The following is a 72,089-nucleotide window of genomic DNA, read 5'->3' as shown; positions in this document are numbered from 1 at the left end:
CTTCTTGGGAACGTAGGAAAGGCCCAGAGGCCCAAGATGCAAAAGAAACCCCAAGTCCATCTTTCTTAGTTCTTCAGTCAGGCCTGTTGGTCTGCAGGATTTAGTTGTTTACAGAAATTCAAAGTGCTTGAGTAATAATAATGATAGCTAATATGTATTGAATTATGGTGGCGTATTGTGCTAAAATCTAGATGCATTATTATATTTAATTCTCAAAACAATTCTTTGAGGTTGTGAATTTTTGGTCTGTTTACTTGGGGGGGGGGGGGGGGCCTGAAGCTCAGCAGAGTAATCATCCAAAACCACTATAATGAGAAATAGAGCTAAGACTTCAAACCCAGATCCTCCTGATGACAAAGCAATGCTCTTTACCTGTGGGTGTTGCAAGTCATATGCCTCTTATTTGGTGGAATCAACGACTATCCAGATGTTGGGGTAGGAAAGCCTATGAAGAATTACATTATTTTCTTTTATGCTACTGTGATGTAACAGATAATAGCTTGGTAAATGAGGTAACACCATCATTTTTTGCCCCTATAAATCCCCATAGAGTCACCATATGTATGAAGACTATCCACTTGGGAAATTCATACTTGTCTTTCATGCAAACAATTCTACCATATTCCTTGCTGGTATGAAAACTACATTTCTTCACCCTTCCTAATGCCAGTTGGTTGTCTTAGAGCAGCGGTTCTCAACCTGGGGGTGGCGACCCCTTTGGGAAGTTGAACAACCCTTTTGGTGGGTCGCCTAAGACCATCGGAAAACACATATATAATTACATATTGTTTTTGTGATTAATCACTATGCTTGAATTATGTTCAATTTGTAACAATGAAAATACATCCTGCATATCAGATATTTACATTAGGATTCATAACAGTAGCAAAATTACAGTTATGAAGTAGCAACGAAAATAATTTTAATGGTTGAGGGTCACCACAACATGAGGAACTGTATTAAAGGGTCACGGCATTAGGAAGGTTGAGAACCACTGTCTTAGAGTATGTGAAAAGTGTAAGTTTCCAAGCTGTCTACAGAACTGTAATGATTATCAAAACCTCACTGAACACAAATAAGCCACACCAGAGATGGCTATGTTTCCTAATAGGGAAGCTCACTAGCAAGGGAAGAATTGTGGGAAGATAATTTACATAATTTCACAAGCCCAATATTTTTCAGACATTTTAGATTTTGGTATCTTGGCCACCAATTTAAATTGTACTTAAAAACAAACAAAAAAACCAAGTGTCATAGTTGCCATATATGATAAGCTTGATAGCCTTTTGGCCATTTTCTTTTCGGGGAGTGCCTACAAGTCATAGGCTGCAGGTGAGCCAATATCAATATGGCATTCCTATAGGAATCTCTTCCAAGATCTTAAAATGTTGGCTATACATCAGGTGCTCTTCTGAGAGGACCTGCTCACTCACCTGTCATTGCAGATGCTATGATGAGCCACCCAGACCCCCCATCAGAAATAATACCTCCCTACCTGCTAAGAATGTGTCCCGAAGGGCCCTCAGCTATCAGCCCTCTTAGTGATGGCCTCAGCTTGTCCAAAGTCACACCTCTTCCCAGTCATCCCAAGCCTTGTCCCAACTAAGCAGTCAAGATCCAAGAGTAGGGATGGGGTGAGTAGGGAAAGTCATTGGGACTGCATCGCAGCTCAACTCTCCTCTCTACCCAACCCTTCATCCTCGCCTACCTGCCAAAGGTGTTGATCTCAAGAGAACCCCCTAAGTAAAGTCCTACGTGCTAATCATCTCTGCCTTCTACTCTGCTTCACAGAAAACGCAACCTGTTATACCTGCACAAACATAATTTCTAAGCAATCCGTTCTCTCCAGGATTCTCACACATTAATAGAGTGTGGGGACCTGTGGGTAGGGAGTATAGAAATAAACCCACAGGGAAACGTAAAGGCCAATGGCCCATCAATTAGCACAGAACAACTTTCACCTTCTTGGGTTACCCAAAGGCACTGCCATTCAAATAATCTGATGCTTCAAGTATACCTGGGATTTCCATTTACAGCTAAACCATTCATGCCATCTCTCACCCGTGAGGAAATTCTATAAGGAGGAGTCATTGCTTGTGGGAAGAGAGAGGGTAAACCTGTTAGCATTCCGCCTGAGGCAGGACTTTGAAGCAAAGCGATTGGAGTCTAGAAGGCAGTTGCCCTTCCCCCACTGCCCCATTCTCTGAGTTGGATTCCAGTTCTCAGTCTCCAAAGATAGTCAGCTAGCAGAGGACTGGCTGGGCAGCTTGAGAGTGTGAATGGACCTTGTCAAGCACTCCAGCCTCTTCTTACTCTCTGTATGCACTTGATTCTTCCTTGAACAAAGGTCTGAGAAGTAGGAATAACAGTGCATGAGGTAGTGGGCATATAAAAAGCCAGAGTTAACAGCATCTGTGTAGGTAGCATCTGTATTGCTGAATAAGATTCATTACTTTCCTTTCCATAGCTCCGTTTTTCTCATTCCAGTTGTGAGAAAACATAGTACCTGCTGTCATTGCTGATTTGGAAAACCATCTCAAGTTACTTCTTACAAATTCAACAGTGTTTTCCCAAAATGGTAAGATCAGTTAAATTCTAAGGAATGGCTCGTACGATGCATTTATTTTCAATGACCGACAACATTATGTAATCTAGTCATGGTAAGCGATGTGAATTCCAGCATTCTAGCTGGCCTGGAGTTAGCATTCTATAAAAGTGGCTCTGAGGGCAGAGACCCTGTGACTTAGCCAAGGAAAGGGAAGATTATAAACCTTCAAAAGCCTTTGGAAAGGGAGAGGGTGGGACCAATTCATATGCAGCTAATGAGAACCATGGAATTTAATTAATCACGAGGTTAATACATCTGCTTCTAGCCCACCATGCTGGTGAGGGTCACAATTCAAAAAGAATACAAGCCATTTCACACACACACAAAAAGAAATATATTCAGTGGCTTGGTTTCTCTGGGTTTCCTAATGGTTCCTTGATTGCATTTTCTAAAAATGAGTCCATCTAAATAAAGCCACCGCATTCCACCTTCTATGTTTCCCTTTGCAACCACTTTCTGGACTTATTGAAACCTGGTTATTTCCAATTCTCAATTAAGAAGGAAACGACTAAAGCTTGGTTTGGGGGCTCACCATTCAGCAGGTAGAGCAATTGTTTCCAACGCACAGGCAGCAGGATCCCAGGTGGTCGGGCCCCGCCCCCAGAGTTTTGATCCAGTCAGTTTAAAATGGGGCCTGCAAATGTTGTATTTCTCACAGGCTTCGAGTAATTACCGATGGTCCTTACTCTGACGACCAAGCTGAAAAACACTGCGCCAAGAAGAAAGAGTCTATCTAAGATCCTTCCAGAATGAGTAGGTCCTTCCAGAACAGGGGTCCTCAAACTTTTTAAACAGGGGGCCAGTTCACTGTCCCTCAGACCATTGGAGGGCCGGACTATAGTTTAAGAAAAAACTATGAACAAATTCCTATGCACACTGCACGTATCTTATTTTGAAGTAAAAAAACAAAACGGGAGCAAATACAATATTTGTATTTGCATGTGGCCCGCGGGCCATAGTTTGAGGACCCCTGTTCCAGAACATAGGTAAAGGGACGGCAGCATGGGGTGCAAGGGGTTAGGAGGTGATTCATTTTCTTCAATACAAGTCCATGAAGGGGGAATAAACCTGAATGACAAAGGGCCCTGCACCTGGCCACAGGTGGAGAACCCCTTTACATGGGGTGATACAGAAACGCCCAGGTAGTGGCAAGTAGTCAGCAAACTCTCAATAAGGAGGAAGGGGACATGAAGAAATGACCAGAAGGTTGATACTTGTGGATTCTTCCTAAAAGAATTATTGTACCTTTTGTTTAGATTTGGCAATAAACAGTAAATTAAGAAACCTTCTTCCCTCAAGACAATGTGTGGGTGTGGACGCAACTGCACAGGGAGAGAAAACAAACAGAAGAAAACTTGGTAAGTAAAGTAAGAAAAATGGAAGGAAAACGGGCCCTTCTTTCCTCTGTCTGGGCCCGGCTACAAATTGAAATGGAGAAAGCAAGCTCCCAGAATGAAGGGGGATAAAGAAATTTAGCTGCTTTGCAAAGTTCTTTAAGTTTTAATAACAGCAAAGAGATGCCTTTTTAAAATATGGATTTCATCTCGCCTCTGTGCCTTTAAGGAAGCATCACTTATTCATACTCTCTCCTTTCTTCTAATTTACTGACTCTTCCCAGCTCTGGTCTCTCCCTTTCAACTGGAACAATGGGGTTTTGAAAATGGATATGTAGTAACAGCAGCATCCTGAGTTCTCTCCATGACTCCTCATTATAAGGTTATTTTCTTGTGTTTTGAAATAGAAATGCTGCCTTTGATGCTACCGTTTAAATTTTCTTCTTTTCTTTCTCTAAAGAAAGTGTCCCCTACTTATTACCTAGCCTTGTCACCTCGGCACAGTGTGGTAAATAGCACTCTAAATAAATATTTTCTAATATGCCTTCAAGTACAACTCTCCTTTTGAGGGCAAATAGGATGGATAATTGTGCAGAGGAGGAGAGAGCCGCGTGGAGTGCAGTGTTTGCAGGGGGGAGTGTATGACTCTGGTTCCGTTGCTCTGACGGAGGGCTCATCAGCAATTTCCAAGGGGGCCTGGGGAATTCTGGAAAAACATTTTCGTGACTGGGCTGCCCGCATTTGTGTCTCAGCAGGGGCAAAGATTTGAGGCACTCACCCCGGCTAGAAAGATAGCATTTTTCTCTTCTGTGCATCTCATCCGGCCTGGGCACCTGTTAGCTTTTTCTCCTCCTCCTGCCTGATTCCCACTGGCTTCCTAGCCTTTCTTTCACTCTCTCCCTCCTTCCCCAGTCTCAGCCCCTTTTCATACCTGCGCTCCCCTGTCTTTCTATGTGTTTCCTGCCTGGCTCTCTTGTGGTTCTGCTGCCATATGGATCTGCTCAACTTGCTACCCCGGAGCTGCCTTGGCCTCCTGACAGCATGAGGCTCTGCCATCATGACAGGCAGCGAAAGGCAGGCCAGAGGCGGGAGTCTGTTAACCTGAGCGAGGTGTGGGCCACAGATAAGCTGTTGCCAGTTTGGGGCCTAAGTTACTTAATGAAGAGCCAACAGTTCTTAGCTCCGGTTGTCACTCTCCTCCTCGGAGAGCACAGGCATCCCTTTGGTGTCCTCGCTTTTGAGAAGCACTTGTCTGGGGCTCCTGTCAGCTCTGGGGCGTGCAGTCTCGTCTCTCCAGCTGGCAGGCAACAGGCAAAAGAGGACAAACAAAAGAGCAGCCTGGGAGCTGGGAACAGCAGAGCATCCATGTGCACATCACTGATCCAGAAGCCAGAAACCAAAAGACTGGCCTTACTACCCTGTCCCTGGGCATCTACTGTGTGTCTCCTAAGTGCCAGGCACTGTCCCCAACACTGGCAAATATCAGAGCAACGAGACCCCACCAAAGTTCCAATGAAGACTGAGCCATTTTGGGGGAGCCAGGCATATGAACACCTCCGGAATGAGGCCCAGAAATCAGGATTTTAAAAAGATTCCCAGGTGATTCCAATGTGCAGCCAAGGTTGAGAACCACTGACCTAGAGGCTTTTCCATCCCCTGTCACGTGGGGAAGCCTGACCCCTGCCTCCCCTCCAGCTTGGCTCACTCCAAGCTCACCAGCCGCATCACTGTTCTATTCCCTTAAGCTCTCTCTGCCTCTTACCATAGGTGTCAGTACGTGCAATTCTCTTCCCACTTCATCTACTAATTTCCTTCCTATCTATCAAATCTTAATTAAAGCATGACTCCCATGAGTCAGAGTGACAGACACATCCCGGCTTGCCTGGATGGTCTCTGTTTTAGCTCTGGGAGTCCGAGTCCTGGGAATACCTAAATTCCATGCAAATCAGGATGGTTGCTCATTTCAGTCAAACCTCTTGATGATAAACACTCTTTAAAATGACAGCTTTATTGGGATATAACTCATGGACCATAAAATTCATTCGTTTAAAATGTGCAATTTCGAATTTAGTAAATACACAGTATTGTCCAACCATCACCACTATCTCATTTTACAACATTTTCATCAAACCCCCCAAAAACACCATACTCATTAGCAGTCACTCCCCATTGCTTCCTCCCGTCCGCCTTTGCAACCACTAATCTACTGTTTGTCTCCATGGATTTGACTATTCTAAACATTTCCAGTAAATGGAATCGTGCAACACATGGCTTTTTGTGACTGGCTTTTTCCACTTAACATAATGTTTTCAACCTTTATCCATATTTTAGTATGTACTTCATTCCTTCTTATGGCCAAATAATATTCCATTGTATGGATAAGCCCACTTTTGCTTACCCATTCATAAGACTGTGAATATCCATCCATAAATGTTGAGGTGCTTTCACTTTTTGGATGCCATGACTAATGCTGGTATGAAGATTCATGTATAAGTCATTGTGGGCATATGTTCTCATTTCTCTTGGGACTATATATAGGAGTGGAATTTCTGTGCCTTATGATAATTAAAGTAGATTAAATCTACTTTTAATCTTTAGAGAAACTACCGAAATGTTTTCCAAAGTGGCTGTTTATTTGACAATTCTTTGAGCAATGTATGAGGGTTCTAATTTTTCTACATCCTCTCTAGCACCAACTTACCAATTTTTTGTTCTTTATTTTGTTTCATTTTATTGTTAGCAACTCTAGTAGGTATCAAGAGCCTTTTCATTGTGGTTTTGAGTTACACTTCCCTAATGACTGTTGATGTTGAGTATCTTTTTGATGTGTTCAGTGAACATTTTATATATATACTAGAGGCCCAGTGCACGGATTCGTGCATGGGGGCATGGGGGTCCCTCAGCCTGGTCTGTGCCCTCTCGCAATTTGGGACCCCTTGGGGGATGTTCGACTGCCAGTTTAGGCCCAATCCCTGCAGGCTGGCCCGAGGGATGTAGCAGTACATACCAAGCGGCAGGAGGCCAGGGAGGAGTGCGAGCCGGGGCTGGGTGCCGTGCTCATCTGGCCTGCTGCACCTGCTGCCGCCAGGTAGCGCTGCCGCAGAATCAGGAGAGGCTCCCGCTGCTGCGCTCGCCAGCCGTGAGCCCGGCTTCTGGCTGAGCAGTGCTCCCCCTGTGGGAGCACACTGACCACCAGGGGGCAGCTCCTGCATTGAGCGTCTGCCCCCTGGTGGTCAGTGAGCATAATAGCAACTGGTCATTCCAGTCGTTCCGGTCATTCTGGTCATTCAGTCCTAATGGTTGCTTAGGCTTTTATAGATACAGATTTTTGAAAAATGTCTAAGTTATTTGCCCATTTTTAAATTGAGTCATTTATTTATTGTTAAGCTCTAAAGTTTATATATATTCTGGATACAATTCTTCATCAGACATATAATTTGGAAATATTTTCTCCTATTCTCTTTGTTGTCTCTTCGCTTTCTTAATAGTGTCCTTTGAAGCACACAATTTTTAATTTTAATGAAATCTAATTTATTTTTTCTTTGGTTACTGGTATTTTGGGTATAATATCTAAAAATGCCTGAACTATTCGCTACAAAGATTTATGTTATAGTCTATTCCAACAATTTCATACCTTTAGCTCTTATATTTAAGCTCTATGATACATTCTGAGTTGGTTTTTGTCCTTGGTATGACAAGGGTTCGAGATCATTCTTTTGCATGTGATATCTAATTGTCCCAGCATCATTTATTGAAAAGACTCCTCTCCACTGAGTCGTCTTGACAACCTTGTCAAAAATAGGTTGACCATAACGTAAGGGTCTATTTTTGGGCCCTCAATTATATTTCATTAATTTGTATGTCTATCGTTATGCCAGTTCCACGGTGTTTTTAATTACTCGAGCTTTATAGTAACTTTTTATATCAGGAAGTGTGAGTCCTTAACTTTGCTCTTTTTAAGATGGTTTTGGCTTTTCTGGGTCATTGCACTTTTATATGAAGTTTAGGATCAACTTGTCACCTTCTGCAAAAATGCAGGAATTGCGTTGAATCAGTAAATCAATTGAAGAAACGTTGTCATTATAACAATATTAAGTCATCCAACTCATGACTTGAGGATGGCTTCCACTTATTACCTGATCTTTCATTTATTTAAATTTATTTCAACAGTTTTATGGTTGTCAGAGTGTATATGTTTTGTACTACTTTTATTATATTTATTACTAAATATTTTATTATTTTGATGTTACTGTAAGTGAATTATTTTTCTTACATTTATTTTGAAATTGTTCATTGCTATTGTACTAAGGAAATTGAACCAGTCTGATAAAGGCAATCTGACATTGTAATCAGTTGTGGAAGTACAGATTGAAGAATGACATTGTAACTGGGAAAAGAGTTACTATTTGAAGTGACTTAGATTGTATATTGGTTAGTGCCTTGACATGGATTAATAAGGAAATGCTGACATTTGGGGAAACTTGGGCTTTTTTTTTTTTTTTTTTTTCCGACCCATAATTAGCCCCTTTGAAAAGGATGGAGGGCCTGGCCACAGGACGACATGATGTCAGAACTTTAATTACAAGGAAAGTCATTTCATCAGATGCATAAAAATCCCACTCATTTTGCAACTCCTCAAACACTTTTGTGTCAAACAGGAATTTTAGTCTAGTAATTTTTCATAGTTTAATTGCATACGATTACTGTAGCATATTCAGCTTTTCAACAAGTAAGGCACATATTTGTCATGGCGCAGTTCTGAATGAATGGGAAGTAAAAGGGCTGCAGAAATAAAAGAGACGGTTCACATGTTCTTAAAATACTCAGACCACTTCTTCCCTGAGTGAGCAGGAGGATGGCAAACACGGCATTTCAGAGAGCAGCAGAATGAGCTCATCCAGTCAGGTTTTGCCTGAGAAAATATAAAAGCTTGCTAACTCAGTAGCGGTTTTTTTTTTTTTTTTTTTTTTGTTCTTTCATTTACAAGCTCTACTAAACAATCCAAAGTTATTAAATAGAATTCTGCAGCCCATTGACGTGAATAAGTGGCCTATAAGGTTACAAGTAAAACACTGTGCTTCAAGTAACATATTTTTTAAATAAATTAGACCTCATTCAAGAACACCCCTAGGATAATGTCAATCTAGCCAGGTTTCTGTACTCAGATTTCAAGGAAATATTTTGTTTCTGTATTTTCAAACTGGTGTGTGTACTGTTTAGACACATTTTCATCATTTGTACTTAATTCTAACTTATGAGGCCATGATATTCAACTTGGTTCAATCCTTTGTCCTTAATTACATCTAAAGCAGCGGTTCTCAACCTGTGGGTCCCAACCCCTTTGGCGGTCGAACGACCCTTTCACAGGGGTCGCCTAAGACCATCCTGCATATCAGATATTTACATTATGATTCATAACAGTAGCAACATTACAGTTATGAAGTAGCAACGACAATAATTTTATGGTTGGGTCACAACATGAGGAACTGTATTTAAAGGGCCAGAAGGTTGAGAACCACTGATCTAAAGCCAGACCGAGGTTATATTTGATGAATCTAAATAGGCAAGATTAAAAGGAAAAGGTGGAAGTCTTTAAGGGCTTTAAGTTACCATATTAAAGGGCATCAGTAATTCTTATGTAAATAGGTTTTTAAATTATTCAAACTACTTCACAAAATGTTCAGAAGGGACAAGAAATGCATTTCCTTTAAACTAGAGTCCCTATCAACATCCAATTTCTAATGAGACAAAACAGATAATTTGGTAAAGAGTCATCTTTAGTTGGCCCCTAAACTAATTTTTATTTACAGAGCATTTTCAGGAAGGAGGATGTGTGATATGGTTGCTAAGGGAAACTATCTTGATTGGAAGACAGGTCACTACAGGTTTTCACAAAGAAAAGAGAAAAGATGGCTTTATTTCCTAAGATTTTCTTCTCTTACAATGGAAGAAAAAAGAGCAGAAACAATAATTGGCTTGTCTGTTTTCTTATTCAGTCTGTAAATTCACAAAAAGTCAGATAGTAATGAGCTTCCAAAAATCGCCAGGCCTCATGGCAACTTTTCTTAGCATTGTTTAATCTTTACTTGAATGTGATTTTTTTAACCTTTGTGTTTATGTTTTTCTGCCCAGCTAGAATTCATATTGTGTAGTTAAGGGCTACATTTTATAATTGTTACCCAAGTGCCTTGTGCATAAACACTCAAAAGCTTGATAAATATTAATGTTTAGTGTATCTTAATCCATTGTAATTTTTTAAAATATATTTTTATTGATTTCAGAGAGGAAGGGAGAGAGGAGAGAGAGATAGAAACATCAATGATGAGAGAGAATCATTGATTGGCTGCCTCTTGCATGTGCCCCACTGGGGATCAAACCCACAACTCAGGCACATGCCCCTGACCAGAACCTAACCCAGGACCTTTCAGTCCGCAGGCTGTTGCTCTATCCACTGAACCAAACAGGCCAGGGCCATTGTAATTTTTAATATGGAAAGAATAATAACTTTGGCCCAACTGGCATGCCTCAGTGGTTGAGCATCGACCTATGAACCAGGAGGTCAAGGTCAAGGTTAGATTCCTGATCGGGGCACTTGCCTGGGTTGTGGGCTTGATCCCCAGTGGGGGGGTGTGCAGGAGGCAGCCGATCAATGATTCTCTCTCATCATTGATGTTTCTATCTCTTTCTCCCTCTCCCTTCTTCTCTGAAATCAATAAAATATATTTTAAAAAATGACAACTTTGAATGGCAATGAGATGTTCATATGTCTCCCCATTTAGATATTTAGAAACATTAATATAAGCTGAGCCTAGATACTCCCAAGTGGATGGCACTGTAACACAGCTTTCAGAGGGAAGGATCTGTGCTTTGCTTGTTCACCTCTGCTGGTAGCCACAGCCCTGGGAACAGTACCTGGAAGATATAAGTGCTTATTAAATAACTGCTAAGGGGATAGACTCCTCTGGTCCTAATTATAACTGATGGAAATGCAAACAGACTTAGAATGAAAATAAGCCTCTCTACTTAGTCTTAACAATAAAAATAAAATGTAAAATCAAAAGAAGATTAATACCAAAGCTCCTTTAAAAATATTTTTTAAAAATTGGAAAGGTCTCTGTAAGATGGAGATTTCAAAAACTGGAACAAAATATGTAGGTGGAAATAATCTACACTAATAAAAGACAAACATGCAAATTGACCGTACCTTCGCTATGCCTTAAGCCATGCCCACCAGCCAATCAGAGTGACTATATGCAAATTAACCCAACCAAGATGGCAGCCGGCAGCCACGGAGCTAGAGCGAGCAGGAGGCTTGGTTGCCCCAATGATGGAGGAAGCGAAGCTTCCCACTTGCCGCGGTGGGTTCTGAGCTCCACTCAAAGCAACAAAGTTTCAATTATAGAAGATAAATAAATCCAAGATACCTGCTTTCAGCCGGCCATGGACAAGGAGCTGAAGTGAGCAGGAGGCTTCCCTCCCGCCCGCCCTGGCCAGCTCTGAGCTCCTCTCAAGGCAACAAAGTTTCAATTATAGAAGATAAATAAATCCCAGAATAAAAAAGAAAAAAAAGGAGAGGCTGGGAGTCTGTCGCTGGGGGGCTTGGCCAGCCTGAAAACGGCCCTCAGCCCCTCAACCAGACTGGCCAGGCACCCCAGTGGGTATCCCCCCACCCTAAAGGGGGTGTGGCCAGCCTGAAAACAGCCATCAGCCCCTCACCCAGGCTGGCCAAACCTCCATGGGGTGAGGGCCCCCACTGGGGGGGGCTTGACCAGCCTGCAAACAGCCATCATCCCCTCACCCAGGCTGGCCAGGCACCCCAGTGGGGACCCCCACCCTGAAGGGGGTGTGACCAGCCTGCAAACAGCCATCAGCCCCTCACCCAGGCTGGCCAGGCACCCCAGTGGAGACCCCCACCTTGAAGGGGATGTGACCAGCCTGCAAACACCCATTAGCCCCTCACCCAGGCTGGCCAGGCACCCCAGCGGGACCCACACCCTGATCCAGGACACCCTTCAGGGCAAACCAGCTGGCTCCCACCCGTGCACCAAGCCTCTATCCTATATAATAAAAGGGTAATATGCAAACTGACCCTAACAGCAGAACGACTGGGAATGACTGGTCACTATGACACACACTGACCACCAGGAGGCAGATGCTCAATGCAGGAGCTGCCCCCTGGTGGTCAGTGCGCTCCCACAGGGGGAGCTCCTCTCAGCCACAAGCTAGGCTGATGGCTGCCAGTACAGCAGTGGTGGCGGGAGCCTCTCCTGCCTCTAAGGATGTCCAACTGCAGCTTAGGCCTGCTCCCTGCTGGCAAGTGGACATTCCCCGAGGGCTCCCGGGCTGCCAGAGGGATGTCTGACTGCCAGCTTGGGCCCAATCCCCCAGGGAGCAGGCCTAAGCCAGCAGGTGGACATCCTCTGAGGGGTCCCAGACTGCAAGAGGGCATAGGCCGGGATGAGGGACCCCCCCCCCCCCCAGTGTACAAATTTTTGTGCACCGGGCCTCTAGTTACTTTATAATTATATACCATCTAAGTTTCTGCACTTGATCTTAGCCAAAAGGCCGAGAAGTGATACCATCTAAGTTTCTGATATGATGCTATTAGGCTGTTATCTCTTTAGAAACAGTTACCTCTTTGAAAAGATTCAAACTGATGGGTTTTCCTGAAAACTTTTCCTCATGCTATGGGGACAGTTTCTTTTCTCTTTCAACCAACTTCTTTTCATATCAAGCTGCCCTTTAGCTTAACAGCGGTTCTCAGCCTGTGGGTCGCGACCTCTTTGGTGGTTGAATGACCCTTTCACAGGGATTGCCTAAGACCATCCTGCATATCAGATATTTACATTACGATTCATAACAGTAGCAACATTACACTTAGGAAGTAGCAACGAAAATAATTTTATGGTTGGGTCACAACATGAGGAACTGTATTTAAAGGGCCAGAAGGTTGAGAACCACTGGCTTAGAAGATAACGTCTTGGCTAGAAGAGCACCTTGCTGAATCTAATGTTTCAGTGGTCAGACCCTGTGATTGGGTGGTCCATGGGATAAGCCCATTGAACAAACTTTACCCAAAACATGAAAGACCTCGTTCCTCCTCCAAGCCCCAGCAGAGAGGATATAGCATCAATTAATGAGGACATCAATTAAAGATAGGCAGTTGATGGCATGACAATATTAATACCATTTTTGGAAACTCGCTGGGTTCCACCTATTGTGGAAAATATGTTACATACGTTATTACCAGCCTGTATGATAAAATCATTAGATATTAGTGTCACTTTTTTAGAGATGGGGAAACTGCAGCAGTATGAACAATCAGAGATATGAAGTGCCTTAGCCAATGGAGCTTTGAGGTGACCAAGTTGAGATTTAAAGTCAAGTCTGTTTGGATATGAAACCAAATCTCAAGCTTTGCCCACCACACTCCCCAACCTCATGTAACTCCAGAAGGCTCCCCCCACCCCCCCTAGCATCCATCCAGACCTCTGGTCATCTGGGAACCAGCACTCACTTTCATCCTACTCTTGACTTTGGCCAGTATCAGCCGCTGCCCATTTAGCTTCAGATTGCTTACATTCCACTGGTCTCATCCTTCGGCTCCTAACCACTACTGGGAGAATGACTGATGGGAAAGATTAGCTGTCACTTAGTACTTGTCCTAGTGCAGTGATGGCGAACCCTTTGAGCTCGGCGTGTCAACATTTTGAAAAACCCTAACTTAACTCTGGTGCCGTGTCACATATAGAAATGTTTTGATATTTGCAACCATAGTAAAACAAAGACTTATATTTTTGATATTTATTTTATATATTTAAATGCCATTTAACAAAGAAAAATCAACCAAAAAAATGAGTTCGCGTGTCACCTCTGACACGTGTGTCAGAGGTTCGCCATCATTGCCCTAGTGGGTGTTTTTTCAGAGGGAGACTGGAGAGTATAATGGAAAATGGTTGGGATTTAGGCTTCCTAACCAAAAAGAACTGCATTGAAAGCTTAACACTGTTACTTCACCGCATCGTTAGTTAAGCGGCTTTGCATCTTTGAGCCTGATGTATGTGACATTATATCTCTACTCGAACATACACTGTCTTTGTGAGTTGAAACCACACTGAGACATTGCGGAAGGCGTAGAGCTCCCCCTGGCATCTGTGCAGCCAAGAAAGGGAACTGAGAGTCTGGGGCTCTAAAAGGAGGTGGTGGTGGGATACTATTCCTAGTGACACCCATTCACTTCCTGGGGGAGGTCCATATCTATAACTCAAAATAGCCCTTTGCCAATGACTCATTGGTGAGTCCAATAATGTGATTTAAATTTTTCTACCCAGAAATATCTGATGAAGAGAGTGGTTGTAAGTAAAGCATGGGGATGGTCACTGGCATTTTGACACTCATTGTTACAGAGCGGTGTGGAAACTAGATAGTGAACGTGACAGGGCAAATAAGATTTAAGGAACGAATGCACTTCCGTCTCTTGTTAACATATGTCCTCTACTTATGTGGCATCTCCCTAATCAGGAAACCGGTGTCATTTTCCTGATCTAATGACCAACTGGCAAAGGTCAGTCAGGGTGTATGTACCATCCCAGGCATTTAGAATAATTTGAGTTAAGACTGTTTATGGGAGAGGGATAGGTTTAAGGAGTAGGCATTGGTATTCTGGATGACCACAGCCTATCATAAAGAGTGAATTTGAAGCAGTCTAATAAAGATGGTTAAGATGTTTTTCACAGTGAAGAGGGAGCAATTTATTGCTACTTAAAAAAAAAAAAAAAGAAGAGAGATGGAATTACCTGGAATCCATGGTAAACCTACTGAAATTGGGTACAACACATGGCGCACGAAGACAAGAAGAGAAGCTCAGATGTTGGGCTAGAGAGAACTATATATTTCCCTTCCTCTGTAAATCATTTTTTTTCCACTAGAGAAGAAAGGGTAAAAACGTGCTGAATGCTTAACATGTTTGAAATTACCTCATAACTTTGTATATACAAACACATTTAATTTCCACAACAATCTAATAAAAAGAGGCCAGTTAACTACAGCCCTTGAATCTAGACAGCTGCCTATTTTACTATGGCCTGTGAGCGAGGGATAGTGTTTATATTTTTAAATGGTTATATTTTGAATGGCTATATAAGTGCCTACATGATGTCCTCCATTTACTTTTCGGCCTGCAAAGCCTAAAATATGTATTAACTGATCCTTTTTAAGGGAAAGTTTGCCAACCACTGTGTTATGTGTGCTTTCCCCCCCATTACTTTTCAGAGAAACTGGAAGGGAGATAGGGAGGAAGGGAGAGAGAGAAAGACATGTCTACCAGTTGCCTCCTGCATGTATCCTGACTGGGGGCAGGGAGCAAACCGCAACCCAGGCATGTGCCCTTGACCGGGAATCAAACCCATGACCCTTCCATGCATGGGCCCCATGCTCTAACCACTGGGCATACCACCCAGGTCTTGTGCTATGTTTTCATGCCTCTCTTGCAGAGGAGAAAATCGAGGCAGTCAATTCTTTTGTTGTTGTTGTTTCCAAATAATAGGACAAGGATTCTAAATCAAGCAGTTTCCTTCTAGAATGCGTGCTCTTAATTATGCTACTGCTCCGCACCCTAGAAATGAAGAACATTTATCTTTGATGACGGCTAAGAGGGAAAAGTCCAATTAAAAATCACGCGCACCATCAAAATACTCGTAATCACTGCACACTTTAAGTCCAGATACCGACTTAGGACTGTAGGTGAAGAAGCTGAGCTTTGCCATGGGGAACAACCAGCGATGATGAAAATCCACAAATAGGCCCTGGAGAAACGTTGACAGACAGAGCGGCGGGAGTGGAGCCTAGGCAGGACTCCCATAGGGATCTGCTAAGCGGGGACAGAAAGAGGAAATGTGGTCAACAGCCTATGTTCAGGGTTTCACCAAGCCTCAGGGACCCAGAGGGCAATCTCCTTTTCCCTCCAGGAGGTGAAGGTTCAAACTACAGTGAAGATGATCAGATGAGGCTGCCTGAAGACAGGCCAAAGCCTCATGCTGAGTCTCTTACCAGCCCTCAGAACTGGGCCAATGAATGCCACCCTCCAGCAGCCATAGAATATCTGTGTTTGGCTTTCAAACTAACATCCAGGGCCCTGAGCCTCCTTTGTACCTCTCTCCTTCGTGTGTAAATACGTTTTGTGTCTTAGCTCTTGTTTAAGGGGCTATTCCAATTCTTCAAGAAATAGTGGATTTAGGAAACAAAAGAAACCAGTACCTCTTTTCAGTGGAGGGAGAGAACCACTGAGGATTTGCAGTTTGGGAGACTGGAGCTGTGGTGATGGGTAAGCATCCAAAGCTGGTCTAGGCAGCCAGCACAGAGAGGTGGACAGAATCAGAGCCCAGATTGGGGGCTGCCCACCCACTGGGCATGCCTGCTTCCCAGTACCTCCACCAAAATCATGGTACCAGGAGCTCCAGCCTTTAGTTCCAACCTGCCCAGTCCTGAAGCAACCCCCCGGGCACCTCAGAAATGAAAGCAGAAGCTGAAGGTGAGTAGGTAGAAGTGGGAAAAGGAAGGCAAGGGTATACAAACCTAGGTTTTCTTAACCGGTGAGCCTCTGTTCCATCAATGGTAACATGGGCACGATGTTCTCTACCTCACAAGGATTGTGTTACTGTTAGGGGAAGAATTAGAATATTGGGGACCAACTATAATTATCCTATATAATAAAAGCCTAATATGCAAATTGTCACCTCCACCAGGAGTGTGACGAAGAGTTCGACCAGGGGGTGGGGCCGGCCGGCCAACCACTTGACTGGGGGAAGGGAGGCCCCAGCTGGCAGCTGCTAGGGACCCTACTGTGCATGAATTTCATGCACTGGGCCTCTAGTAAGAAATATTATTCATGCTCTGTTAACTGTGATTGTTTTGTTCTGATTAAAGAAAGCACATTCCAACCTGGCTGGGAGTTGCATGTGGGACCTGGGAGCTCACCTGGAAATGTGGCCCATCCTCTCCATGTGGGAGCTGCCTATTATCATGTAAAGATTAACAACCTTGTAGCTGAAACCAGAGGCATCAACCCACATTACCTGTAAACTGCCCATTTTCATTTTGCATACCCATTCTTATCCCTTTTGTCTACTTCCCCATGTAATCTTAGTCCTTCTCCCCAAAATAAGCAGCTGGCTCATGGTGGGGGGCTGCTTATTGTGGATGACCTGCTGCTCTCCCATGCTGCTGGCAGTATTGGAATAAACACTCATACATGATTCAACCCTGTCTCTGCTTAATTAGCTCAAGTAGCGACAGGCAGCATGGACCCAGTGATCGTCCAGTTACATTACCATTCAAAAAAGGGGAATATTCTTGGTCCTTTTTTGTACCTGAAAGTCTTACACCAAAATTATTTCATTCTACTATTAAATATCTCCAAAGAAGATCACACAACCCTCCCTAACAGGACATTAATTTCACCCTAACTTCTTCAATTCTGTGTGTGTTTGAGCGTTCAATAGCCCAGAAAACAGGACTGAGCCCGGGCTGAGGCCCCCTACTGTCTGGGCAGGTTCTGAAGCTCACAGTGCTATCTCCCCTGTAATGAAAGCCTGTTTCTGGACCCAGCTGTCCTGTGCCTGCTTCACAAGCAAGGCATGGCGACACTTGGATTTGCTCCATCACTTTGGCAGGGAAGTTCTTGTTGAACTACACTTTAGAACAGTGATGGCGAACCTTTTGAGCTCGGCCTGTCAGCATTTTGAAAAACCCTAACTTAACTCTGGTGCTGTGTCATATATAGACGTTTTTTGATATTTGCAACCATAGTAAAACAAAGACTTATATTTTTGATATTTATTTTATATATTTAAATGCCATTTAACAAAGAAAAATCAACCAAAAAAATGAGTTCGCGTGTCACCTCTGACACGCATGTCATAGGTTCGCCATCACTGCTTTAGAAAGAAAGAAAGACCAGTCAAGAAAGATCACGACTTCCCCCTTTTAACCTATTTCCTATGTTGTGTGTGTGTGTGTGTGTGTGTGTGTGTGTGTGTGTGTGTTCCTTTGGACAATTAAAAAGTAAAAAAAAAAAAAAAAAAAGGAAAGAAAGAAAAGGAGATCAATACAATGCTGTAAGCTCCAAACTATTGATCCTTCTCCAACACTTCATTTAGCATCAAAAGAAATTTATGACAAAGGGTAAAAAAAACGCAAAGAAAGTAACACAAGAGGGAAAATTCCTTAATAAGAGGAAAATTAAGTTCTCTATGTTTTCCTACAGAGAAAACCCAGGATTCCAGCTGGAGAAACTTGAAACTACATGCTTTTTGTCTTATCTGGCCTTACTCCCTTTTAGCTTTTAAGTGCCTAGAAACACCTGGAAGATTTTTGGACCCCAGGGGATTGCACCTCTTTTATTGTAATTAAAAGGATTAGCTCTGGCTCAACACAAAACAAACAGTCACGTCTTAAGCTAAATTATTTTCTGGTTTCAAAGGCCAGTTTTCCTTTTCTTTTTTATATTTATTGCTGAGACTATTAAGATATCCCCCACCCCCCCCTCCTTTACCCACCTCCACCCAGTCCCTGCCACTCCCCCCCCCCCCCACCCCGCCCCCATGACCACACTGTTATCTGTGTCCCTGGGCTGTTCTTGGGCTAATTTCTTCAACTTCTTTTGTCAGTGCCCCTCCCGCCTCCCCTCTGATCTCTGTATAGTCTGTTCTAAGTATCCATGCCTCAAAGGCCAGTTTTCTGCATATTTGCCTTTCTTTCTCTCTCTTAGATAACTGAGACAATTTGCACGAGAAAAAGAATATGATGCTAGCATAAGAAAAGTCCATTCAAGAGTCACAACTTTGGGAAAGGGTGCCTGGGCGGGAACTGAGCAACCAAGGAACTTATATGCATATATGCACAACCACAACCCCTGGACATGACTATAGGGTGGTGAAGGCCTGGGGGCGGGGTGTGGGGCGTGGGGGGTGGGGTTGGGGATGGCTAGAAGAGGTCAATGGGGGGTGGGGGGGGAAAGGGAGACATATGTAATACTTTCAACAATAAATATTTTTTTTAAAAAAAAGAGTAACAACTTGCTGGTGGTTCTGAAAGGAATGGAAGCAAACTTTCTTTCCTGGCACACAGGGTTCACGTATTTTCTACCATTCTGCCTGGACGCCATCACCAAGGAATGGGTGGAAGCTAATGTCAGCCATTTCCTTTGGAGCACTGGCCTCAGCTCTCAGGCCCCTGTGGTGAGGAGCCAGCCCCCTGTTGGACTCTGTTTTGGGTATATGCACGCTGTTGACTTACTTTCAATGAATCTGAAGTTTCTACTACTTGGCCCTCAGAACAATGGCGGTTCCTTTCAGCACTGCTCCCTGTGCATTGATTTGGTTGATCTCTACAAGCTCAGCAACCCTATTTCCAAAAATGTCCTGCCCCAGGGATTGGTGGGGAGAGAGGCAGGAGCTTGGGCTACTGGCTGAGGCGCAGGGATTCGCTGGAAGAGAGGGAAGACCTGGTTTGCGGATGTCATGGAGGAGATGACTGAAATGTCCATGTCCACCCTTAAAAAACAACAACACACTAATATGATAAACTTGACAATTAAACAGCTGCACATATTGAATGTATACAATTCACTGATGCTCAGGTGTGTACCCATGAAACCATCACCATCATGAAGGCTGTAAATTTATCCATCATCTCTCATCTCCCTAAGTTTCCTTCCACCCTTTTATTGTGTGTGTGTGTGTGTGTGTGTGTGTGTGTGTTTATGTTAAGAACACTTAACATCTTAACATAATATCTACCCTCTTTGTATTTTTTTAAGGGCTGACCAATCAAAAGTTCAGAGATAACTTTTATGTTTTTGTGTGTTTTTTTTTTGTCCAAAAATCACAATAAGCTTGGAAGAGAGAGGGCACTAGAACTTGAATTTCTGAGCAGATCATTTTCCATGACAGCACACCACCTCTGCCTTTCCCGCAAACCCTCCAAGGCACATGGGTTTGTGTGGCTGATCTGAGTGTGATATGCACACTTTCTGGGGACAACATGCCACCGATTTGGAAAGACGGCTTTGTGGTGTGTCACCACAGAGCCTGTCGGCAGATGGCAGAGGGGCCTCAGGTTCCATGACAGCCTTTACTTAGGAAGAGCTCCCCAGGTTCCATCTGCTCCATTGTTTTCCAAGAACTGTATCTGGGCCTCCCATAGGGCTGCCAGATGCCTGGGAGCATTTTCCCCCCGAAGACATTGCTTATGCTCATTTCCTTCCCTGGCTCTCTCTAGAACAAATGTTGCAGTATCTCCCTCTATTAAACATACAATAAGAAGGGAAGGGATCCATTTTACCATTACCCAGGCCACTACCCACCTTCAATCTGTACCCAACTTTGCATTCTGTACTGTTACAATATGGCCTCTAGAAAAAAAACAAAAACAAACAGGTCCGCTTGGACACTGCACCCCCTCTCCTTGAGATGTCTCAAGGACTTTGTCCCTGCAGTTAGCTCCTCTCGTACCTTCATCAACGTTACCCTCGTTAGTGGGCGAGTGGTCATTCCTGATAGCATGGTGCCCACTATTTTATTCACTGATAGAGTCTGCCTGAAGGCTTACACCCACCCCTCCAGGTACCACTTAATAATTTTACTTCCCTGATAGCACAACTCTCAAAAGAATGGTTCATACTCACTGTGTTCACTTCTTCATCCCAAATACCTTTGGAGACCTGCTCTACTTGATTCCCGGCCACTTTGTCAATGCTACTCTAACTCTAGTCAAGGCCACCGGCTCCATCTACATTATAAAACCTAATGGTCAATGGCCAGAATTCAACTTCCTTGGCCTCTCAGCATCACTGATCATATCAGAACTTCATTCTTAACACGTGCTTCATGTGGCTACTGGGCATCTCTACCCCAGGTTTCTGTCTTACATCACTGGTCACTTTCCCCGTGCTCTTTCCTGGTCCTTCCCTCTCTTACCAACCTTACAGGTGTTGGCATTTCTCAGGTTTCTTCCTTGAAAAATATTCTCCTGCTAAACTCTCTCCCTGAGTAATCGTATTCAGTCCCAAATATGTGTTTCTTTAATATATATATATATATATATATATGTATATATATATATATATAATTTGGTTGTTTTGTTTTTTTTTCAGAGGAAGGGAGAGGGAAGGAGAGATAGAAACATCAATGATGAGAAAGAATCATTGATTGTCTGCCTTCTGCATGACTCCCACTGGGGATTGAGCCTGCAAACCAGGCATGTGCCCTGACTGAAAATGGAACCATGACCTCCTGGTTCATAGGTCAATGCTCAACCACTGAGCAATGCAGGCCAGGCCCAAATAGGTGTTTTTATCTCCAGCTTATCCCTAAAACCCCAGGTGTATATTTACCTCCTTACCTAAAACTTGATTTTCAAGAACAAATTTCTTAACTACCCTTTTATTGATTCCACCTCTAGCTTTCTCTATTCCGGTAAATAATTCAACCATTCTCAAGCCAGGTGGAATTTTGTCATGCCTCATGCCCTAAGCCCTGAGCAAATCCCAGTGGTTCAAAGTCCAAGAAATTTTCTGAATATAGCTAGAGTGATTTTTTTCATCCTTCACCACCTTCCCCTATTGTGCGCCAGCACCTTCTCTCACCTGGATCACTATGTGGGTTTTCTACCTACTTCTACCTTTGTCTTGCTGCAGTTTATTCTCCACATGGCAACTAGCATGGCCTTGAGGAACAAATTCTCCAATAGCTTTCCTTCATGCTCAGACCATAATCCAAACTCCTGCAATCATGCCCTACAAGACCCTGTCTGATCTTCTTTGCATTTGCTGGTTTCTGTGCATGAAATCTCCACTCCTTCCCCTAAATCTTCCCATGACTTTCCCCCTCGCTTCATTGGGAGCCCCCCTCAGATTTTATTTATTCAGAGAATGTTCATAGTCTCCCTATTTAAACGGGTCCTACAGACACCTTTATCCTACTAAAGTTTTCTTTACGACACTCGCTGAATGAAATTATAATGCATTTTCTCAATTTTTAATTTTAAAAAGGAAGACATTATTTTCTCTCTTTTTTAGCACTGAAGCCCCAGAGCCCAAAATGGTACTTAACACACAGTAACTGCTCAATAAGAGATTGTTGGAAAAATGAGTAAGTACGTGAATATAAACATCCTATGAGCTATGTGATTATTTAACGTGAAGCACGTGTGTTGAGAATGAGCTTGTCAATCAGGCTGGTGTTAAGGATAAAAGAATGACTATTGTGCTAACCCATAAAACAGCGGTTCTCAACCTGTGGGTCGAGACCCCTTTGGGGGTCGAACGACCCTTTCACAGGGGTCGCCTAAGACCATCAGAAAACACATATATAATTACATATTGTTTTTGTGATGAATCACTATGCTTTAATTATGTTCAATTTGTAACAATGAAATTGGGGGTCACCACAACACGAGGAACTGTATTAAAGGGTTGCGGCATTAGGAAGGTTGAGAACCACTGCCATAGAACATGCCCATTCCACGTTCTCCTCCTAAATGAGCCAGAGAAGTAGGTGATTTAAAAAAACAACAAACATATAATAAACAGCTTTTCTGCGCATTACCCTGTGTTAGTTTTAAAAAATAGCAATATACTTGATACTATTTGTAATTTGCTTTCATAGCATGCAGTCCACATTTTTCAGCCTGACAAACCAAGACTACTACCAAACAAACATAACTTTTTTTTTACCTGTAATTATTTCCTCCTATCATTGATCACATTTAAAATGCCCCACCTTTTATATGAGTACATGTTTGCTGGCTCTATACCCTAAAGTACGGTATATCCTTCTACCTCTTAAGAACCTGGTAATATGCCTGGCCAGTGTGGCTCAGTGGTTGAGTGTCAACCTATGAACCAGAAATCACGGTTTGATTCCCGGTCAGGACACATGCCTGGGTTGCAGGCTCAGTCCCCAGTGTGGGGCATGCAGGAGGCAGCCAATAGATGATTCTCTCTCATCATTGATGTTTCTATCTCTCCCTCTCTGAAATCAATAAAAATATATTTAAAAAAACATGAACCTGGCAACATATCTCTTTCTCATCCTTTGTTCTAATATCACATCTTCTGCAAGACCTTCCTCTCTTTCATTTTCAGAGCTTCCATAGCAGCTTCACTGTACTTCTTGTCAGTCTTAGAGAAAATATTAGCATATAGGACTATCGTATTTTCCATGCAAGATGATGTATTTTTAAAATCAGGGACTATATAATTGTATACCTAGCAGCTAGTGGTCTGTCTAGCCCAGCCGTGGGCAAACTACGGCCCGCGGGCCGGATCCGGCCCGTTTGAAATGAAGAAAACTAAAAAAAAAAAAAAGACCGTACCCTTTTATGTAATGATGTTTACTTTGAATTTATATTAGTTCACACAAACACTCCATCCATGCTTTTGTTCCGGCCCTCCGGTCCAGTTTAAGAACCCACTGTGGCCCTCGAGTCAAAAAGTTTGCCCACCCCTGGTCTAGCCAATAACAGGTGGTCAATGAGTCATTATTGAATGAGTAAGTGAATCAACAAATAGATGAAGAAATACTGAATAAAATAAAACAGGGTTATGGTCTGCAAGGAAGAGCTAGGGTCAAGGAATAAATAAGTGGGTTAGCATTTGGCCCCCAGAAGCTCATAGATGTGGTACTAACAAGAGCCAAGTACCTAACTATGAAACGTCATCCTCAGGAGAATGTGTGTGTGAGTGAGTGTGTGTGTGTGTGTGTGTGTGTGTGTGTGTGAGAGAGAGAGAGAGAGAGAGAGAGAGAGAGAGTAGTGATGACAAAAGCAAAAACATCCTCCATCGAATAAATATTCCTCCTTATTTTGGTCCAAGGAACTAATTCTATATCTGGTTTCCTCATAAAAACTCTGCTCCCTGACACATTGATGAGGGTGCTCCCTCTCTGCATGAGAAAGCATCTATTAGTGGAGGGCTGGCCGATGTCACCATCGGTCAGGGCCTGCCTCCGATGCTATGGTTGCTCCATGCTGGTCACATTGTCCTCTGCCCTGCCGATCCAGGTAGGAGAGGATCTCTGGGGTCTTTGGATTAGTTTTCCTCCCTGTCCACAGAGATTTCCACTATCCATTGCTGCTGTCAGGGCAGTGTTGCTCTGGGAATGCCATCCAAGAGTATGAAATCCCAACAAGGGTCACAGGGTGATGGATCTTAAAGGAGCAAAGATGCTGTCAGGTGTCAGGTCTACTCCCCAGCCTTCAGAAACACTGACGGGACAATGGCCATCATGGAAACAGGCACAAACAAAAGTGTTGCAAATTACACTTATCAGGATACCTTATGGGTTTGCTTTGTATATTCAGGATAGCTTTCTGGATGGGAGATATTTTGGATGCTACTAGCCATCATAGCTAGAGATAAGTTAAATATTTAATTTTGAATGTGTACATCCAGTAATACAATGTGGGAATCTAAAGCATGGGTGGAGCTTTTGCTCAGCGACTTTTAGCATTTCCTCACACATGTGTGACTGTAATGTTTCTGTCTTTATTGCCAATGCCATCCATGATTCTTTGCAAACAGGTGATAAGGGGAAGCCATTGAGCTATTATTTTTACTTAGAAATTCATGGTGAAAACTCTGAACTGAAAATGAAGCACCAATTTTAAAAAAATGAAATGACCCTTAACAGCAAAATCAACTAACCAGTCCCTCCGGAAATTCTTGTCCCTGAAATAGAAAACTCAGGGCTGGTCTTGGCCCCCCAGTGTTAGATAAAGGGGGTCCCCCTGTCCCATCCCCAAGGACCTTCACACTTGGATCATCACAACCTTTAGAATCAGGGGGGCGGGGGGGAAACACAGTCTGACTACCGACAGCAAAATCCCTTCATTTCTTAGGGATTAATGGTAAGGCTTTAACAAAGTGTTGCAGATTCTAAATTAATCTTAAAACATACGTGTGCTTTCCCACGTGGCAAACCCAGACACTTTCTGGCTGAGCTGCATGTCATCTACACGTGGGCAGATCTTTGTGTGTTGACAGGAGCAGGCCTTGCAAGACAACTACAGAATGTTCTTCCAGGTACAAGAAATAGAAAATGTTCTTAAGTCACCTGGGTTTCTAGCAAGGACCGTGAGTGGAGGAAAACCATATGTCCTAATGAGCTTATTTTGAAAACCCTTTGTTTCTCCTTCCAGAATCTGTAGGGATATTTCTCCTGTGTGGGGGGTTTGTATAATGGATTCTGCCTAGGCAGCAGGAATGCCTGTCACTGTTGAGCATGTTTGAAATTGCAAGGCCGACCCAGAAGTGCCTACCGGAGTCCTCCTCGCCTATCTGCCTGCATTTCTGGTAGGTGCCACCGCGTGACCTCTGAGCCTGTGTCACTGTGTGTGGCTGAGCACAGATGACACAGAGGGCTTGCACAACCCAGGCTGATTTGGAGCAATGAATAGCTTCTCTCAGACACATTTCACATTTCTGACACATGCATGCATCTATGTGTACATTTAATTGAGCGGGTCTTTCTGCTCCCCGCCCCCCAAAATCTGTGATGAAATTGGTGGTGCATTTCAAAATCAATTGTATCTTGGAATCAGGGAAATAGAGTTTTACCCTTCATTTAAAAACCAAAATTGTAATGAGCACGTATAACAAAATACATACAGTATGAAGAACACTGTATTTTTAAAAATCTCTAAGTTACTAAGCTTAAATATTAAAATTCATTGTCATTGAAGTTTTGAAGTTCCCCTCCGTTCCCTTAGGGTTCACCTGCTCCCTGGCTCTCCCACAGCTTCAAAGGGCTCCACCAGCCTGGTGCTCCTCTCATTTCCAGAACACATATTGCTGGGGAAGTTTATTTCTGGCTCCTTCTTGCATTTCAAGCTTGAAGTCTTTCATTAACTTGTTTACTTTACCTTAAAAGGATCCTATCTGCTCCAGCATCTCCAGCATGTGTGACTCAGAACCATTCTAGCTTCCCTCTGGGCTCCGAGGAGAGAAAACACCGCTGTGCCCTGGTCCTCTGGAGCCTCAAGCACAGAGCCCTGTCTCCTGCTGCCTCTGCAGTACCCGTCCCCTGTGCTGCCTTCAGGAAAACTGGTCAAGCATTTCTGCCCTCAGTCTGCCCTAGTCTCTTGCTTCTCTCTTGCTTCCTTGGACTGAATTGACCCCTTATTCCAAGATGGAGCCTCCCTCCTTAGTCTAAACTCCTGTGAACAGGGACGACTCTATTTTGTATCACATGAACATTGAATAACTTGGGAGTATTAATCCCTCTCTTAGGCATTTGCTTTTTAAAAATATATTTTTTATTCATTTTCAGAGAGAGGAAGGAAGAGGGGAGAGAGAGAAAGAAACATCAATGATGAGAGAGAATCATTCATCTGCTGTCTCTGTGTTCAGAGGTCGACGTTGAATCCCTGAGCAACACTGGCCAGGCGGTGTTTGCTTTTTAGCTTTTTAGCCTTAATTATGGAAATAGAAAATAGAATTTAAAAACAATTTTCTTCTTAATGGAACTCTGTGCATCCGCAGGCCATGAAGACCTGGAGGAAATTAATTGTAACCCTAAAATCACAAGTTAATATTTTGCATATGCAAAGGAAGTCTAGGGATAACTTTCCAAAAGTCTTTTTGCACAAGTGGGTGAGAATGCGTGGGAAAAGAAAACATGGCGCATGCTCACTCCTCTCCACGTGTCCTAGGTCTTTCTGCAGAAAACCAACCAAGCTGAACTGTCTGTGACCACGTATGGACTAACTGTTCTTGGGAGCTATTCAGGACAGGATAATGCGAATTGAGTTAGTAGCTGCTTCCTCTTGTGGACCTAAATGCTGAGCCTACTGGCCACCATTTCAACCAAATATACCTTCAATACATGACTGCCTGCCCTGGAATGACCAGGGCCACTTTCAAGAGGCATATTCCCTCCACGGAGCCCTGGAATCTGTATTTTAATAAGATGCTTGGATGATTATTATGCACATTAAATTTTGAGAACATTACTTTAACCCTTTACTAAATTTCTCTCATATTTTTTCTCTATTTCTTTCTACTCTTCAACTACTGTAACCTCTTCTTCCCCTTACTCTACCAAAAAATTCACAAATATTAGTTGATGCAAAGCCCTAATATTGTCTGCCCCTTGTGCTATTCCTTCTTCTGACCTATCTGTTGATGGAGAGCACTTCCAGCACAAATGGAGTCAGCGTTGGAATCTCAGTGCCACAGAACCTAAGACATTCTAGGCATGATAAAGAGAGGCGGCTGACTGTGTTCTTCAAGGTCATCCCAGTCACACAGAAGTGCACGCACACACACAAAAATCCACCCACGAGTTCCTTCCTGTAGCCCATGGCTGTCAGGGAGGTAGACACAAAAGATCTGTGGCGGTCTCAGCTCCAAGGATTTCATTTTATATGAATGAGGAATCTATGTACATGCACACGAATATAATGAGAGAATTATTCCATATGTGGATAGCATCTGAAAGATTAGTGAATATTGATGCTGATTTATGTTAAGAAAGTTTTTAAAAGCTATCTATACTAATAACAGCCTAGGTGGTCATCATGCCCTCATGCCATGATGCCCTCACACCATCACAATCCCACAATCCATCACCAGGAGGCTGTGAGTGCAGTGAGTGCGCACAGGTGGGCAGAGACTTGATGCTGCGTACACGGAGGAGGCAGTGCCCAGTGGCCACTCCACGCAGCCAGGTCTGGGGGTCCCACGACCCTGCACAGCATGGAGGCGGGACCCCTGGCTCTGGCCTACCTCTTTGGGGCAATCCATCGAGGAGCCTCAGATGGGTGAGCGGGGCCTACCTGTGTGGGGTGATTGATCACGGGGCTCCCGCACTGTGAGAAGGCACAGGCCAGGCTGGGGGATGCCCCCATCCCCGAGTACACGAATTTCCTGCACCAGGCCTCTAGTAAAATATATATTTGTTTAAGAGCAATGCTAATTACTGTGATATCTACTATTTACAATATTTTGCCTAATCACTATGTAAAATGATATTTACTATGCATGTTATAATTATGTATTATCTTCATTTTCATTAGTGTTCACATTTTTTTAGGGCAAGGATAAAAATGTTCCACATTTCTGTACCCTACAGCCTACTATGACAACAGCTTACAGAATGTACATTTTCAGTAAAACACTTAATGAATTAATTAATGTTTATGTTTCACTCTTGTTTCATTTATGTCTATGCATATTTATGCAAATAGCCCCAGTAAATCATTGGATCCCTCCACACCACACACACGCAGACCTTTCCTACTAATCCTGAAAGTGTCAGAATCGGGAGATGAAGCCTTTCCCACACACCTACCATGAAGAGGAGATAGACAAGGAGAGAGAGAAGGAGCACAGAGAGGACGAGAATGGAAGGACATGAGGAAGAAGGGAAGAATAAATTGTATTACATCGTACTAGTAATTGATAGAAAATATTCTACAATACATGTAATAGTTGTCAAACATACAATTCCCCAAGTCCAAACCAAAGTTTTGAGTGACTGCAGCTGTATGGGTTTCATCACACACAGTGCTCTGGCCCCTCCTCAGACTGGAGTGCGAGACACCATAGTGTGCTTGCTTCTCTATTTAGACCACAAGTGTGCATTCAAGCACTGCTTATGCTAGTTTATCCGCTTCAAGACTCACGCTGGATACGCCTTCAAAGCTGTGTTCCCTCTTTCTCTAGAACTGACCTTTATATACTCTAAGTATCAAATATTAGAAGAAAAATAGTTGAAGATGAAAATGAAGAAAAAAAGAACAACACACACACCACACACACACACACACACACACACACACACAAACATGGAAAAACAAACAAAAAAAGCCTTAAACATATCCTGATCCATCCCAGAATGCAAGATCTAGTAATCAGGTGTTCCAACTGCTTCTTTGGTATCTTTCAGAAGTTCAAAGACTGTAGTTGTTGGTTAACTAGGCTTCTAATCCATGTGGAAACTGAACTATGAATTTTCTTTTGTTAAAAATTATCATTGTCATATTTGCTTTTATCCTGCACCACCATCTACCCCTAATTTGTTGACATGCATTCAACCCTCTCTCAAATTCATCCATTTCCTAATTCCCAATTTCTTTATTTTTGTACCTCCCGTAAAGCATAATCCTGAGTTTTATGTTTGCTTGATAAGATGACCAATTCTATTTATGAATGTTCAGGCTTTAGAGATATTACCATATAACATGGATTTCTGCTTATAACTTTAAAAACATGAATAAATAAAATATTGCTCATGACTCTCTTTCCTAATCAGAGAGAATTTTACTTTAGTTACCTTAGTAACCAGAATGTCAATCATTTTCTCCCCGTGTCAATCCATTTCGATTTCACATAGAGCAACATTTTAAAAATAGAAATATTTCACATTCTATTTAATGCTAGAATTTGTTAAAAAAAAAAAAATACATGTCCTACTTATTTGACTGTTTCCTTAAAGAAACAATCCAGTTTCCTTTCTTTTTTAGATTTTATTTTTCAATTATAGGTTATATTTACTATTATTTTATATTAGTTTCAGATGTATTGCATAGTGGTTAGACTATCATATACTTTACAAAATGACCCTCCACCATATTTCAAATACCCACTTGGCACCCTACATAATTATTACAATATTATTGACTATATTCCCTATGCTGTACTTTACATCTCTGAAACTATTTTGTAACTATCAATTTGTACTTCTTAATCCCTTCACCTTTTTCACCCAGCTCCCCAAACCCACAACCCTCTGGCAACCATCAGTCTGTCTTCTGTATCGATTAATCTATTTCTGTTTTGTTTGATGATTTTGCTCTTTAGCGTCCACATATAAGTCAAGTCATATGGTATTTGGCATTCTCTATCTGACATTTCACTCAGCATCATAGTCTCTAGGTCCATCCATGCTGTTGCAAATGGTAAGATTTCATTCTTTTTTGTGGCAAAGTAATACGTCTTGTATATGTGTACCACAGCTTTCTTATCCACTAGTCTACTGAGGGGCACTTGAGTTGCTTTCATATCTTGGCTATTATAAATAACGCTGCAATAAACTAAGGGTGCATATGTTCTTTCAAATTCATGATTTGAGTTTCTTGGGATACATACCCAGAAGTGAATCTGCTGGGTCAAAAGCAGTTTTATTTTTAATTTTATCAGGAACCTCCATACTGTTTTCCACAGTGTTTGCACCAATCTGCATTCCCACCAGCAGTGCACTAGGGTTCCCTTTTCTCCACATCCTCGCCAGCACTTGTTATTTGCTGATTTATTTATGATAGCCATTCCGACAGGTATAAGGTGATATCTGATTATGGTTTTAATTTGCATTTCTCTGATGATTAGTGAGTGACATTGAGCATCTTTTCATATGTCTGTTGACCCTCTGTATGTCCTCCTTGGAGAAATGCCTATTTAGGTCCTCTGCCAATTTTTTTTTTTTTAAATATATTTTATTGATTTTTTACAGAGAGGAAGGGAGAGAGATAGAGAGCCAGAAACATCGATGGGAGAGAAACATCGATCAGCTGTCTCCTTGCACATCTCCCACTGGGGATGTGCCCGCAACCCAGGCACATGCCCCCGACCGGAATCGAACCCGGGACCCCTCAGTCCGCAGGTCGACGCTCTATCCACTGAGCCAAACCGGCTTCGGCCTCTGCCAATTTTTTAATTGGACTGTGTTTTGTTTTTGATGTTGAGTTGTAAAAATTCTTTCCACATCTTGTATATTAACCCCTAATCAGATGTATCATTAGCAAATATCTTCTTCCTTTCTGTTATCTTTTGGTTTTGTTGATGGTTTCCTTTGCTGTGCAAAAAATGTTTAGTTTGATTTAGTCCCATTTGCTTATTATTTTTTGTTTCCCTTGCCTGGGGTGTTTTATAAGAAAAAATATTGCTAAGGGATGTCAGAGATTTTACTCCCTATGTTTTCTTCTAGAAGTTTTATGGTTTAGGGTCTTACACTTAAGATTTTAATCTATTTTGAGTTTATTACTGTATATGGTGTAAGAAGGTGGTCTAGTTTCATTTTATGCATGAATCTGTACAATTTTCCCAACACTATTTACTGAATAGACTGTCTTTACCCCCACTGTATTTGCTTGCCTCCATTGTCATAGATTAATTGACCATATAGGTGTGGGTTTAATTCTGGGCTCTGTATTCTGTTCTATTGATTTATGTGTCCGTGTTAATGCCAGTACCATGTTATTTTGATTACTATTGCCTTGTAGTATAGTTTGATATCAGGTAGCATAATATTTCCAACTTTGTTCTACTTTCTTAATATTACTATTGTTATTTGGGGTCTTTTATGGTTCCATATAAATTTTGGATTTTTTTCCAGTTCTGTAAAAAATATCATTGGTATTTCTAAATATTTTATATTTTAATGTATTATAAGATAATGTCTTAATTTTCAACTAGTTTTATAAATTTTCATTGGCAATTGAGATTCCTTTTTTGTGACTTGCTTGCAATTTTTGTGTGATTTATATATTATGTATTCTTACTCTGAATACTTCATTGCTTATATACATTTCAAATGTGTTCTAGTCAGTGGCTTTATTTGTTGTTGTTTATGGCATGTTCTATACAAAAGTTTTAAAGTTCTCTCTCTATATATACATCATGCTGTATGTTTTATTAAGATGTGTTCTTTTTTAAATATATTTTATTGATTATTTACAGAGAGGAAGAGAGAGGAATAGTTAGAAACATTGATGAGAGAGAAACATTGATCAGCCGCCTCCTGCACACCTCCCACTGGGGATGTTCCCGCAACCAAGGTACATGCCCCTGACCAGAATCGAACTTGGGACCCTTCAGTCCGCAGGCTGACGCCCTATCCACTGAGACAAACCGGCTAGGCAAGATGTGTTCTTTTTGCATATTGTTTAAGAAATCTTTCACTACTTCAAAGGTGAAAGTTATTATGGTAACTTTTCTTCTAAATGTTTTAAGGTTTCCTTCTGATCTATATGGTCTTAAACTACCTGAAATTAATTAATTAATTAATTAATTAATTAGTTTTTGTAGACCTGAAGTAGGGATTTAATTGTTTGTTTTTTCAGATAAATAATTGGCTCAGCATTACTTACATGCTCTCTCCCCACTAATTAATAATGTTACCTCTTCAATTATCAGATTTTCTTGCATAAATAAGCATATTTAGGCTCTCTTTACTGTGACAACTCTGCTATTTGTTCACCCCTGCATCAACAACACAGTTCTAATTAATACAAATATAGTAAATATTCTTTGTGTTACAAAATTGCCTCAAAATTTATAGATTCTCTCAACATTTTTTCTTTTCCTTATAAAACTTCTGTCTATAGAATTTTCTCATTTTTCCATCCCATTAGTTAATAGTTTTATTCTTGAATATATAAGTTTTTTACACATTAAAGAAATTAGCTCTTGTCTTTCATAGATGGTATAGGTTTTTGCCTCATAGCTGTTGATCTCTCATTTATGTTTTGATTATTTTTCTTCTAAACATAAGACCTTTGGGTACTGGTTTAAACATTACAAAAATCAATTTTATTGTTTATTTCCTTCATGACTGCTGGGATAAATTAAATCTTACGAAATAACACTTAATGACATTTCTCAATGATCAGAAATAAAACTCCTGAAATAATAGCTTTTCCCACATTTATGACAAATAAATGAATGATATTATATCTTGTGACAGTCCATCCCTGCTTTTTGCTTATTCAAATTTACATGGCCTGTAAATTAAATTCTGAGTTATTGACTAAATTCAACACATACTATGTAATTTGTATTCACGAATAGACCTTAAATTTATATTCAATCTTGTAATAGATTCAGTATTCATACTTAGAGTTTTATATTAAATAAATTGTTCTCACGCAGAGGGAATAAATATTTAAGAAATTTCTTTAGAAAATGTGCACATGTTGGCCTATTGCCTTTGCACGCAGAAGAGAGTTTGGCTGGGTATACAATTCCCTTGATAACAACCACTTAATCTTAAAAATCTTTAGAGATTGATGTGCATCTTCTTGTATCTCAGTATTAAGAGGTGTCTGACGTTAGCTTGTTTTATTGTTTTTAGTGTTGTTAATGATAGTCCATGTAAACTTCCAAATGTTTAATTATTAAGATTTTTTTAAAAAGCTAGGAAGAATATAGGTGAGAGAGCAATCCTTTCTAGTTGTAGCTTGGGCCCTTTTGTTCGGTTTGGGAATCCTTTCTCTCTCTTCTTTGATTATTGCCTCTCTTCCAATTTTTCTGTTGTCCCGCCACCCCCCCCCCCCCATCATTATCTAATCTCTAAATTGCATCTCCTCTCTTGTCACTATAGTGTAATCTCCTGCTATTGTCTTCCTCTCTTTGTCCTTTCACTCTGCATTTCAGGAGGGAATCACCAGGGGGTTTTTTTTGCATATTTGATCTGACTTCCTATGTGTGTGTGTTTGTTTTTTTATTTCCTTTGCTGTCTTTTCTTTCCTCAGACAGCTAATTTAAATCTCTGATTTCATCTTAACATATCCTTTTACTATACTTCTTGTTCATGTTCCATGAAGGTCAAATTTTGTTCTTCTTCAGACTTCAGGTAGGGATCTTACATTCGTTTCATTGACGTTTGTCTGTTTAGAAACAATTTTTATGAGACACGTTTTTCTTTTGGGTTTTCCGTAGCAGGTATCCAATCCCTTTATGCTGTCATATGTTTTCCCAAGTTCCAGCCTGCTTTTGTTTTGTTATGTTTGTTCATTCTAGATAGGTGAAGAAGCTACCCAGGCTTGAGTTTTTCAGAATATTGGGGGAGAGGGTCAGTTAGTGTTCTTAGCTCCTTTCTATGACCTCTTAGATGCTAGTGTCGAACTACTACCAGATGTAGATGAGAAAGACATGTACATGTCCTCCATAAATTATGCTCCTTAGCACACTTTATCTGCTGTGTCCACCACTGATTCTGTTACTGTGACCATGTCTTCTAAGTAAGAGAATCAGATGCTTATTGTGCTCTCTGTGTCAAGCAAGATATAAAAGACACTCTCTCCAGAAATAGCACTGCTTTAGGGTGATTTCTCTCTCTGCCCTTGCTTTTCACACTTGACCTTAGATGCACTATGCAAATAACACTTCCTACCCTTACTCACAGCCCCATTCTTCGGTATGTTGTACATGGAGAGGAGTTCTGGCCTCTGAAAACATGCAGAAAGAGATACACTGATGAGAACATAGACATTGCTGTTTGCCTGTCTTGCTCATAGCTTGTGTCTATGGCATTTGGCCACTTGTTTGCTCAGTGGTGCAATTCCTGCCTCCTGGACTTAAGGGCATAAAGATGGATAAGTTGCCTTATTCCTCCATCTTCTCTGCATTATTTGAGCTGTGCTAGACGAGGATGTTTCAAAATACTTGTAGTGCAAAGGCACATGCTTAGGGCAAGTCTCATCAATAAGGCAGCTAATAAAAAAAGTATCTCAGCACTGACAATCTGTTCTTAAATTTGTTTACAATTTTGTTATTGTTAAGGAGAATTTTGTCAATTTCCATGAGTTGTTTGTTGTTTTTTTCCATAAAAATATGTTCAAGAGTTGTATTAGGCATAACATGTCAACCTGGAAACTAACCAGATTATTAATAGGCATTTTTAAAATAGGTCATTGCTATTTTACACTGAATATTGAGTTTATAAAATCTGAACTCCCAACAAAGAGAAATTACCAACATTTCCTGTTAGTAATGTGTCAGTTAACAAAAGCCACTGCAATGTGAGAGATTTCTGTAGAGCACTGTGTTAAATTTCCAGTCCATTGAAAATAAGATTTTTTGAAGTATTGAAAGTAGTGCTATAATCCCCATTAATTCTGGCAACATTTTTTTGAAGTAACAAGGGAGTGGAATAAGTGTTCCATGGACTACAAATTGGAAAGCACCATGTAAAGGGCATAATGGACTATGTGCGTTGCGTGTCAATGATGGGGTATGTATTAACATATTTCTTATAAACATGAAGTTAAGCAGTGTTATGGAAATAGAGTCAGAAATGTTGGCTATTCAGCTTCTTGTTAAGCCTTGACTCTAGTAATGCAGAGATAAACTACATACTAATAGTTTCTATCTTTAAGAAGTTTTTCTCCTATGTACGGCCATCATTGTTGTGATGAATGCTCTAACAATGCTCAGCTCGGGATTCAAAAGAGATAACCTGGACAGGATGATCCAATTCAATAACCTTTGATCTGAATACTCAGGAATTCTCAGGCAGGCTGGTTGCACAGGGGATTCTTGGGGCAAAGGGAATTGCGTGTTCAGAAACAAGGAGGTGAAACAGCCTTTGGCACAGGGAAGCCAAAGGGGTTGGGAAGCCTAGGGAATTATCCCTGAAGGGGCAAATGAGGGGTGGCTGGTGAGGAGCCCTATTTACCATGCAAAGGAGATGGCTATCGTTGAAGTAGCAAGACTCTGTGAACAACCCAGATGTCCATCAACAAGAGAATATATAATAAGCGGTGGATATGTATCCAATGAAATATTACAGAGTAAGGAGAGTGAATGAACTGTAGTTCTGTGAATCCACAGATAAATTGCAGCCAGGTAAAGTTGAATTTAAAAAAAAATCACTGAGGTGTCATAAAACATCTCCCTCCATTTTGTTAATTAAAGACATAGGTCAATAGGCATAGCTGATGACTACAGAAGAAATGCACTTTACTTTAAACAAAGACACCGAAACACTGGCCTTGATAACGATTTTGCTTATTTTGGTTCAGTCATCAAGAGAGACTGCAGCCAAGAAATCAAGGGAAGAAGGCTCAGAATCCAAGGGCAGCAGCAGAAGAATTAGGACAGAAAACCAAGAGCAAAGGTGGGTCATTAGAGACCAAGGCTAAGATCATCCAGACCCTCACAGGCCCAATTACTGTGTATGAGTGTGAACGTTGGAGAGTGAAAAAGGCTGATAGGAAAAATATTGATTCATTTGAAATATGGTGTCGGAGAAGAGCTCCAAAGGTACCCTGGGCTGCCTAGACTTTCTTTGAGTCTTAGGGCAAATGAAGCCAGAAACATTTCTGGGGGCAAAGAAATGACAAAATTGAAGCTGTCTTACTTCCGGCACATGGTGACAACAGGGAGAACACAATAGTGAGCCAGGAGTCAGAGCCGACTTAACAGCACATATCACACACACACACACACACACACACATACAATATATTTCATATATTGTATATTATATGATAAATATATAATATACAGTATGTAATACTATTTGTATAACTATATAAATATGATATACAGTATATAATACTATTTATATAATTCTATGAATACATTTACATATCTTATCAAACGTAATATGTATGCATTTACATATATTGCATATGCAATGTGAATATATGTTATACATGTATGTTATATATTTACATACATGTATATATAATACATACATACATATTTAAAATATATCAATAATAAGTACAAATTTCAGGAAAACAGTTACCTCTAGGTTTTCCTCTGAGAGGGAAGGGGCTGGGAAGAAGAAGCAGGGTGATTCCAAAGGAATCAGTATTATTCTATACTAGTGATGGCGAACCTATGACACGCGTGTCAGAGGCGACACGCGAACTCATTTTTTGGGTTGATTTTTCTTTGTTAAATGGCATTTAAATATATAAAATAAATATCAAAAATATAAGTCTTTGTTTTACTATGGTTGCAAATATCAAAAAATTTCTATATGTGACACGGCACCAGAGTTAAGTTAGGGTTTTTCAAAATGCTGACACACCGAGCTCAAAAGGTTCACCATCACTGTTCTATACCTTAGCTAAATGGCGCATTCCTTCATGCTATTTATCTCTATTTTTTATTCTGTCTCTATTTATTAAAATACTTTTATTCTACCTATTGAAAATGTAAGGAAAACAATAAACTTATTTTCATCCTCAAGTTAATTACCCTACCCTAATGAGCCTTGCTATTTCAAGGAAAAGGGATTTTCTCATTTTAATGATAATAAAAAATCTCAATTGTTAAAACTCTTTGATGTCCAGAAAGTTTATCTGAAGGCTCAAGTGATTTTTAAAAGCCCTTTCTCTTCAAACTAGAACTGAAGGAGGGGAGGGAAGATCCGCAAATCTCTAAGACAGCAAAAGGCCCGATCGCAGGGAACTCCAAAGCCCTTGATTGGGCTGTGGGTTCACTGCTTTGGCCACGGAGGGGACCTCACCTTTCCACTTAACAGACAAAGTGAATGTAAATTTGTTCTCTATCACAATACCCCCGTTATTAAAATTAGTAAAAGAAAATTGCGCTAAGAGCTGAATTTTAGGCTTAACTCTGCGACGCTCTCTTTTTTTGTATGGGACTGATCAGCTCAAACTGAGAGCTCATGACTGGGAAAATGACCGTCCGCGGTTGCCTTGTTCTTGAATGTTAAAGGTGCCAGGGCCCACTCTGACACTAATTTCACAGTGGCCGCTCCCCCTGATTGTCTAGCAGGAACCAGCATTCTTCCTTGGCTTCCCTGGGAGCGAGGCAGCTGCGGGACGGAGTCTAGTTAGTATTAACTGCTGCCGTTTTCAGCAAGCCCTGGGAAAATGAAACAGAACATCCGCAGCATGAAGAAAGAAGATTATTTGAAGAAAATATGGAAATGCAAAACTCTGTCCTGACTTGTCAGCTTTGCAGATGTCTTTCCTGATATTAGAAGATCTTCCGGTTCGGCGTGTGTGTATTAGTCTAGAAATAAGTTTATATAAATGGTCCTTTTTATTTCCACCAAAGAGCTGACCCTAACCTAATTTTTTGGTTAAATGATGTTGAGAAAAGATTCTCAGTGCAAGTGATTATGACGTGTTGCACCTGAAACTGACACCTGGGCTGAAATCAAGGTCCTGATGTGTGTTTAGAGGCCTGCTTAACTATCCTGACAGCAACGTGACTTACATTACTGGCACAAAACTATCCCCATTTAGCATTTTCAGTATCTTTTCCTGTTTGAAAATGATCAGTCCAATCTCTTCTAACTAAATAATTTTCCCCTACAGAAAATGATCTCGTGGATTTAAAATGTATGCTATATGGGAAGAAGTCCCTGATGGGAGCTTAGATTGAAAGTATGAGGAGAAATTGCTCAGATTCCCTTGATCATCATAAGGGGAAGGGGAAGACTATACAGATAGTGTGTTTATTGGTGATGAATTAATATATATTTGGAACAGGAGAAAGAGAGTAAGAGCAAGAGAGAGAGAAAAAAATGTTTGTATTGGGATGCCAGAGAGGAACATACTTAGATAAAAATGGTTCCCTTTTCATAGATGTATTTACTATTTGCATGTGAATTCTGTGTCTATGATCTTTGTCTATTTATCTTTTGGCTTGTTCATCATTTTCTACTTCATGGATAAAGCATTTTAAATTTTGGCAAATTTCCTTTGCCTAGCCGAAACCGGTTTGGCTCAGTGGATAGAGCGTCGGCCTGCGGACTGAAGGGTCCCAGGTTCGATTCCGGTCAAGGGCATGTGCCTGGGTTGCGGGCACATCCCCAGTGGGAGATGTGCAGGAGGCAGCTGGTCGATGTTTCTCTCTCATCGATGTTTCTGACTCTCTAGCTCTCTCCCTTCCTCTCTGTAAAAAATCAATAAAATATAAAAAAAAAACAAAAAAAAAAAACTTCCTTTGCCTGTCACTTGGGCTACTTACATTTTTTTCAGCATGTCTTTTGTTTATGGTAGTTATCTCAATTCTGAAGATTTAAATTTTTATTGTAATAAATCATATGGGCCTTTTCCAATATGGATAAGTTTTAATTATATAACTTGCTGCTCTTTCCATGTATACAGATGCCATGCCTCAACTATCCTACTTGTTGTGCTGTGCAGAAATGTGAAGCCTTCTCTTTGCCTTTTAGGACATCCTTCAAACACTGAATTACTTACCCCAGTGGTCAGCAAACTGCGGCCCCTTGAGTATGGCTCTTCCACAAAATACCACGTGCGGGCGCGCACATACAGTGCGACTGAAACTTCGTGGCCACACTCAAGGGGCCAAAGAGCTGCTTGTGGCTCGAGAGCCGCAGTTTGCCGCCCACTGACTTACCCAATACCAAAGTGTTGAATAATCGATTTGACTCTGAGGAGGTGACTTTTGCAAGAACCAATGAGAGATTAGCAGATGGATGGGCCTTCAGCCCACAAATGCCTGAGAGTCCATTTAGGAGAAAGCCATGCTCATGGAAATTAGCTAATAGCATTTTGATTGTATTCTTACTTCTTTTTCTCTTTTTTTTACTCTGGTTGTTTTGTTTCCACCAATGCTCATCAATTCTCAAGAAAGGTTCCTCTCATCCTTCAGAAGAATTTATTTTGCAAGAATTTAAAATAAAGCAGTACTGACGACTAGTTTCTGGGTAATTTCATGTAGTCATAGGAGGCAGATTTCCCACAGCTGCACATAATTGAGTTCAGTTCATCATCAGATCTCAAGGGTTACTTTCATATTTAACCCCCAAGCAACATTTTTAATGCCATCAACTTCTCCAGGCTTACAAAGTCTGCAATGTAAAAGCCCTTATTGGAAGCTTTGAAATTTACCTGCCAGGTGTATTTCACAAAGATTATCTGCAAGGACATGTCAATTAAGTCGCTTTGCAGTTATTTCTGCAATAGTGTTTTACATTTATAAGGTACAATGTATTTACAACATGCTCACGTACATCATGTCACTGCTTCCTTCAATATCCTCTTGAAATAGAAAAGACGATTTTTATTTTTTTCATTTGTCAGGTAAGACAATAGAGGCTCAGAACTGGTAAATAACTTGTCCCATTCTACCTGTCAAATATTTATTAAGCATATACTATGGGAAGAACATGGGTCAGCCTTTGAGTTAAATATGGTCCAGAGAGCAAGAGCTTACCACTGTCTAGTGAGGTATGATCACTATGCAAATAATTCTATTAAATAAGCATCTTATAACATACATGTAGAGAGTGGGGCAAGTAGGTTTTACAGTTGTGAGAATGCAAAGCACAGAGTTCATTATTGCATTATTTATTGTATTATTTTCCATATGAACAAATGCAAGCCTACTTTTGCCCCACCTTACATATAAGGAAGGGAGAATCTGATCATGAAGTTTGGAATTAGAGAATTTGGACAAGAATATCCTTTTCTGAGTCTCCGATTCATTATCTGTAAAATGGAGCTGCAATGTGCTGTTAACAAAAAAGGTCTTAGAGTCCTATCTGGTTTGGCTCAGAGTACTCTTAGTATAGAGGGTTGGCCTGCAGACTGAAGGGTCCTGGGTTCGATTCCTGTCCAGGGCACATGCCTGTGTTTTGGGCTTCATCCCCCAAGTGGGGCGTGCAGGAGGCAGCCAATCAATGATTCCCTCTCATCATTGATGTTTCTATCTCTCTCTCCCTGTCCCTTCCTCCCTGAAATCAATAAAAATATTTTTTTAAAAAGATCTTAGAGTCTGAGTATATTTGTTTATAATCGGCCACTACCACATGCCAGGTTATAAACTTTGCAATGTTACTAAATATTTCTATACTTTAATATTTTTCTCATTAAAGAGGAATAACAGGGTCACCTCATAGGTATTTTAGTGACTATTAAGAGAAAGCTGACAGTACCTACTGCCTAGTAAATACTCAGAGTATGTCAGTTGCCATCATTATTATAGTTCTAATAATAGTATGTTTGGAAGCTCAGAAAAGGACTTGATTGACAATATGACAATGACTAGGTTTTGAACAGTGAGTTGGATTATGATTGGCATGGGATTAAAACATGCACACTTCCTTGAAATGAAGGATATTCTTGAAGAACACTCAGTTATCATCTTCACTGAGAGATACGCTCTTGGCAAGTTACCAGAGGACTGTTTAGTTGAAATAATTATGAAGGCCTTTGAATGGCAGTTAAAAAATTTGTGGCTAATTTAGTAGGTACCTGGGGACCTCTGAAAATTCCCATCAACAGTTAATATTGCCAGACGTGTACAGATTTGTCAGTCTGGTTGGTGTAAAATGGTAGTTGACTGTGGTTTTATTTTGGCTTCTCTTGATTATCTATGAGATGAGGAATCTTTTTTATATGTGAATGGCTAGTATCTTCAAACCTTGTAAGGGTTTCTACTACTCAACAAGGGCCTAATAAATATTCATTGAATAAATTAGCAAATGAACAAGTGCTTGAATTGAATGCCAGGTACCTTCCTTTCTCATAGACATCGAGGATTTTTGACAGGTGTATATAGAGACCATTTGCTTCTTGCCTGAGGTGTAACTTCAGTGAAGACCATGTGAGCCGAGGGAGACATTTCCTGAAATACCCATCTTGGCCATTTTCTTCGTTGCAAAGGTGACCCTTCAATCACACCATGCAGGAAACTATCTCTTGGAAATGTGTGAAGCCTTGGGCCTTTCCAGAAATGGGCCCTATAATGCAGAAAGCTAGCAGCCCACGGTTGGAAGAGGAGACAATTACTAACCAGCTGTTTCAGGATGAGCCGGTCCTACACCAGTAATGCCAAGTGAGAATCCCTACTGAGCGGGTTTGGCCTTTGCAACTGGATTGCACAACAACTCCTTTCCTTAGTGCCTGTAATTAGGAGACAATTAAGACCTGACTACAGTTACCCAGATGATGGAACCTATGTTAAAACATCAGTTATATTTAGCTATGGTGAGGCCAACAGATCAGGAGACAGCTGCCATCGAGAAGATGGTTGGTTACACTTACAGATCCCAAGAGAAGGGGGCACAGCATGCCATTGGGGGCCACATGCAGCAGCACTGGGGTTGGTCAGGAGGCAGGGGGATGGGAAACAGCTGGCAGGAGTCTTTCTTGTGGTTTCTACACACAGGGAACAGGCAAGGCAGGGTAATTCCCAAGAAAATTTGTTAAGATGACATTTTTACTTTATATTGCATGATTAGCTTTGAAGAGTTAGGATAGGCAAGTTTGAACAATTTCAGTGGGCTCTGGGGCACACAGGCTGTCTGGTACCTGGCTCCAGGCGATTCGAGCAGGTGGATAGTGACCTGGAAAGTGAGAGCCAGTAGAGGAGGTGGATGGGGGCGCAAGCTCTGGAGTGGCTGGTTTGCATCGGAAAGGCTTGCTCATAGGCTAGTGGTTTACAATCTCTAGGAATTGGCTAACCCTGGGTGGAGACAGCTAATCCCCAGAAGTGAAAACCTCAGAACACAGCAAATAAAAGATAGAAACAGAGATCGTTTTCCATTTCAGAGCATCATTCCCTCTTATATCTTAAAGGCAACCTATGGGCTAATAACTGCGACTATTTATTGAAAATGACATATACACTGGATTTTTTAATTAGTTGCTTACCATACTTTTTCTCAATAACGTGGATGTTAGTATTCTAAACAAAAGGCTTACATTGTCTCAAACATTTGCAACAGTGAGAGAGAGTAGATATGGTCTCTGAGATCCAAAGGGCAGACTGATGGGAAAAATGGGTGAAAATCACAGGGAGACAGACATAGCCCTACAGATGGAATTCACCATAATAATGTTCCAAAATGCAACAGAGTGTCATGTGACACAAAGAAGTCTACATCCCAGGACACACTGTTTCTCCTACCTGTCTTTCAGTCCAGAGAATGTCTGCACTGGTGGGAGTTTTATACCTAGGGACCCCTATGCTCCCATTAGATCCAAGACATGAAGCTTCCCAACCAAGTTTATGTCCACAAAATCCTTAAAAATTAGAGGCAATCTGAAAATAACATTTGGCTGAGTGCTGAATGTTCAAGGGTTAAAATCAATGTTGGTTATCTATATATATAAAAGTCTAATATGCAAAGTGTCCCCTCGGAAGTTTGATCTACTGGGAGTTTGATCGCTTGCTATGATGTGCGCTGACCACCAGGGGGCAGTGCGGAATGAAGGAAGTCCCCACCAGTGGTTGGAGGCCACTAGGGACCCTACCCATGCATGAATTCCGTGCACTGGGTCTCTAGTAAGTTATACTGATGAACTTCTGAGATATAGAAAAAGTTGGAAATTTTATCCCCTTCTCCCCCTCCCCCAAATTGAATGAGAATAGGAGGATACCCTGAGATTCCATACTAACAAAGCAGTCTGCTGAAAAGGAGGGGCCAAGTCACTTTAACATTCCCAGCAAAGGGAAACTACAGAGCTAAAATTATATTCAAGATTTAAGTTATAGTTAGTTAACACCTCTATAAACATTTACTTAATGACACCCTCATCGCCCCCCATGAATTTCTTTTATCCACGAGTTTAATTAGCTGACTGACAGCATATGTATAAGACAGAAAACTGAAAATGATTGAGTATATGCAGGCATACCCTAGCTCCTACAAAACCCAGATTGAAGAAATTTTAAACTGTGACATTTTAAATATTCTAAAGAAATTGGCTAAGCTAACACTCTACTTTATATTGCATTATTATTTTTAAAGATTCATCTCATTAAAACACAAGCTTATCTTGATCATAAATAACCACAGTCTAATAAGTAAAAGTATGTAACTTCATGCCAATTCATCTCACACTCCAAGTGAAATAATTCCCTAGTGGTGTAATATACTCAAACATTTCCATCTTACACAGCAACTTCCTACATTAACCACAGAGGGAAAAGATCTATCTTTATTCCTCACCATTTTGCCTCAAAATCAACAACCTGTACATATTAAATACTAGAGGCCTGATGCACTAATTCTTGCACAGATGGGGTCCAGCTGGGCTGGCCAGGGGGAGGGGCTGTGGGTGGTTGGCTGACTGGCCCTGCCTCCTGGTCAAACTCCCAAACTCCTGGTCGAGGGGACAATTTGCATATTAGCCTTTTATTATGTAGGATGGTAGACTATTACCTCCCACTATCACCTGAGTGCTCTGTATTGCCTAGCAAAGTGTCTGATCCATGAGAAATGCTCAATAAATTTTTAAATTTTTAAATTAAAATATAGTTGACATACAATGTTATATTAATTTCAGGTGTACAACATAGTGATTCTACATTTATATACCTTACAATGTGATCATCACAGCAAGTCTAGAAACCGTCTGTCACTGTACAAAGTTATTACAATATATTGACTATATTCCCTGTACACTGCGTCGTCCCCATGACTTACTTATTTTATAACTGGAAGTTTGAACCTCATATTCCTCTTCACCTTTTTTCACCCATCCCCCATCCTCCTTAATAAATATTTAATGTTGAAAAGCTCCAACCTCCATCTCATTTGGTGGATGTCAAAGGCCAAGGAAGAAGAGCTTAAACTCAAAAGAGGAGAAGGGCTAAGTTTGCTCCCTTTACCAGGTATTTACTTTACTATTTGTGATCATCACGTGACTCCCTGGAAAAAGCATCTCCACATCACTAGACTGGACTGGCCAAGACAAAAGACGGGTGGTGGGGCAGAATCAAGAGATCAAGGGATGGGTCTGGCTCCTGAGCTGAAGGTGAACCTCAGCATGCAGACCACAGCCCTTTGCACCAGCAGAAGCCTCTGTGTAAGCTCTCACCTGCTCCGCAACCCCCTTTCCTCTTAGGGGACTTGGATTAACTTAAGTGAGAAAGAGATCAGTCTGATTAGCAGTAGTAGTAGTAGTAATGGTAGTAGTAGATTATCCCCCTGAACATCCTGGAAGTTAGGTCAATAGATTTCTTCAACTTCATTCCAAAAACTATTCTAAGTGTTCTGAACATGACATGCAATATGAGAGCAACTGTTTCCACCATAATATTTCACAATTTCCTGTTAGTTTTTATCTCCTTTCAATATCATAATAGCCTTGTCACATGATGATGCAAAAGAGCCTAATCAACAAAAATGAGAAGCTTCATTTTTAACTCGGAGATGTTCAACCTCAAATTTCTCAATCTGTCATCAGCCTGCTGTCTCTTAGCCTCTTGGGACACTACACCACAGATCCTGATGTAGCCAAGGCTTTCAGAAAATCATTTCATTAATGTGCGGTGTGGGCCCTCCACTTGATGACCATTATCCATAGATGATACACTTATTTAAGTTACGCAGATTACAAATATTCAAAAAGGAGAATAGGGTGGGAAAATATTCTCATCAAAAATGGTAAGTTATCATGGGACGGGTTTTGTTTATTTGCTAAAGAAATGTAAGAGTCTCACCCTGCTCTGTGGTTAGAGCTTTGGCATGGACACTGAAGGGTCTTGGGTTCAATTCCCTGTCAAGGGCATGTACCTGAGTCGCAGGTTCCATCCCCAGGCCCAGTCAGGGCATATGCAGGAGGCAACCAATCGATGTGAGACACACTGATGTTTCTCTCTCTCGCTCCTTCCCTCCCTTCTACTCTCTCTTAAAAAACATCGAGAGAAATAAATATCCTCAGGTGAGAATTAACAGAATATATTTAAATATATATATATCCATCCTCAAGGGAGGATTAACAACAACAAAAAAGAAGAAATACAAGAGTCTTGGATAATATTTGCAAATAAATAGTAAACAGAGCAATGTTGATGCCAGACCTCTGTCTTATAATTAAGAATCCTGTAATAATACTAAATGATGATCTAAGGCCATCACCTGACGAAAGTAAGATGGGGGGTGGGGAGGAGATGAACAACTGGGCCCTTAATAGCCCAAGCCAAATGCTTATAGTCAGAGCGAGATAGAGGGATACACAGGCTCTGTGGGCTGAGAAGCCATGTAACAGCCAAGTGCTTCAAGTAGAGGGATAGGGCCCTAACCGGTTTGGCTCAGTGAATAGAGTGTCGGCCTGCAGACTCAAGGGTCCCAGGTTCGATTCCGGTCAAGGGCATGTACCTTGGTTGCGGGCACATACCCAGTAGGGAGTGTGCAGGAGGCAGCTGATTGATGTTTCTAACTCTCTATCCCTCTCCCTTCCTCTCTGTAAAAAAATCAATAAAATATATTTTAAAAAATAGAGGGATAGGGCTTAAATATCAAAGGAGCACATGATATTCCCAAATTAATCTCTGCTGTTTGCAGGAACTTTCTTTTCTATTTCTTTACATTCAGAAGTCTCTCAAGAAACTTCTGACACTGACAGGTAATTATCTGATGACAAAGTGAATAATGATGATAATGATTGTGATAATGAGCACTATCGCAATGTATGTTAAATACAGAAATGAACGATACTTTCGCCGAGCCACCGAGGTTTCCTCACCTGCAGGACTACTTATCGTCAGCTGAAATTATTAGCAAGTGCAGCGAGGTTTCCAAATTCTCGTAGCTGTATCTGCTCTCTGTGAAAAGAGTATGGAGCTTCCAGTAGAGTCAGCCTCTTCTCAAATATGTATTTATGAATATGCAAATGCATACTGAATGTGTGTGTATATATATGTACATATATATATACATATATGTGTGTATATGTGTGCTGTGTGTATTAAAAAGGAAAATAGCATTATCTCATTTAAGCTTTAGAGAAACCCTGTCAGGCAGATAGTTTCATCACAGTTTTATATACAAAGAAGCAAACATTCAAGGAGTATTGAATGTTTTGCAAAAAATACAGAGGTAGTCATCGGAAATAGCAGCATTTTTTTTAAATCCAGGCATCTGGTGGCAAGTCTCATTCCAGCTAACGGGAGAAGATTGGGTAAGTTTGGTAATTTGAAGGAAGATCAAATATTGTTAACTATCGGTTTGTTCTATTGGACGGCCAAGCTACAACTCCAAGGATAGCACTAATTGGTTAGGAAATCATTGCCATACAGAGCTGATACAAGTCCTCACGTCAGACCTGAACATAGCCTGTCAATGCAAAGCCAACATTTATTAAATGTGTGACCACGGCTAGTCACTTCACCTCAGTACGCCTCAGTTTTCCCATCTGTAAAGATAATACCCATTTAATAACTTAATTTAGTAATTTAATTAAATGGTAAAGATAATATATACAATGATTTCTGTGAAGACGGAAAATGTAGAGAGCCTAATATAGTGCCTGACATTTAGTAAGCAATCGCTAAAATTCAACTGCAGCCTAGTGGTTGAATGTCGATTTATGAACCAGGAGGTCACGGTTCCATTCCCTGTCAGTGCACATGCCTGGGTTGTGGGCTGGATCCCTAGTGTGGGGCATGCAGGAGGCAGCCGGTCAGTGATTCTCTCTCATCATTGATATTTCCATCTCTCCCTCCCTCTCCCTTCCTCTCTGAAATCAATAAAAAATATATTTAAAAAATAAAATAAAATTCAACTGCAATTATTTCTATTATTGGTCATAGGGTACCTGTTGTGCCCACACTGCACAGAATTTGTGAGGGTCACTCCAGAATGAAAGCAATCATTTTTTAAGCTCTTACTTTGAATGTAGATTATATGGGAGGAAAAGTGGACACTCATTTCCCTTAACTTAGTGTGAGTTGCTATGTAGCCAAAAAGATAAGACACGGATGCATCTTTGGTAAGAATAGGCACAGTCCCAGACAGAAGCGACGCTGACTGGAGAAATCCTGGCTGATTAACAAATAAAAGTAAAAGGTACGGGGTACGGAGCTAGGAGAAGAGAGAGACTGACACATTTGTGGCTGCTCTGCGACAGGAGCTGCCTTAGCCCCTCTGCTGCCTCGGGCCCGCTGATGAAGACGGGGGACATTTTCCCAAGTCGTGTGAGAGCAGCACAGCTGTCGTGTTCAGGAACTTGGGGAAGGAACGTATGCTTCCTGCCAAGCTTTCGCTGGGTACAAGCTCAAGGCTTCGCGCAAACAGAATGGTTTTTTAAATGATTGGAAAGGTTCCTTCTCCCCGACAGATGGAAAGTATCAGAGATTAGGGAAGCGTGCCCGTGTGAGCGTGCACATATGCGAATGTGTGTGTGCACACCCACGCTTGCACACATGCGTTTGGTGAGTAGGCCGTCAATAGAACTTGAAAACTGTATTAAGAGTTTGGGCTTCTCTGTCACTGCTTCTGCGGTTGTTGCCTTGTTTTTCTGCTATTGCATTGTGTTTCTCTGTTGTTGCATTGTGTTTTCTCACAAAACTATTTTTTTAATGTATTTTTATTGATTTCAGCGAGGAAGAAAGAGGGAGAGAGAGATAGAAACATCAGCGATGAGAATCATTGATCGGCTGCCTCCTGCACGCCCCCTACTGGGGATTGAGCCTGCAACCCGGGCTTGTGCCCTTGACCGGAATCTAACCTGGGACCCTTTAGTCTGCAGGCCAACGCTCTATCCACTGAGCTAAACCTGCTAGGGCACAAACCTATTTCTTTAAGTGAATAACAATCACAACCATTTTTTCCATAGACCTACATGTTTATGGAATAAGGGTTTACTCTGGCATTGGCATATATATGCATAATAGGTTTTAGAAGTTTTTTTCAAAAGCTTATCACACCCACACAAACACACAAAAAATACACAAACATACAATTTACCGTCCTCCCATTATGGACTCATAAAATGGCATACCCACTCAGCTTTTATAACAAGAAAAAATGGACCTGGTTTTTTTTATTTATAAATATTTTAGGGAATTTCTCAGAAAAAGAAATGGGGAAAAAAGACTGATATTTCCCCTCTAGATCCTTCTATTCTTTGGATATTTTAATCTCACTTCCCATGTGGGATGATTAGAGCCGTCAAGGTAACTATGGCAACACTCAATCCCAGAGTTGACATCTTAAGTGCTGCCTGAAGTTTAGCCAACAGTTTATTGCACCATTGCCTTTTTGCCTAGTAATTGTAGGAGCTGTTGATGGAAGTTTCATGTAATTAAGGGCCATTTTGGGGGGACACTCTTCCATGATTCTGAAACCTTAAGCTAACCTCGAGAACACAATATCGGCACGGCTGGAGTCAACAACTCTAAATATACATATAATCTCAGCCATAGAGGATCATCCTTGGAATATAGGCATTCCTCAGTGATATTGTGGGTCTGGTTCTAGACCACCACAATAAAGGGAATATTGCAAAAAAAGTGAGTCACAAGACTTACTTGGTTTTTCAGTTCATATAAAAGTTGTGTTTATGTAGTCTATTAAGTGTGCAAAAAGTACAGTGTCTAACAAATGTGCAGATCTTAATTTAAAAACACTGTGTTGCTACAAAAAGAAAAAAAGGCTAACCATCATCCGAGCCCTCAGCGAGTTGTAATCTTTTTGCTGGTGGAAGGCCTGGAGGTGATGGCTGCTGACTGATCAAGGTGATGGTTGTGGAAGGTCGGGGAGGGAAGACTGCAGCAATTTCTTAAAATAAGAGAACAGTTTGCTGTATTGATTGACTCTTCTTTTCATGAACGATTTCTCTGTGGCATGTGATGCTTTTTTGATAACATTTTGCCCACAATAGAACTTCTGTCAAAATTGGAATAAATTCTTTCAAATCCTGCTGCTGTTTTATCAACTAAAAGCATGTAATAGTCTAAATCTTTTGTTGTCATTCAACAGTCCTCATGGCATTTTCACCAGTAATGGATTCCATCTCAAGAAACTATTTTTTTGCCCAGCTAGTATGGCTCCGTGGTTGAGCAGTTGACCCATGAACCAGGAGGTCATAGTTCAACTCCCGGTCAGGGCACATGCCTAGGTTGCAGGCTTGATCCCCAATAGGGGGCGTGCAGGAGGCAGCCTATCAATGATGCTCTCATTATTTATGTTTCTATCTATCTCCCTCTCCCTTCCCCTCTGAAATCAATAATAAAAATAGATATTTTTTCAAAAGAAACTACTTTCTGTGTTCATTCATAAGAGGCAAGTCTTCATTTATTAAAACTTTATTATGAGATTGCACCAATTTAGTCACATCTTCAGGTTCCATTTTTAATTCTAGTTTTTTGTTGTTGTTTTTTTGCTTTTTCCACCACATCTGTAGTTATTTCTTCCACTAATGTCTTGATCCCCTCAAAGTCATCCATGAGGGTTGGAACCAACTTCATCTAAACTCCTATTAATGTTGATATTTTGATTTCTTCCCAGAACTCAGAAATGTTTTTAATGGCACCTAGAATGGTGAATCCTTTACAGAAAGCTTTAAATTGACTTTGCTAAAGTCCATCAGAGGACTCACTGTGTATGGCAACCACAGCTTTATGAAATGCATTTCTTAAATAGTAGGACTTGAAAGTTTAAGTTATTCCTTGACTCATGGGCTTCAGAATGGATGTTGTATTAACAGGCATGAAAATGTTAATCTCATTGTGTATCTCCCTCAGACTACCTAGGTGACCAGGTGCCTTGTCAATGAGCAGTGGTATTTTAAAAGGAAAGCAAGTCCACACCCCACTACTGGTGCAGTGTTGCTGGAGTTCTTCCCATAGGGAAGGCACCCACAAAGATGAAGAACTCTGCGGTTCTGCCTGAGGGAAACTTGCTGAAAGTTTCCCTCTATAGAAAGAGACTATAGAGAACTTGATGCCTGACAGCATTGGACAGCGATGGGGATCTTGCTAGAGAGCATTTAAGAGAAGTCTGGTAGCTCTACGATACAAGGAAAATGGCAAAGCATCCAGAACTTTTTAAACCTCTTTTATCTCATGGCACACACAAATCAATTACTGAAATTCTATAACAACAACAAAAAAGGGTATAATTTTGATTCATTAACACTTGACAGCTATTGTTGTGTAGGCTTGTTGTCGTTTTTTTTTTAGTTATTTAACAATCTAAGGAAAAAGAGGTGAGTGCCTCTGACTAGATAGTCAAGTATTGCATGTTTTAAAAAGTCTTGTGGGCACACTAGTTGAAAATCGCGGATATAGAGAAGCTTAGAGAGACTTTCTAGAACAGCCGTGGGCAAACTACGGCCCGCGGGCGGATCCGGCCCGTTTGAAATGAGTAAAACTAAAAAAAAAAAGACCGTGCCCTTTTATGTAATGATGTTTACTTTGAATTTATATTAGTTCACACCAACACTCCATCCATGCTTTGGTTCCGGCCCTCCAGTCCAGTTTAAGAACCCATTGTGGCCCTCGAGTCAAAAAGTTTGCCCACCCCTGTTCTAGAAGGAACCGTTTTTGATTCTTAGTCAACTCCCGGATTCAGGAAGGGTACACCCACTCAGGAACAATCAGAGCAGGATATGGGGCAAATTTAAGTATTTCCCAAGATTCACATAAACCCATCAAGAGTTGATGTTTCATTGGCACACACAGCTTAAACACAAGCTCAGACTGAACAGTGACAAACAGTAAGTCACTCGGATGCTGGAGAGACTCCTAGAAAGGTGGGCATAAAAGCAAAATGACACTCATTTCTGGTCGCCTGAAAGATTGGGTCAATGTGGAAAGTTGTGTCCCTTCAAAGTGATTATGGAGGAAACCTACAACTATGAGTTCCTGGTTGGACGTGTGGCAACATAATGTAAATTCCCTGAACTGGGGTAGCAGTTTGTAAGCCACACAGGCACTCAACAGTGAGGAGTAAAACGCTAACAGTCTAAAAGAGCTTAAGCACACCTTTGAACAGTAAGTTAACTACAGCCAACCCCTTTATAGGTAAATGAAAATATAAAACAAGGGAGAACACCTGACTAAAGACAGTAAAGGCTGCATACTATGCAGATACATAATTAATGCAAATAGCACCACCAAGTCATTGAACATTAGAGAATGGCCAAACAACTAAAATAGCAATAATATACCAATGAATGGGAGGAGAAGAACTATGCATATTTGGCACACTGTATTATTTAAAATATCCAGTTCTCAACACAAATCTATATAAAAAGCCAGCGACCAGAACACCAGGCCCCTGGCCCAGGCTGGCCTGTCCCCCAGGGAGCAGGTAGGGGCACCCCTAGGCAACAGGATAGGGTGCGAGTTTGATGGGGGAAAGTCAAAGAAACAGGGGGGAAGGTCTTAAGGGTCTGCGGGGTTGGGGTGGTCGGCGGGAGTAGGTGTGGAGTGTGCTGGGGAAGGAAGAGGAAGATCCTATTGGAAACAGCTCAGCACAGTACCTTTCTCATTGCGAACCAGGAGGCGCCAGCCGGGGGCTGAACGGGCGGTTGTCTCATGAGTCCGCTTGGGACCGACATGTTCATGGCAGTGGCTGTGCTCCCGAAACGTCACTGATTCCAAATAGTAAACAGCTATCAACGCCAAACAGAAAAACCCTCTCCAGCTAGAGGCCCTGGACATTGCAAGTGACTGAAGGAAACACCACTTAAGGAGGAGCTAGAAGAACCGGAAGTGTGCGACCAGAGGATTGTGGGATTGTGGAGCAGCCTGGGCACCGACCACTAGAACGTGGGCCTGTTATTGCGCATGTGCATAGTCAGCCCTATAGTCCTTAGTCTCGCAGTATTTGGAGGTGACTTCTGGTGGGAAATTATTTCGATTGAGGTTTGCTGTTCCCTTGCGGGGAGGAAGATCAGAATTAAAGGTTTCGTTTGAAGCTGGGACAAGAGCCGCTAGTACAGTGATGGTGAGCCTATGACACACGTGTCAGAGGTGACACGCGAACTCATTTTTTTTGTTGATTTTTCTTTGTTAAATGGCATTTAAATATATAAAATAAATACCAAAAATATAAGTCTTTGTTTTACTATGGTTGCAAATATCAAAAAATTTCTATCTGTGACGGCACCAGAGTTAAGTTAGGGTTTTTCAAAATGCTGACACGCCGAGCTCAAAAGGTTCACCATCACTGCCCTAGTAAGACCAGCTCCAGGAGGAGCACACACGCCCCTCCCAGGAGCTGCAGATGTAGCCACCACAACCGAAGCCTTCAATGAAACCGTCAAGATCTTTGAAGAGCAGGGCCACACTCAAGAGAAGTGCAGCCAGGAGTACCTGGAGCGCTTGGCGTGAGGGCAGTGAAAACGAGATGCAGAGGATCCTGCTGAACTCAGAACGGCGCAAGTCCTGCATCGCTGAGATCCACGAGCCGCACGAAGCTGGAACAGGAGCTGCCGACTCAGGCCTTGGACAACTGGAGATCCATCAGCGCATGAGCAGCCTGAAGCCAGACCTCATGCAGCTGCACAAGATCCCAGACGGTACCTGGTATGGCTCAGCCAGAAAGGCGCCCGGCAGAACAAAGTCAACAAGTGGTTGGGAATAAAAAATGAGACTGAAGGCCAGTATGTGCTGATGGAGGATGCGGATGACCTCCCCCACCATGAGGAACGAACCTGGTATGTGGGCAAGATCAACCGCACTCAGGCTGAGGAAATGCGGAACGGCAAGCGGATGGTACCTTCCTCATCCTTGAGAGCAGCCAGCGGGGCTGCTATGCCTGCTCTGTGGTGGTGGGCACTGCCCTCCTCTGACTCTGGCTGCCCCCACCAGTTCCTACAGTTCCCCCAAGCTCCCCCTGCCTGTACCTGCCATGTTTACAATGGTCCCTGGGGTGCTGGACCCCAGTCTGGTGCCCTGATTTTTAAGCCATAGACCTGGGGTCAGGGCAGGAAGAAGGCAGGAAGGAACTTTGCCAGGCCACTTCCAAGAACCTCAGCTGTGACAAAGAATTAAGTATATAACAAATGTTTAATCTCATTAATGAAGAAATGCAAATTAAAACCAAACTGAGATACCACCAAATTGTCAAAAACTAAGCATTTTAAATACCCTCGACCCCATGAAAGAAACCAGATTCAAAATAATACATGTAGTATGATTCCAGTCATATGGCATGCAAAAGCAAGTCTAGATAGAGAAAAAGAGATTTTTTTTTAAGGGCTGCATAGGCAGACGGAATAAGATTTGAAAAGAGTAGCAGGAAATGATTATCACTATATCTGGGAAAATAGAGAAGTGGGATTGTGCTCATGGAGAAGCATAATGAGAAAGGTGCTAGTGATGTTCCGTTTTTATTTCTCTGCTCAATAAATAAAGTTAGGAATTCCCTTTATAATTGTATGTTAAACTATGCATATGCTTTATTTTTCTGTACTTGAGTTATATTATAAAATAAAGAAAAAATACTTAGAGACACAAAATTTATATATTGTCAAGAGACAGAGAGGGTGTAGCATGGGAGAAGACCAGTGGCTTCAAAGGTATCAGCAATTTATATTTTTTAAGCTAGTGTTTGTTCATGTTAATATAATGAGTTATAGCATAGAGATACAGGGTGTCCCAAAAAAGTATACACACTTTAATAGATAATTTTCTTACATTTTGAAAGTGAAGTGTATAAAAAAAAAGAAAAGAAAATGAAGTGTATTTTAATAGACACTGCCTTTATAATTATTCAAAGTGGGATATACATGTATATACATACTTTTATATGAAAATTATTTTATAATTTAAAAAAAGACCCTAACCTAAAACCATATACCAGTCATAATAGTCATTAAAATGATTAGCTGTTATTATAAATTATAAGTTAAAACAATATGAATCTCTAAAACAGAGTCAGCATACTTCATCCTGAGGCCAAAACTGGCCCACCCCTTGCTAAGCATGGCTGTACTAGACGGAGAATGGATTTTACATTTAAAGCGTTTAGGGCAGTGGTTCTCAACCTTCATAATGCCGCGACCCTTTAATACAGTTCCTCATGTTGTGGTGACCCCCAACCATAAAATTATTTTCGTTGCTACTTCATAACTGTAATTTTGCTACTGTTATGAATCGTAATGTAAATATCTGATATGCAGGATGTATTTTCATTGTTACAAATTGAACATAATTAAAGCATAGTGATTAATCACAAGAACAATATGTAATTATATATGTGTTTTCCGATGGTCTTAGGCGATCCCTGTGAAAGGGTCGTTCGACCCCCAAAGGGGTCGAGACCCACAGGTTGAGAACTGCTGGTCTAGGGGAAATAAAAGCAAAAGAATAATACACTGTGACATGGAAATTACATGAAATTCACACTTTAAGTCTATAATAGTTTTATTGTAGCCTAGACACTCCCATTTGTTTAAGTAGTGTCTATGTCTGCTTTCTCCAAAACACTAGTTTTGAGCAGCTGAGACAGAGACCATATGGCCCAAAAAGCCTAAAATATTTCTTACCTGGTCTTTTACAGAAAGTTTGCTCGAAAATGCTTTACCCTTCCCTTCCCTTCTCAAGGGCAGGTTGCATCCCTCTGCATCCCGAAGCCGCTGGGGTGAATGGCTACCCCCAGGGCTCAACTGCCTGAGGAGGTCCCACCTGAGTTTGGGCAGATTTGTATGGAAATGAGCCATCACCATCCCAACTGTGGCTCTTTCTGAAAATAGCTTGCACCCCCCATTTCTCTGTTCCAGGCTCCACCCACAGCTGTCACAAGAGCAGTGTGGGAGTCAGGGGAACCTCTCCTGGAGTTCAACAAACTCTGTTTCTCCTGGGGATCCTGCTTTATGGAGATGTGGACCAAGTTGAGATGAGAAAGGCAGGGTTTCCAGGTTTGAATTTTAACTCTGTGGCTCATCAGATGTAAAATCATAGGAAATTTGTAGACATTTTTATGTTTTTTTTTTTGGTTTCTCTTTCTGGATTAGTAACAACTACTTTAAAGAATTTTTAATGAGATTTAGGGTTAACATATGCAAAAATTCCTGCAAACAAGACATTCCATTAATAGACGCGATTAGTATTCGTAATGATCTATTCAGAAGATATCAGGACAAAGGGAAAAATATTCAAACTAGCCTCTGTGGTATTACTAGATTTCAACTCTAGGTCTTTAAAGACTTCAGGTGCCAGGAAATGGCAAGGGGTGCAATTAATTAATTCAAAAAGACAGGGCCCGGAAGTCTCCAATCAGCTCTTCTCACATCCTAAGTGATTTACCACCTCCTCTCTCCTCTGGTCTGAATTCAGATTTATAGGGACTCTCCCAAGGCACCTCTTACACACATATCTCAACTCACTTTACAATTCCAGGTGATCCTCATTGTATGTAGGGCACGGTGGTTAAGAGCTAAGGTTTTAGCAAGTTTCCGAGAAAATAAAAAGGTCTTAGAAAAGACATCACTGCTGAAAGTGAATTCCTCAGACAGTGGTTCACCTTATTCGGGCCATTCAAGAAGAAAGGCAGTTTCAACATGAAGGATGACAGAGAGAACAGCCCAGGGAATTACCTGTTTATTCGCATTAGAACACTTGATAATTAGGAAAAAAACACATGGACATCCACGAGTTAGAATGGCTGTAATTAAAATGAGACTGGCTTGAGTGTGCCTTCAACTTAACTGGGTATAAAATTATTAATGTATCAAAACATGACATAATTAATTATCCCTTGTTGTTAATTCTTTAAGTCCTACCTTAGAGCCTTTTTAAAAGGATTAGGAGGGAGAAAACTTTCAAAATTGCTTCAAACAAAGGAAGACATCAGGTAAAGGTGCTCATTTCTGGGGAGGTGGTGGTGGGTAAGGTGGTAAATTTGCATATCTGGGAGAGCTAGACAGCCCCACCCCTTGCACAAGGTACAAGCACAGTGGGCTGGGGCCACCGGGAATGGAAGGGTAGTTCCCACTAGAAGCAGTCTGAGTCTAGGCATAAAGTCTATGGGCTGCTTCAACATCTTAGTGAAAGAAACCTAGGTTTCCCTTTGAACTTCCTACTCCTCACGGGTCCAGGAAGGGCTGATGGCCTTTCCAGGGCTCTCACAAGTCTATGCTAAGCAACAGTGATGGTCGTAATAACAACATCATTACTCACAGTTAATGTCCCCAGGTGATCACACTGTGCTAGAACTTGGTGCTGGGTGTTCCACACGCACTATTTCATTTCATCTTCAAAACAGTTTTATGAGGTCCTCAAAATGCTCCTACTTATGCACGAGGAAGCCAAGGCTTAGTAAGGTCAAGTTCCTCAAGGTCATTCCCACCAATGATAGTTTCAAACTCTGCCTCCGAAGTCCATGCTCTTTGCCATTTGGTCTCTCCTCATCTGCCTGTCCGATACCTTCTCATCCGCGCCCTGTCACGCATGATAGTTGTACGTGATAAATGCATCGTCCTGTGATGCATGTATTTTATTCAATTCATGGCTTGTTTTCATCCTTGGAATGCTCTTCACCCATAAGTGTCTGTGGCAATGGCTGTTTATTTTCTGAGTTCTCGGAGAGCACAGACTGAGTTTAAGAAACACGCCTTGCATACCGTTCAACACCATGTGGCACGCGAAGTGATCAGTAACACAAGTCTTCTGGTCAGAAGGATGTGCCTTCATTCTGTTCGCAGCTCGATTCCACTTCTCAGGAAGAAGAAAAGAAGCATAAAGAACCTGTTCGATCTCCAAGTGACACAGGGTGCCTGCATCGTCACTGCCAGTCCCTCTGAGCAAGTTACATTTGATGTGTGATGGACAAATCCATGCCCCAGAAGGTCTAACCCAGTCGTCAGCAAACTGCGACTCAGCAAACCGCGGCTCACGAGCCACATGCAGCTCTTTGGCCCCTTGAGTGTGGCTCTTCCACAAAATACCGGCTCTTCCACAAAATACCGGCTCTTCCACAAAATACCGGCTCTTCCACAAAATACTGGGCCACGAAGTTTCAATCCCACTGTACATGCGCGCCTGCACGTGGTATTTTGTGGAAGAGCCACACTCAAGGGGCCAAAGAGCCGCATGTGGCTCGAGAGCCTCGGTTTGCCAACCATGGGTCTAACCAAAGCTCCAAAGCAGTTCAATCCTAGGACTGAGTTCTGGTTTTAACACTTACCACATGTGTAATCCTGAGCCAATTACCTCATCCACCCAAGCCGCCCAGTGGTTCTCAACCTTGGCTGCACATTAGAATCACCTGGGAATCTTTTTAAAATCCTAATTTCTGGGCCTCATCCTCCGGAAATTCTGTTTCTTTGTTATGGGGTGAGGCCACCACATTAGTAGCAAAGAAATCAGGATGAGGCCCAGAAATCAGGATTTTAAAAAGATTCCCAGGTGATTCTCATGTGCAGCCACGGTTGAGAACCACTGCCTTAGCCACTCTCCTCTGTAAACAGTTAGGGTTGGTGATTTCATGGTTTGTCCTCTTGGTTATATCAGGACCTGTTTGTCCAGGCCTGTTGACCAGACCCACGTCCTCTCCTCCTGGTACTGAAGATGCCTTTGGGCCTTGACCAAATGCTTCTCCTTGCCCAGGGTTTAGGTTAAACACCCTGCAGTGGAGAGGGGATGGTGGCATCTCTCTCAGCTAGAGGTGACATCCCTATAGAAAGCCCCAGGGCTCTAAAATTGGCCACCTCTGCTTTTTTTTTAATTAATATATTTTTTATTGATTTTAGAGAGGGAGAGAGAGATAGAAACATCAATGATGAGCCCTAGCTGGTTTTGCTCAGTGGATAGAGCATCAACCTGTGGACTAAAGGGTCCCAGGTTCGATTCCAGTCAAGGGCACATGCCGGGGTTGCAGGCTTGATCCCCAGTAGGGGGCATGCAGGAGGCAGCTGATCAATGATACACTTTCATCATTGATGTTTCTATCTCTCTCCCACTCTGAAATCAATACAAATATATGTTAAAAAAAGAAAAAAGAAACATCAATGATGAGAATCATTGATCTGCTGCCTCCTGCATTTCCCTCTCCCCGCACTGGGGATTGAGCCCACAACCAGGCATGTGAACGGACCTGGAATCAAACCGTGACCTCCTGGTCCATAGGTCGATGCTCAACCACTGAGCCACACTGGCCGAGCATCTCTGCTTTTCTTGAAGACCATTCAGAGACTCGTGGGCCCCTTGCTTGAGGCTGGCAGAGGCCCAGGAAAGCTGAGTGATGTCCTCTCCGTGTTGCCGTGTGCTGCACCTCCATTTTCACTTGGCTGATGCCCACTGTCAGTATGAGATGACCCTGTGCAGTGGCTTCCTCCTAGACTTTGCGTAAGGAAACTGGAAGGGCTTCCTTGTCTGCCCTTCCTTGTTGGAGTGACTGTCCCTATAACACCTCCTCTTCGTTCTCAAGGGGTACACTTCACCTCTCCCATCTCAAGGATCCGAAGGGTAGAATGACTCTGTGGGAACCTGACTTGTGATTGGGAGGGTGAAGAGGAGGAAATGACTATAAACTTCATATTTTTAAAATATTATTTTCATGGCATACTTTTTCATTTCATAGTCATAAGCCAGTGAAATAAGCACTATCCTTCCCATTTCATAGGGAAACTGAGGCCCAGGAAGACAAGGAACTTGAGGAACTTGACCTTACTAAGCCTTGTGGCTCTTCCACAAGTTTCTTGACCAAGTCACTCAGTAATTGATCTCTGTTTTGTCCAACTGCAAAGACTTTGCTTTTCCACAGCACAATCCAGCTCACACCACTGAAAGTTCTCAAGCAGAGGCCAACACCCCCCTCACATGTCATCTGCAAGTGATTAAACCATTAGGGATTTGAAGCCTGTGACTCTGAGGTCTTTCTAGGGCTGAAATTTTGATAATCATCTATCAAAATTTCTCTATTATGTAAGTTTGCAGATTCCAATGACTGTCCTCCTCCCCCCCTTTTTTTTTTCATCTTCTCTCCAAAGAATGATTCAAAAGCCAAAAATAAGTAAATTGGGTCCCCTTTAAACTCGCTGGACGGCCCTGCAATCATATCATGCCAGCCAAATAATAACACTAAGAGGAGGTTTTCTCCATAATTTACTCGGCGCACTGGAGCTGGAGCTGGACAAGAGACACTTCATTTGTACAGGCAATTACACATCAATTGGTTATTAAAAGTGCCCTCATTGAGATGTGCTGTATAGAGGACACCAAGATGAACCTGGTTCCCCAGGTAACCAGCTCTACTCGCGGACAGAAGGCAGATTTTCTGAATTTGGATTGGCGTCATTTCTCTTGACCCTGCCATTCTTCTTTGCCTTCCGTGTTGTGTGCCGCCTGTGCGTGGGCGGGTGAAGACAGGAGCAGTGGTGAGAAAGCCACAGTATGAATAATAGCCCAGTGCTTTTCTTGGAGCCCTTTCCTCCTGGGAAAAATAATTATTATTATAGTTAATTAAACACTCACCCAAGAATTCATTCCTTCGATATAGCCATCCAAATAATAAGTTTTGGGACTAACCTAACTACTGTGCTAGACACTAGAGGAGACATAAGAATAAAAATGACGTTATTCTTGTCAGCCTGCAGACTGAAGGGTCCCAGGTTCGATTATGATCAAGGGCATGTACCTCGGTTGCAGGCTCCTCCCCGGCCTGGGCCCTGGTCCTGGTTGGGGCTCGTGCAGGAGGCAACCAGTTGATGTGTTTCTCTCACATAGATGTTTCTCTCTGGCTTTCCCTCTCTCTTCCACTCTCTAAAAATCCATGGAGGAATGTCCTCAGGTGAGGATTAACAACAACAAAATGACGTTATTTCTCCCTCTGATGAGTTGACTGTAGTAAGGAAAGACACAGGCAAATAATTTTAAACATTTTGATAAGTGCAGAAACGGAGAGAAATCCAGATGAAGGTGTGGTGGAGGGAGCCATTGTTCTCTCTAGGGCAGCTGGGGAAAGCATCACAGGAGATCAAAGGTGAGTGGAGCACATGGCCATAAATGAGGGTTTATAAATGAGACAGATAAACTCAGTCTGGAGAATTCATCACAGATAGAGGGGAAAGGTAGTCTAGAAAGAGGGTCAAGGATGTGCCAAGGCACCCAGTTGTCCATCTAATGAAGGATGTCAGAAACATCTGGCGGAAACAACCATATAGACATGGATGCATTCACACCTCGGGCCAAGAGTCAGTGGAAAACAATCCGTGATTCTAAGGGATGGGATTGGCCCCAATGAAATCTTCTGGGAGGTTGTTTATTGTTGTTGTTTTTGTTTAGTTTAAACACAGACATTTGGACTCAGAAAGTCTAGAGCTGGACCTACGATTCTGTCTTTTTAAAAGCTCTCTAAGTAATTCTTTTGAAAATGGGGCTCAGACCACACGAGAGAAATTGGGTTAGTGTCTAGGCTGTTACCTTCCTGAATGCTCGTTTTTTATGCCTGGGCTGAAACCTTGAGGTCTCGTTTAGTTATCAACTCTCAAGCAGTTTGCTTAATGTCATCTAGTCAATTGTATTAACTGCATCCCCAGAAGAGCTTAATGTTTCTCCAGTTGTGATGAAGATTTGGGAGGATGCCCAGATACACTGACAGTCCTTTGGCACCCGCTCCCAATGAGCTTCCCAGAAATGTGGCAGCAGCGTATCCAGAGATGCAGGCATTCCAGAGGCGCAGAAGAGAAGGGACCTCTGTCTACACTGTGTGGACTGCATGGGAGACTCCCATGAGGGGGAGCAGATATGAGGCTCATGGGTTGAATGGGTCAAGATTAAGGGGAGCTTTTCTTAAGGTGAAGCATGGAACATTTAACATAATGATGGAAAGTCTTCATTAAACAACCTATGAACCAAGTGTATTGAAAAGTTCTACACAAAACATATATTATAAGGAACAATGCGGGACACAAGTAGCTCTTACAATCTCTAGTTGAAGGAAGGGTACCATACACACATGTGAAAAGTAGCTGTATTCATTCAATCATCAACTGATATTTTTTGCTGCCCTAATAAGATAGGTTAATGGCCTGCAAAAGCAGTTTTTATTGATGATATATATTCTTTAAGCACTTGGAAGCAAGAAGCTGTCAAGGATTCATAAAAGAAATAATGCCTACCCCCTAGGAGCTGTTGCTGTGAAAATGCATTACTTTATAGCTTGTTCTCCCCTTGGTTTTATTGCCTATCAAAGTGAGAAGAGAAGGATTAACATTTGTTGAATGCTTATTAGAAGACAAACAATAAGTGAGGTGCTTGTTCCTTATTATTTTAGTCTCTCAAAGACACAGTGAACTGATGTGACTATTGTTCATTAGAGATGCAGAAACTAAGTATACACCTTACCTGAGATTAATACCCAGGTGGTGCATGAAAGAACTGGAATCACCCAGGCTGTGTTCCTTCCCGAATGTTAAGATGCTTCATTAATGGCTTCCTCGGGTAGTGTCATCCAGTATCGTTAATCTAGGCAGGTGGGTGGACTTGAAGAACCCCTGATGTTCTGGGCATCCATTCTGTGACTAGCACAGGATATAGAACAGAGTAGGAACTCTATAACAAATGATTGACTTGAATTGAAACTCTGTAAATACGAATTCGTTCATTTGGTTTGTACAAAAATAATGCCCTCCTTGTAATTTTCTAGATGCTTGGATTATAACAGTGAACAAAATATGAAAAATTCTCTATCCTCATGGAGCTCACATTCTAGTAAGGAGACACTAACAAAATACAAGAAACACCATAAATGAGTAAATATGCTATGTTTGAAGTTATACTAAGGAAAAAGAAATAAAGAACAGTGGTATCAAAGCCAATCACAGCTTCTGGTCAGCTTTACATAGCCAGAATTGCCAAATTCGGCTGGTTTAATTCCAAATAAAAATGAAAGATGCAAAATATTTTAGTTAAGCCATTATACTCTCCTACAAAGAAATATGTAGTTCTCATATTTTTTTATTTTTTATTTTTTTGGTTAATCCTCACTTGAGGATATTTTCCCATTGATTTTTAGAGAAAGTAGAATGGAGGGGGAGAGACACAGAGAGAGAAACATTGATGTGAGAGAGACACATCAATTGGTTGCCTCCCACACTAGTCCCTATCAGGGGATTAAGCCTTCAACCGATGTAGGAACCCTTGACCAGAATCCAGCTCAGGACCCTTTAGTCCGAAGGTAGACACTCTATCCACTGACCCAAACCAGGTAGAGCTATATTTCTCATATTTAAAAGAGCAAAAATAGATCATGGAATTTCTAATTCCCTTAATGGTGAAAACTCAGTTTTAAGAGAATCAGAAATGGAAACACGGAGAACCAAAAATAAAACCAAAAAACAAAACAGAAGATGCAAAAATTCAAGAGTAGGTGTGGCTCAAACACATGCCTAAGGCAAGCTGGTTCCTCTGTCCTCTATTCCCTTGATGGAGAGTGACAGATGAACGAGAGTTACCTATGCAAAAAGTTCGAAAGTGACTACTAAATCAAGACAACAGTGCACTCATCCCAGAAATGCAAGACCTTCCGTTACTGTCCAAACAGTTATTTTTCAGTAACAGATAACGCAGTAACCTCTGCCCCAACTTTGAAAATAGAGGTAGTTCTAGTCACTAAGTTATCACCCAAATTCTGGGGCAAGCCTGAAATTCCCACTCACCCCCACAGAGGGGTTGCATGTGGAGTTCCTGTGGAAGCCCAGATCGGCAGCCACCTTCTTGGTAGAGACAGACTCAGACCAGAAAGAGTCAGATCAAGAGGAGAAGAAAAGCTGATGAGCTTTCTGGACTTGAGACTTTTTCAGAAGAATCTGGAAAGAAGTTGGGTGGCATTTCCTATCTCAGGTCAGGGAAGACTATACTCCTCCCTCTAACCCAGTGATTGATGGACTCTGAGCCCCACCCTTTCCGGAAACCCGCCTTCTCTCAAGGGTACTTCTTTATGGATACATAAGGAATATTGAGTGAGATCTCAAAAAAAAAGTCATTGCATATGAAAGGAAAGAAACAAGATGGTTTTTCCCCCTGAAAGTCTCCTGTGATGCAAAGGGTCCCGATTAGCAGAAGGTAAATCAGAATAACTCCATCTTCTCTACCTTTTCCCTTTGGCCTTCCTCCTGGGACTGCTTGTCCTTCTGTGGTTTTGAAGAGCAGGCTTCCCTCAGATTCGAGTCCCTTTCATCCCTCCTCTGCTGGGCTGGGTGTGCTAACCCTCTGGGAAGGCAGTGCACACACCTGGCTCTACTCACACGAGGGGTGCAGGGTAAACGCTGGTCTGTAATGCATCTCACCTGGCCCCCCTACTTGAGGACTTCTACCTCTCTTCTTCTCTGATGCCTTTTTTCTTTGGTAACAGTAATGGGGCTGAATATAGCCACACTTTAAAAAAAAAAAAAAAGAAAAGAAAGAAAAAAGAAAAAGTCTGTCCTGGTCTGGAATTACTAACCATTCCCTTTCCTATACTTCAAGGCTTTTGTGTGTTTTTTTCCCCTTGAACATCCTCTTAATAGGCCTACCTGTGCACCCTACCTTGATCCTCCTTTTACTCTGTTCACTGTGTCTTTTTCCATCACACTTTTGATTTGCTAGCATATCCCCAGCATCCTCCCCACAGTCTCACTTCACTGCTTCCTGTTTTCTCTTAGTGAGTCCTCCACCGAGAACTAGACTCTACTAATAATCAAAGGTTAGATGTGCATTGAGTCAGGCATCACAGGCAAATAAAATCCAAAACCCCTAAATTGTCTACGCAGTAAAGGTGTCCATAACAGTTACACACACACTCTCTCTCTCTCCTAATCATAAATACATTAATGGGTCTCACAATGACCTCAATTAGCACACAATTTTCAAACAAATTTTATGATATTTCTCTTGTTTTCTTGTTACAGGTGTTAAACAAAAACTAAATGGAATAAATTCCAAGATCTAATTGGCTTTCTTGAGCAGTTCATGAGTGGGGCAGCATCCCCTCCAGCAAACAGAAGAGAAACCTCAGTCCCATCTACAACACGGAAGCTTTTTATAAACAGAAGGCGGGTGGGGCAAGTAGGTGGAGAGAGTGAATTATTTCAGGCAAGGATGCCTTTTCTGGGAGAAGTTAGGGAGGTCTATCAAGCAGATTACCTCACTAGTGTTCATTCCAGACCAGTTTAAAATTCCACTCCTGGGAGAGACCGAAACTACGATTAGATTGGGAATTAAGTCTTGGTGGGCTCTGCAGAGCCACTCCATTTTGGGTCTGTTCTTTCTTCCCAACACAGGCCTAGTGTCTGTAGCCCACAGGGTGGTAGCAGACTTCTTGGATACCATGTTCAGTGAAGTCTCCACACTTACTGACCTGCTGGCACAGAAACTCATTCACAAATAGGAGCCCTCCCTGCCTTTCTAAAACTTCCCTCTATCGTTTATACCCCCTTTTCCCATCACAGTGCTCCCCAAACCAGCATCATGAGAATCCAGGAGGCATTTCCTGCGTAACTACTGCTGTCTGGCGTCCTCTGCCCTGAGCACCACTCTGCTCTCTCCCCTTGGAGCAATGGGATCTCACTGAAGTGGGAAAAGAAAATAGACAGAGGTCAGAGGCCTTGAAGACAAGCGTATTCACCTCTATTCCATTTTATGAGAGGCTACCCTCTCACTCTCCAAAGGTGCTTGGATAAATAAAAGCTACAGCCAGAAGTTTGCTTTGTTGACCTTCACGCTTGAGGACGTGGCGGAGAAATTGCTATTAACTAGTCCCCTTAAATCATTCTCTGTGTGGCTTTCTTCTGAAGTCCACACCCCAAGCTGTAATTTGTTCTTGTATGTTCCTCTAAGCGTGCTTGTCTCCCCTTCCTCATTTCCCTTTGAGAGCTGTACATCCTGAGAGAGGGAGAAGCCCTACGTTCGAGGTTCCGTATAAGATATCATGAAGTTAAACCAGGGATGCAGCACCTTGAGTAAAAGCATAAAAGCAGCCCCTAAGTTTCCAGGAAAAACACATGAAAAATATTGGGCTGTCAGACCTGCTGCTGCTCTGGAAGGCTCTCAGGCCTGTCCTCTTCCTGCAGAGCATGTTATCAAGTCCAGTCCCCTCCCCCATCACCCTACTTAATTGTTGCATCCAATAATTAGAATCCCTTTACAGATAAGAAAACAGAATTTGAGAGGTTGGGTGATCTGTTTAAGATCCTATACTGCTGGGTGGGACTGGACACACAATTTGCAGGGTTCTACGCAAAATGAAAAGCAAAGTTTCTTGAAAAAACAAAAACAAAACAAACAAACAAACAAAAACCGACTGGCTTAGCTCAGTGGTTGAGCTTTGATCTATGAACCAGGCGGTCATGGTTCAATTCCCGGTTGGGACACATACCAGGGTTTCTGGCTCAATCCCCAGTGTGGGACATGCAGGAGGCAGCCAATCACTGATTCTCTCTCATCATTGATGTTTCTATCCCTCTCTCCCTCTCCCTTCCTCTCTGAAAACAATAAAAATATATTTTTAAAAATACTAGACATTTCAAGATGGCAATAGTGGAACATCAAATCAAGTGTGGACCCCTCCTATGTGTGGGGCCTGTGTGACCACATAAGTCATGCACTCATAGACCTGGCTCTGCCGTTGGATGGGGAGGGAGCCAGGACTCCAATTCAAATCTTTGAAGTCCAAGTTCAGCTTTCTCATTCCCTCTGAGAAATGAGAAAGGTAGACTTGGGTCAGACTTCCATTCCCTGGCCTGCCTCCAACCATGGCTGTGACATTGCCCGTACCCTGCTGACCTGACATACATTCCTGTTTGCTCTACTATAATGCCAGGGCTTAGGGTAAATAAGCAATGCCGTCTCTGGTCTCTCCACAAGTCTGTGATATCCCCCCTACATGCTTGAGCACTAGTGGACAACCATCTCTACAAGGGTTCTGAAAATGAAGGGAAAAGAGCTCTCAAGGATAGATTTCTCCAGATTTTCAAACTGTCCATGTGCCTTTCTTTCTTTCACTTCCACATCTCATATTCACTTCTCCTGCCTACCTTGATTTAATTTATTATTCAAGTGTGACCATTTGGAAAGGTAAAATGAAGGAGGCGGAGGAGGAGGAGGAGGAGGAGGAGGAGGAGGAGGAGGAGGAGGAGGAAGAGGAGGGGGAGGAGGGGGGGGGAGGAGGAGGAGGGGGAGGAGGGGTAGGAGGAGGAGAAGGAGAAGGAGAAGGAGAAGAAGGAGAAGGAGAAAGAAAAAGGGAAGGAGGAAGGAAAGAAGGAAGGAAGGGAGGGAGGGAGGAAAAAAGGAAGGAAGGAGCCTTTGAAGGCTCACACTGTGCAGATGGCTCCAGATTCTCGCTCGACCCCATTATCAGCGGACTTCACTCCGGGATGATCCACTCTGCAATTTGTATGGCGAAGACACGCTTTGGAAACCAAACTGGTTATTACTGCAGAAGATCCTGCCTCAAGCAACAGTTTAAATGTTTCTTTTCTCCCTGAAATCTGAACATATTCATCAAACTGTGTTGCGCTCCTGGACTTGCAATTAATCACAGCTCGTTTCAAGCTTTGTTAATTAATACCAAGACCAGGGACCCAGTGGAGGGCCCGGATTTAATCTGTGGTCCTTTAAAATTATTGTAATCTGCTAGAGGAATAACTGCTGGGTTTTAAATAGCCTTTACCTTATTTTTTTCAATCGTGCATTGCCCAGAAATTAAAAGATCTCCTACGATAGAGCTGGTGAAGGAGCGCCCCAGGAATGGCCTCATTTTGCTGTTGTGAGGCGACATCTGGCCAGCAGAGGGCGTAGGGCGGAGCTACAAGCACCATGTGTTCAGAGCTACACAGAGTGACTGCTTTAAAGATGGAGAAAGAAAAACCAGAGTCCACCAGGCAGCTTCTGGCAATAACAGAATCCACAAATGAGAGAGCCACCCGGTGGGCTCTGGTCTGGTGAAACTAGAAAGAAACATCTTCTGTTTCTTTTTCTCCCCTTTGAGCTACTAAGTGGGAGGCATCCCTGAGTCTGACTTTTACCCAGTAAGAGAGAGGGCTCTGTGAAAACAAAATGATTCCAAAAGAATAGGGAACTAGTTTATTTGACATTATACCCCGTGGTTACTGGTGGAGCGCAGGAGAATGAGGTTGCTGGAGCCTTTCGTGTTTTGTTTCCTTGGATTGCCTTCCTCCTGTATCTGATGAGTATTTATTTTCCGCAACCCAAACGTTTGGAGGAACACTAGGCAACCACAATTTATGCATTGCTTCCCACCAGTGCTTCACGTGTTAGCTCAATTGCTGAAAAATTTTGGTTTTGAAATGAAACTGGAGAGGATAAATGATCTCTGGTTCTTAACAGAACAACAGCAAAATATTCCAGAATATATAAGGATGCATGTATAGATGAGTATTAATGTGTAAATACCCCCAAAGGAATGATTTTCTAAAACACTAAGCTTTTGGGGGGGGGGGGGGAGAGGGGGACATATGTAATGCTTTCAACAATGAAGATTTAACAAATAATTAAAAATAAAACACTGAGCATGATCTACATACCTGCAGCCCTTTTCTCTCCCACTTCCCATCCCACTTCAGCCATCCCAAAGCTCCTACATCCCAAACATTTTGACGTATGCCTCCTGGTTTCACACATGATGCCCGCTTAGCCTTGAGTCCCTACGGGATTCTGTTCATGTTTGAAAACAGACCCAAAACTCACCTTTAAATTTTTTAAAAAAATTATAGTTGACCTAATGCTACCTTTTACTCTGAAGTCACCCCTATCTGCTTCAAAGGCAGGTACTCAATGATTGTTCACATTTTAGTGCACATTTATCCTTGCCCTTATCACACTGCTTTTTAAATAATATGGACATATTTTTATACTCTACATGTATAGATCCTTATCATACATTATGGCAGGTAATAATAGGTAAATAGATATAAAGATATAAATCTTTGCTTGTAAACTTTAAGATGCCCAAGAGTGGTGACATTATCTTTTTCATCCCTTATATACTCAGCCCCTAGGACAGTGTCTGCGATATAGTAGGCATTTGATGCATATCACTTGAATGAATCACTTGAATGAATAAATACAGGTCAGTCTATGTGTAGTCTTATTTTTTTAAAGTATATTTTTTATTGATTTTAGAGAAAGCAGAAGGGAGAGGGAGAGAGAGAAACATCCAATCAGTTGCCTCCCACATGCAGGTCTAGTGTTATTTTATAAAAGGAAAGGGAAGTACTAGCCGGGCAAGCTACTTGTCTAAAGTCACACAATTAATTGTCAAGCACATTAGGCATAATTCCAAGCCACAGAGTTGGTAGACAGCCTCAGAAAAATTTGTTCTTTAGAGCTGCATAATCGGCAAGAAACCACATAGTTATACGCATGGGAGGAGGGAGTAAAGAAGACTTCAGTCAGCTCTGAGTGGGCAATATGCAGAGTCCAAATGGAATCTACCTCGGAGGTGCAGCACAATTTAAGAGTGAGTATAGCTGGGGAAATCTCTGACAGGTTAGAAGCTCCAGGTTATAGGGCTAATGAGTCCTGTCTCTGCCCCCCACACCACTATCATTTTTGAGACCTAGGATGAACAGTGTGGATATTTAAATGAAAAAACAAAACAAAACAAAACAAAAAAACCTGTCCTGCTGGTGTTGCTCAGTGTTTGAGCATCCACCCAGGAACCAAGAGGTGGCCTTTGGATTCCCAATTAAGGCACATGCCCAGATTGTGAGCTCCATCCCCAGTAGACGGCGTGCAGGAGGTAGCTAATCAGTGATGCCCCTCTTACATTGATGTTTCTATCCCTCTATTCCTCTCCCTTCCTCTCTTTCTAAAAATCAATAAAAACTATATTTTAAAACAAACCCTAATGCAATTGAAGGTATTGTTTCCACAGCAAATTCTCACAAATATTTCTCAGATGAGGAGGTGACCAGCCTGTGGGGGCTCACAGCTAAGCACTCAAGTCCAAATCCAAACACTTGCTAAAGGCCAAGAGCAGAAGCTCTTGCTCTGAGACAAAATCACAATGTTCTCGGGGACTTGAACGGTAACAGACAGGAAAGAGTTGGTTGAGTATGAAAAGAAGAAGTATGATTCCAGTGCCTGATGCCACCTAGCCTTGCCTCCCTGTCAGAGATGCAGTCAGAACTAGAGGGCACTGGTGAGCCTCAGTATCAAAGATATAGTCAGACCTGGCTGGTGTTGCTCAGTGGTTGAGCATCAACCCATGAACCTGGAGGTCACGTTTTGATTCCAGGTCAGGGCACATGCCTGCGTTTCTGGCTCCATCCTCAGTAGGGGGTGTGCAGGAGGCAGCCAATCAATGATTCTCTCCATTGATGTTTCTCTCTCTCTCCCTCTGCCTTCCTCTCTTAAAAACACAACTGCAGTCAAAACTAGAGGGCGCTGTGAGCCTGAGAGCGGCCGGAACTCAAGGGAGCAGCACATGATAATGTGGTTCAATGTTGATGTGGTTCAATGCTGCCGATTTCCCCGTTATTCAAAAGAAGCAAAACCCGGGTATTGGCGTGTCCTCTTGATTTCTCAATAGTCAACGTTTATTTGTCTGTGTGGGCTCTGCAGCCCAGGAGGACACATGTTTCCGGGCAGAACCTGTGAAGCACAGGTAGCCGAGCCCTGCCTCAAATCGACATCTACCTAGAAAAATGCACTTGCTGTTCGAGTGTAGGGAAGACAATTCTATCTCCCAGCAATTTTTCTGCAGATGGCAGATGTTAGTGGGGGGCGGGAGGACATATGTATGTTTTCGCCTGAGCAGTTCAGGAATTCATAGAATTGCTTTTACGTCCTGTTCGAAAATCACCTCTGCCTCAGGACAATAGGCCAAACCATCAATGTGGATTTCTGAGACGGTCCCAATTTAAAATTTCCTTCTTGGAGGCCAGCAATTTTCAAATGGTATGCCGCCAGAATTTTTGAAAAATTCCTGCAATGCCTATTTAGTCAGGGGCAGTGACCTCTTTTCCCTTAGCTTGCCAAGTAAAATAAAACAAGAGCCAACATAACAAAGTCATTGGGTATGAACGAATCCAAATCATACCTATGTTTTGTCCGATCGGCAAAAAAATATATATTTTTTGGTGTGCTGCAAAATTTTAGTCATTAGTTTATGGTGCCAGGAGATGAAAAAGGTTGAGACTCACTGTGGCAGGCAAGTCCTATAACAAGGATCGTGTCCAGTTTTGAGGGTTGGGACATATGGTGACAGTAGCCATTGCTGTGCTGCTACAAAAGTTACTATGGGTCAGGAGTGGACAGATTTCTACAGCATGGCCCTCTGCTAATGCAAGGACACATGCTTTCTCCCACAATTCTGCAAGGACACCTTGCCCTGCTCCTCCTCTTGGGATGCCCAAGTGCCTTGGAGCATTGCATGGTGAGAGTTTCGCCTGTGGGGTCAAAGGTCAGGGGTCAAGCCAAGTCATACCCTGTAGATGGCTGCTGGGCAGTCACTGCCCAGGTGCTGGATGGGAGTCCCCTCCTTCCTGGGCAGGCGCTGAGAGAAGGCTGTGGCCAGCAGTGGTACTCAGGTGGGCGGCCATCTCTCCATCTCCTCACCATTGCCTGACTCTTCTCCCACAGAGCATCTGGGCACTCAATCAGCGATGCTTCCCACTGGGTCCTCTCCCCCTGGGCTCTCCTGAACCCCTCTCTCCCCTTTTCTCCTATGTCTGTCTTCCCACTTAAGCCCAGGGGAATCAGTTGTTGCCATTGGGGGACGATGAGGAAGGAACCCTTTCCTCTCTTAATGATCCCAGGCATTTTCCTCAGAGACACTCACTCAGAGGGAATGGCATGCTTCCCAGATGCAGGCATAGTCTGCTTCATGGTTTGGGCTTTTGGAAACCAAAGTACGTAGATTCATAGGCGATTTATTTCCTGATCTCTGCTCTGCCCCACCCCTTCCTGGGGGAAATTTAAGCCCGAGGATCTGCGTAAAATGAAAATTCCCTGGCTAAAATTCTGTGTGCCCACGATCCCCAAGAGCTGTCTGGGAGTTTCCAATTCTCTCTTGGGTCAGGTAGGACCAACCATTATACCCTCTACCCCCCACCCCCACCTCCTGCAAATGAAATGGTCCCAAGGCCTCCAGAATTCACCCCTGCACATCTCCACACACAGGCTTCGCTTGGGTTTGTCTGTGACCCTCCCCAACATCGTCTTGTTAAAAATAAGTGGGGTGAGGGAGGTGAGAGAGAGGAGGGAGCGAGGAAGAAAGGCAGCTGGGAGCCCAGCCTCAGCAAAGGGCCGCTGCAGGCTCCGCTGAGAAGGGCACTTGTTTTCTCACCCTGACTGGCTGCCTCCTGATGCAAAGGCCGTGGACAAATCCCACCTTCTCTTCTAAGCTGCTTTATCCCTGGAGCCTCATGCAGTGTCAGGAGAAAAAGCAACTGCTGCATAAAGAAAGCAGCAAGTCAGAGAGAAGAGAGCCCAGACCATTAGCTCGCCAGTTCACACAGAAGATTTCCCCGAGCACAGGCAATGCCCAGCATCACCCCTTCCGGCCCTTCTCAGCGCCTCCGCCTTCACCCCACCCAAATGGAAAGACCTTTGTTCAGCAGAAGGCACATGGGCTAAACGTGTAAATTCCAACCTGGTATTTAAGAGCTAAACAAAGACTCCCCTAAGTCTCGAAAGAGCTCTCCTGCCTACCAGAGAGGGTGACCAGCAGAAGGGCATTGCGTTGGGACCAGGTGTCTTGTCTCCATGGCTCCCTGTGAAAATG

At 42.1% G+C, this 72,089-nt stretch overlaps 1 pseudogene; it reads left to right on the top strand.

Annotated features, from left to right (window-relative positions):
- The first annotated feature begins 34,920 nt into the window (after positions 1–34,920).
- On the top strand, positions 34,921–53,211 carry LOC138998104 (phosphatidylinositol 3-kinase regulatory subunit beta pseudogene; annotated as a pseudogene).
- The last annotated feature ends 18,878 nt before the right edge of the window (positions 53,212–72,089 follow it).

The sequence above is a fragment of the Myotis yumanensis genome, unplaced genomic scaffold, assembly GCF_028538775.1.
Source record: "Myotis yumanensis isolate MYYU_CA2020_CCGP unplaced genomic scaffold, mMyoYum1.0.hap1 SCAF_19, whole genome shotgun sequence".
In the NCBI taxonomy this organism is placed as follows: Eukaryota; Metazoa; Chordata; class Mammalia; order Chiroptera; family Vespertilionidae; genus Myotis; species Myotis yumanensis.
Note: the sequence above shows the minus strand (reverse complement) of the source record. Positions and strands in the feature narration are given on the sequence as shown.